Source organism: Lontra canadensis, unplaced genomic scaffold, assembly GCF_010015895.1.
Source record: "Lontra canadensis isolate GAN:19392208 unplaced genomic scaffold, GSC_riverotter_1.0 scaffold32, whole genome shotgun sequence".
Taxonomy (NCBI): Eukaryota; Metazoa; Chordata; class Mammalia; order Carnivora; family Mustelidae; genus Lontra; species Lontra canadensis.
The window spans coordinates 16,278,612-16,350,700 of NW_022631026.1; positions in this window are offsets into that span (position 1 = coordinate 16,278,612).

Sequence of the window (72,089 nt, forward strand, 5' to 3'; positions counted from 1 at the left end):
TCACCAGGCAGAACCCATCAGAGATGTGCAGTGCATTCTCACTCTACCCCCACAGGGTTAATGTTGGCAGGAAGAATTCTGCTTTGTTAGGTGGAGAAATGATGCACAAAGGAAGGAACTTGGGAAGTCAGCTCACTAGTCAGAGGTCTAGAATTGATCTTTATTAAAGAAAGTAGGCTAATTGGCTAACTGCAAGGTATTTATTGAGCCTTTCTGTGCCAGTCTGGTACAAAGCACAGTCAAGGACTTGAAAAGGTGTTTTTCTTCTGCTCAGGTGAATTGGTTATGATACCAGCATACGATAATGTGACAAATGGTGTAACAAGTGTAAAGGGAATACTTGCCCTCGCGGTCAGCTGACATAGTCCTGTGGACAGCATGATGGGAAAGACCGGTTTGTAAGCAAGTCTGGAAGGGTAGGTAGAATTTAGGACAGGTGGACCTTACAGAAGGGGCAATAGAATGAGCAAAGATACAGAAGCAAAATGAACATAGCATATTTGCAGGATGCCTCAAGCACTATTAGATTTAATTAGATAGTTCTTTTCCTTAGCCTTCTTTTCCAAATGAAATAGTCCCAATTTTAAACTATCCTGACACCCTGCTTTGCTGCTGTCCCCGTGAAGAAACATTTCTTTCTCTGTGCTTCTGTGCTCTGTAGACTGTTCCACTCTACACCTAGTGCTAGAAATGTTTGTCTTTCTCCCTCATGCGACACTGAGTTCTTCAAGAGTGGAAGTAAGGCTCTGTATTCCCATGATGTTATACACTGATCGGTACTTAACATGTGAAAGAGTGTTTGATGAACTGCACTTTGTTCATATGAGTCTCTGGTCTGCGACAGCCTTAGCTTCCCTGTAATCTGTCTGCTTCTTTCCCTGTCTAATTGACTACCGTCTTTACTTGACCAACCGTCCTCTAACCATGTGATATCTGAACTGGAAAACTCCCAATGCAGAGTTAACCTTCAGACTCCCTATGACTCTATAAACGCTTTTCTATATATTCATGTAAATTCAGTGTTAGAATATATTAGCTCCATGAGATCACAAGCTCATGTCGAGCCTATTTTAAAAATAAAAACTCTCAGAAACCTATGGTCTCTTTCATTCTATACTGATGCAAATGGATTTTTGATCCTACATATGGAACTTTATGCATTTCTAAGTGTCAGATTTCATTTTATTGGCTGGGAGCATTACAAATTTTCAAGATAATTTCGAACTCTGATTTTGCCATTGGCAATACTAAGTGCTCCCTTCCAACGATCAGGGGTCCCATGTGAAGAACATATATTCTTCCTTTTTTTTTTTTTTTTTTTGTCAGTTTTTGGGCTGAGAATATTGAACCAAATAGACCTAAGGGAGGAATCCTGAGTGGGACCACTGGAAATTTTGTCTAGGCTGACAAAAAGCCACTAAGTGACCGTACCTTATTGTTTAAGCAGCTATAAAACCAGTTCACAAACAGATATGTACCCTGGCATACATTTTATCATACTCTTAAAGAAAATATAATGGAAATAAAAGTCATCTTTAATGTTTTCCTAAAACCAAGATAAACCTACTTTAACAGGCTTTGTCTGGATAACGAGAAGACAAAAACTAGTACAACCTTATGTTTTCTTCCCATATTTTTCACCAAAGTTCATTGCCATCTTGTTCTTCATCTCTTTGAAGATAGCAGCAAGGCTGTGTAGTCAGATGTCTCCACAGTACATCTCTTATCTCCTTCTGACAGTTGAGACAACATCCTTTTTTTTTTTTAAATGATTTCAGGTACTTTTCCCATGCTCCAGAGGTTATGAAAGATGTTTGTTTGTTTATTTATTTATTCATTTATTTATTTTGCAATAATCAAGCAAAGCTTTGTGATACATTTAGTTGGTGAAGTAATCATATTGAAATTGATAAAAATTTTGGTCCCACAGACAGATAACTTCTGTGAGTCAAGAATTCTATTTAGTGTTTTCTTTGTCAAAACATCTAAGTTAAGTTAGTTTTCTTTTCTCTTTTTTTCAAAATGAGAGAATTAAGAATGAGTGGGATAGTTCCTAAAGTTCCATTTAGTCCTAAAATTTTATATTCTAAGTTTAGGTACTGTAGACAGCCAGAGAGTCGTTTATAACTTACCTGTTACCTATACCTATAGTGCAGGAATCTGCCACTGATATGGAATTGAATCCACATTAAGATCTATTACTTTCAAGAGTTTTAGAACTGCTGCCTCCTTTATAGAAAGGGCAGAACAAGTCTAAGAGAAAGGAAATGCTACTTCTCAGCCTGTGCATTCCTGCCAATCAGAAAGACCATTTTGGGATTTGATGCAAAGTTATTTCTGGTTGATGACTCCACATGCCAGAATTCTCACTGATATTTTTAAATCCCTGCAATAAAGTCTCAGTAGAAGAAACCAGAAGATGAATTACACATGCTTATATATCTGTCTCTGACAAACTTCAGGGTTTTCATTCATCTTCATAATTTCAGCACTCAGTGTCCCAGAAAATCTTTGGAGAATAGAATTGAGAAGAAAACCATGATCTCTCTCAACAATAAAGACCAAGGGTTAAATATATTGTTTTTCTAATTAGAGACAGAAAAAAAAAATGTTTCTAAGTCCTCTACAACAGTTGTTTTTCCCTTCAGTTCTCTTAAGCTTTGGTTGATGAACTATTTTCTAGAGAATTTCCTTTGTGGAATGCCTTTTCATTTACTGAAAAGGACTAATTGTTTTTCACAATTATATATAAAAATACAGTGGGCTAAACTCACTACTCTGTATCAAGGCTCAGAAAAATATTGTTCTCAAGGCACTCTCTATTCAGAGGAAATTTGCTTTTATAAAGTGCTCTTGTGGCAGAGTCATTGTTACTTAAGCAATCATTAGGAACTATTTACATATGTTAGCCAAAACAGGTTGATTATGCACATCTATAAATCATCAGGAGGAGCACATGAAAATCCACAGCGACGTCTTTAACCAGGCTGGGACCTGTGCTTCATTCCTGCTCTTGGATTCCTTTGACACAGAGGCAAGATGTGCCTGCATTACTTGGCGGGTTTGTAACCCTTTGTGCCTGAGGCCATACACACCTGGGGGAAAATCACTGTGTCTCTGGAAGCAGTGTTCTTCCTCTTTCGCCATCCCACCTCCCTATGTGAAGTTGCTTATCAGATGGTGGAGACATTCAGCATGCGGTGAAGTTCTGTTTCCTGATAGGCAAGGTCAACAGGTGTTCAAGGGATCCTCTGTAAGTGGTTCTGCTCAAGGTTCAAGACTTGGATAGATTGCTCCCTTGTGGTTTTCTTTTACCCTTCACACATCCGGTGTTCGGACTTTTGCTCTCCAGAACATGGTCAGTGGTCAGATAGGGACCTCTGGGCAAAATTTTGGCCGGGCCTTAGATTAAACCAGTATTCCAGATAGGTCTCGGAAAGTCCTGTATGGTAGAAAGCATGCGTCTGACTAATAATTAAGTAACCCTGATTTAAAAAGTAGCATGTTGACTTCACATTGTCATCCCCGCTCCTGTTTCATCTTCCTTTAGAAAGGAACAAAGAGAAGGGTTAGAAGGCCTTGAAATGATAGCAACAACAAAGAGAACAAAACAAAAACGGGCTTTGATGAAGTTATTAAAATAACAATAGGGAAAAGCTTTCAGCAGCCCTGTAAATAAGAAGGGGATGATCTCTTAGTAAGGTTAAAAAAAAAAAAAAAAAGTCCACTCTGTATGGCGTAGTTTGATCAGATTGAAGGAAGAAAAGAGGAGCTCTTAACAAGTCTGCGTTCTGAGAAAAACTGAGATAACCAGTTTTTTTTTTATGCGTTTTAGCCTTCATCATGTTGCATAATTGTATTTTCTTTTTCTCATCTTTCATTAATTGACTTGATATGTTTGCAAACACATTAGTGTTTTTTTAATTTTAAAAGTTCTCAGATGTGTTTAGAACTTTTTCTGTGTTCTGATTTAATACTTAAAATTTATTAGGTTTGTTGTGCTGCAACTTTGCTAGTTTCTGGAGTGGGATATTTATTTCATTTGATTTCATTATTTCTTATTTAATGAAAAATATAATTAAGAAAATGAATTTTGTTCTTTTTAAAGTCTCAACCACACCTATAAATGACTAAATAGCTACAGTGAGATTACCATGCTACATAAAATCTTATTGTAGTTAATTTTAATAAGTTGTTATAGAAGCTTTGATTAAGCTTCAGATCCAAAGATTATTTAGCAGAGGTTTTTGTTTTTATTTCTAAGTGATTAGATTAGTTTTCTTTATCATTTTGTAATACATTTCTGGTTTTATTACATTGTGAATAGAGGATTTATGATCGTAATTGTGATCTTTTGTAAATAAATGTAGTGGAGCAATGTTAGTAAATACCATCTACTGGGTTTAACTTATTGGTTATATTATTCTAATACTGTACGCATCATTTTGTTCTGATCGAGCTGTAAAGAATATAGTAATATAGGGGGCACCCGGGTGGCTCAGCTGGTAAAGCGTCCGACTTCAGCTGGAGTCATGATCTCAGGGTTCTGTTCTCTAGTCCCTGGTCAGGCTCTGTGCTCAGTTCTGGGCTCTATGCTCAGCTCTGGGTTCTGTGCTCAGCTCCAAGTCTGCTTGTCCCTCTCCCTCTGTCCCTCCACCCCCTCCTCTTTCTCTCAAATAAAAAAATCGTAAAAAATTTATATATAGCAATATATGTCAGTCTCTTCCTCCTATTTTTTCATCTTGCTGGTTATTTTCTAAGTTTTTTCTTGTATACTTTGGAATTAATGAATTCGGAACACAGAACCATGACAACTGTATCTTCATTGTGAATTGTCCCTTATATTAAATAATTTCCTTTTTCAGAGTTAATACCTTTTGCATGATTTTACTTTTGCTATTATGATTACTATTTCTATTGTATATAGAAAATGCCTATGTATAGGCATTTCCCCACCATTTGCCCCTTTCTTTGTTATTTTGATTTGGGTGTGATTTTTTACAGAAGTTGTAAGTTGAGTTATTTTAAACCAATCTCAGTTTTGGCCTTCATTTTAAGGATTCAGCCTGTTTCCATTTATTTTGATACTGTGTATATCATGGGTTTTTGTGGGTTTTGTTGGTTTTGTTTTGTAAATTATTTATAAATTATTAACAAAAAATATAGGAAATTTTATAAACTTTACAGATCATAAGTGGCTCCTACATGCTTCTAGAATGCTTCTAGGATGTAGCTCTAACAGGGTCCCAAATGAGAGAGTAGGATGTTTGTTAGTGCCTCTGTTCTTGGAAGGCCCTGGACGCTGTCTTCGTCTCCTCAATACAAGGAGACTTCCAAAAACTCAGCTCTACATTTCAGTGGTTTTCTATTTGGCTTCCTAACTTCTACCCTGCACAGGTTTAAACTCAGCAAATGCCTCCTAACGGAGAACCTCCACTCCAGTGTTGGGATAGTTTCTCTGTACCTGCTTCTCCTCTGGAGCCTTGACCTCTTAGGTCCTGCCCTCCTTGGTAGCCCCGACTCCTCCAGTGATTATCTTTCCTGCCCTGTAAAGTGGGCAAATATTAATCTCTTAGCAGGGACCCTCAGGCTGGTTTGCCATCCTGTTGCCTGGAAGAATTAGGAAAAAGCCTAGGAGAAAAGCAGCTTACAGAATATTGCCTCTTTCTCCTTCCTTTTCTCTTCTGCAACCTCAAATGCTGATAGCTTCATGACTCTGATGAATTTCAAGAGTTTTTGTTTTTGTTTTTGTTTTTTTTCTGTGTTGTCCAAGTTTACTACTAGATGTTCTTTACAGAAACAGCTAACAGGAATTAGAAGTCTAAGTCCAGCCTGTATTTTGCTTTTTGTTTCTTTGCTTTTTTAGCAGCTTACTTTATCATTTATTTACTGTCCTTTAAACTTTTGTTCTTCCTTATTTCTTCTTCTAACTTGAAAATTCTATAGCACAAACTCTGTTAGTAGCATATTTTACTTTTTTTTTTTTTTTTTAAAGGGATTTTATTTATTCATTTGTCTCAGAGAGAGAGCACAAGCCGCGGGGAGCTGCATGCAGAGAGAGAAGCAGGCTCCCCACAGAGCAGGGAGCCGGATGCAGAGCTCAAAACCAGGACCCTGGGATCATGACCTGAGCCGAAGTCAGATGCTTAACTCTCTGAGCCACCCAGACATCCCAGCATATTTTATATTTTAAACACACGTACCTAAGCTTATATTTCTGTATTTATCAGTGTCAAGAAAAAGAGCATCTGTAGCACTCTACTTTTTGTATTCCCTCAAATATCTTTTGAAATTTTTCCATTGTGTTTAAAATAATCTATATCAATATACTTCTTTTTCTTTATAGATGTGTTTTCCCTTCCCGGCTGCTGATAAATTCTTTTTTTCTCCAAGTTTTGCATAGACTGAGCCTTCTGTTGTTGTTGCTATTGCTGATTTGTTTGTTTTCCTTTCCTTTTCCCAGCTTACTTGACTAATCTTATATTGGGCAATGTCTGTATTAACCTGCCAATTTAAAACATTAAGGCATCATATGTGTGAGTGCCTTTTATGTCTAACGTTGATTCATTTTTAATTTAAATGAGCTATCAGGTGTCAAAGGCCAATTCCTTCTCAATTACGGTCAGAGAAGGGAAATGAAAATATGAGAAACTTTTTAAAGCAAAAAGAAATTGTGAAAGAACTATAGAGCTTAGTTCCTTCTTTCAAAGAACCCATAACCATCTCGGCAAATATAGCCAAAGCCATTGGTTGCCCACCCAGTATCCATGTATTTCTTCTTTCTTACTGACAGAACCCCAGCCTCCCGTGCCATATGTGCAGGCATGTGACATAATCTTTCCATTGAGATAGAAGTGAAATCTGCTACATGCTCTGCAAAGAGGTTTGCTTTTAAGAGTTGGTATAAATGAATGCATTCAGTATGGCTTCCCCCACCCCCTCTCTGTCCTGAGGCGAGCATCCGTATTGAAATTGTAGCAGCCATCTTGCAACTTTCATGTGTTGATAGTGAGAACAATGTCAAGAAAATCACAGGAGTGCCACTTCAGAAAATGTTGTGCTTGTAAACAAATGCCCTTGACCCCTTACCAAGAGATGACTGGTTATGTAAACTTGCTCAGAACGTTGTACATAACATCTTCAGTTTATGTATCTAACTGATCCACTGATATGTTAGAGAAAATTAACTTTAAACAACCACCCAGGAAAGTCATAATGAAGAACCATATAGGTGGTTTAGATAAATGGTTGTGATTTTCCAGGACTGATTCACATGTGAGGCAACGTTTCTGCGGCTCTGTGAGGAAAGCCCTGCGGGCCCTGGGCTAGTGTGCACCTGCAGTTCCAACCACATGCAGTTAGTTTGCACTTTCTGTTAAAATCTCTTCACTTATCTCCCTATTCAATGCCACTTGCTTTCTCTTTTCTGACGACAAGATTGCAAAGTAATTAACTGTGTTCCCTAGCCAGCCAAATTGGAATCAGGGTTTATGCAGCCCATTTTAAAGGGTGCTGAGAATAATTTTTTTTCCCCTCTTTAAAACTTTTAGGAGAGTATATTGAGAGAACTTTCTTTCCTCTAATGAATTACCAGAGTAAAACACAAATGGTTAGACCTGCTAGACAGTGTGTCTCCAGACGGTTTTGTTGTGGAACATTAGGAATCCTGACTAAACACTAGCATGTATGAAGGGAGAAATTAAATTCAGGAAAATAAATACAAGAACTCAATGATTTCTGGGACTTAATTTTTTCCCTTAGCATTCTAGAAATCTTGGCATCTCAGAACTAACAGCATAGGCAGAATCAATTTTAACTGTGGAATTATTTAATTAAATTAATTTTTTCTTAATTTATTATAATTATTGGTCCATAATGATGTTAACACTTTGCTGAGCATTTAAAAGAAAACAAATGCAGAAACTGGACTTGGATAGCCTCGGTCTTTTACTGTTAGAAATTTCTACATTCACCATGATGATAACAAGTGACAAGCAAATTGTGCCATAAAATCTATATTGGAACTACAGTGAAGCCAAACTCATTTGGAAGCTATTTCATGCAAATGGAATTTGGGGGGAAAAAGTCAATACTAATCATCACTTTGTACTTTCTACATATATGCACCATAATGTTTTCATTTTTGAACCTCTCATTCATTCATTCATTCATTGTTTGGGCCATGTAAATATATTAGACTCTGTTTTTCACAGTTGATTGACTCTCCTCCAGTTACATTCCATACATAGTAGCTTCAAGTTATCATACAATATATGCATTGATCAGATCTCTTTAACTTTCAAGCAGAAGAAATTCAAGTTGAGTTGCCTTAAACGCATAAAAAGATTCACTAGCTAACAAAATAAAAAAGTGAACATCTGTGGCTGAGATATATAGGAGTCAGGGCCTCAGTACTCACCAAGAGTTATTTCCCAAGCACTCCCCACCGTTCTCTCACTAGGCCTCCCGCTGGGTGTCATCATTTCGTTTAGCAGAGTTCTTAGTGTGTGGTTCTGGGATAAAACTAACCATATGAGAAATTTGCACAGGGGATTTTTACGTTCAGAAGGTGGGGGTTAGGTTCAGGTGTTGTTGAAGTTAACTCATGTTGTTACAGATCTGCTGGCTGACCTTGTCAGCAAAAGTGAAGAGCCAGGCATGCAGCCTCCAGCAACCACTGGGTTATCTTCTTCCTTTTCCCTAGCTTCTGGGTCAAATATGTGTTTGGATCTGGGAAGAGGGGTACCATCTTCTATAATTAACCTGCATTATCCCATGTGAAGGCTTAGATGCAGTGAGAATTTGAAAGGGTTCCAGTTCATCGTCGCAGGTTCTAGGTCATCTCCTGGGTCCTGTTCATCCTTTCTCTCCAGAGCTTTATATCCATCCTTCCTTCCCAGCATCCCACCATGTGGACTTTAGCCTCCAGCACCACATGCAAAGCAGAAATTATACATAGACTATTAACCTACTGTGTAGCTGCTGCAATTGTGTAGTCAAGTCCCTTTAATCAAGCCATTCGTCTAGATCACTGCGAGGGATTTGGCTTCTCTAATTAAACCCTGGCTGATAAATTGCCCATTTGAAGTTAAAAATAAAAAAGAAGTATATTTCACTTTCAACGTCTGTTGAATTACTGAATGAATATAATAATGAATATAATAAATGAAGGTATTCTTGGTACACAGCACTCATTCATTTACTTACCCATTTAGAACACATTCTGCTATCTTTACTTATTTATTTATTCATTCTTTATATCCATTTGTCCATCCTTAAGGCTAAGCACTATTTTTAAGTACCCATGAAAGCAACTGTAAATAATGGCTCTCTTACACGGACACCTGCATTCAAATGGAAGATGACAGCAGACCTGGGTCAATAACATTTTGCAACTGACTTCAGCGTGGGGAAATGAGGACTAGCTTTTCCAGCTGAATGTGCTGGAGAATTTTAGGTTGATGAGAAGTAATTACCTGGGCAATGAACCAGCATAGAGCACTATAAATGGCAGCATTAAAACACTGATTGGGAATCAGTTGATTTCTCGGGTGAATTTTTCCATGAAATCTCAGTTAAAATGTAACAAAATTTAGGGCAATTTCCTTCTCTTCCTCCAACCAATATCTGTCCTAGAAATAGTTTATTTATCTCTTTTTATATGTCTCGTCAAAGTAGGTACATGTTTGATCAGATTTATCCATTCACTTCTGTTTGACTCTCTCTTGATAGTTTACATGATGGGTTATATCAGAGCAAGTGTTTGCAGTGAACCCTGGCCTTAGTTCTATTTACCACTAGACTAACTCACCCAGAAACTCCAATAAGGCTCACGGTCATGACGCATAAGAAATGAGAGTCAGTTTTCTACAATCTCTCTCTTGGCCTTACCTACTAAAACCCACTCACTCTTCTTTCAGTTTCTAAGCTGCTCTTTCTGCCAAACATAGTGGAAAAGTGCCCCTACCCTGTGAACATCCTTTTCCTACCTTCTCTTCAGAGATCTCTCCTACTTCCTATGGTTCAGGATATCTTTCTCTCACTCTCAGGCACATATCTTTGAGTACAACTGCCAGAAGCAAATATCATCCTTTTGTTTTTATCAGTAGTCTCTCAGAGTTTGCACAAGTGACTTGCTTCTTAACTGCTGCTGAGCAGTATAGAGAGCACAGGAGGATTTTACATGGAAAGACCATTTCAACTGCAGGGAGAGTCTCCAACTTTCTGAAACACGATTCTTGGTATGTACAGCTGGAAATGAAGTAGTGGCAAGCTGTGTGGCTACTCCATGCTCTGAATAACACTTCCCATTTCTGAGTTAAAGAAGAGGAAGGAGAAAGGGAAAGGCTTCAATGAAGTCAATATTCATTAAATAAATACTGGGTCTCTATGTATTTTGGGGATACGTGAAAAAGACATGGTCCCAACTTCATGCTGCTTAAAGTCTAGAAGGAAAGACAGAAATCAATTAAAAGGACAATTAAATACATACAAATTCCTATAAGTTCTAAGCAGGTATAAAGAGAGTAACTGTGAGAAGAAAGGAGAAAGGGGATTCTATTTTAGTTAAAGTTGCCATGACCAGCATCTGTAAGGAATTGACATGTAGCTGAGGCATGAAAAATGAGCAAAAACAGTCATGTGAAGGACCTTACTCTTACGGGTTTCTAATCATCCTTCTTTGAGTCTGGGGAGGAACCATATAATGTAGATTCCTCTAACACCTCCTGGTACCTGGCTATGAGCTCTGTCGTCTGTCCCAGTGCACAGAGAGACAAGAATCCTTATCTTCAGTGATGCACATACTGTGGACCTACTGTGCACAAGTCACCCAACTAGGCACAATGATAAATGCATCAGAACTATAAAATACAGATCCTGATATTAAGAGATGGACTTGATTATTTCATTTGAGGACAAAAGTGATTGAGGATATCTTGGAGAAGTGAACTCTAGGATTCATTAAAAATAAAGAATGAAACAAGACCACACTACTAGCTCACTTGGAAATGTGATAAAATATACAATGTCAGTATGAATTGAAAGTTCCTCAATTTATAACCCTTCCAGCTTGACAAATATTTATTAAATGACTACTCTGTACCTACATGATAGGCCCTTGAAATAAGAGCATATTTAAGATGATGTTTCTATCTTTCAAAGACATAGAGTTACATTTTTACCAGTTTATTCAACAAAAGTGCAATATTTCACATATTGTGGCTTTCTTTTGAAGCTGACAGGGTCACACACATTTATTTTCTGTGTTGTCTCTGCACAGCCTCCTCATTTTCCCTGTCTCCATTACGTTTTTACCTCAGAGTAAAATTCTTGTTCATAGTCCCTAGTGTTACAAAGCAGTATGCGTGCTGTGACATTCATCTGCCAGAACACAATAGGCACTTTCAGCAGAAAGTACAGAATAAATAGAAAGTCAGTAAGAAGGGAAATAAGGTGTTTATTAGATGTTGTTGAACGAGCACAGAGAAAGAAGGCAAATCAGTGAAAAGTGGCACTGCCTGAACCAAGTAGCATGATAGCACTATGTCGTAAATACTCAGTGCCCACAGCTATGGCTCTGTACATGAGCAGGGACACGCATGCACACACCAACAAACATGGCTTTGTACACCCTTCCCCTGGAGGCCACCAGCACATCTCTACAGTCTTTATTAATGCTTATGGGAGACTGGTTGGTTTACCATACATGGGCTTCAGAGATGGGCAAACTTGCTTTTAAATCCTAGCTCTGTCAGTGAATTGGGTATTCGTCAGAGAATAATTTACCCTCCATCCATCACTGCTTTCACATCTATGAAATACAGAAAATGATGCCAGGTAAACAGGAAGAGGGTAAGGATGAGTCCCTGGCCCATAATCACACTAAGTAAGTGGCTGCCATTGTATTTGGTGAACGGATAGGTGTGGTTCTTGGAAGATGATAAGAGAGAATTAACTGGAATTCACCTAGAGCAAACATTTTTTTTCTAATTTATTTTCTTAAATATTTTTTAAAGGCTTTTATTTCTTTGAGAGAGAGAGAGAGAATGAGTGAGCAAACGAGCTGGGGTGAGGGCAGAGGGAGAGGACAAGGAGCAAGCTGACTCCCCGCTGAGTGGGAAGCCCAATGCCGTGTGAGCCTCAATCCCAGGACTCAGAGATCATGACCTGAGCCAAAGTCAGACATTTAACTGACTGAGCCACCCAGGTACCACTAGAACAAAGTTTTTTTTTGTTTGTTTGTTTTGTCTTGTTTTTAATTTTCTTTTGTTTTGTTTTTTTAAGATTTTATTTATTTATTTGACAGAGAGAAACCACACAAGCAGGAAGAGAGGCAGAGGGAGAAAGAGAGGAAAAAGCAGGTTCCCTAATGACCAGGGAGCCTGATTTCGGGCTCCATCCCAGGACCCTGGGATCATGACTTGAGCCGAAGGCAGATATTTAACCAACTGAGCCACCCAGGTGCCCCTACAAAAACATTTTTAAAAGCTAGATAAAATTTAACAAAAAGGCTATTAAAATCTTTTAAATACATAAGTGGATTCTTAAAGAAATTAAATGCCTGAGAATTTCATCCAGAAGTAAAGAGGGAACTGAACTTAAGATCAGTGAGCACATGAACTGATGCTTTAGCCACCCAGGGCAAGGGATCTCTCCTGGCTTTACCTACCAAGCCCCATTCAGTCTTTGGCCACCCAGTGCAAGGGATAGAAGAGGGTAGCTGAGGATAGCTATGAGGCTGAGAACGAGTGTTGAGTGTGGCTTTTAAAACCTTTAACGGGAACGTTGATAAGACTTGGATTTGTGATAAATAGTGACCCAGTGACCTTTACAGATCTCACTCTGTATAAACCTTCATAGACCCAGTGACCTTTACAAATCTCACTCTGTATAAAGTGGAAAGGAAAAAACCCAGCAACCCACATGAATAGGACAAATAAGCACCCCATACCTCTGAAACTGGAAGTGAATGAAGAAAGCTAAAAAAGAAAAGAGTATTTGGGATAATCTGTTGGAGAATGTAGATGTCCTTCCTCTTTCCATGATTTTGGGGACTAACCCATCCCACCTCCAAGGAACCTAGAGGTTTATTCTCTAGGGATGATAAAATGGATGGTCTCTGAAATGGGGGAATCCCAGCATAGTCATGGGATGAAAATGAACATGAGCATAATGAATACTGAACCTGAGCCCCCCAGTCCCTTCTCCCAACGTGGCTCCCAGAACCATGGAAGATTGGGAGATTCCCCGACCCCCCCCCCCTCGACCACCACCAAAAAACAAAACAAAACAAACAAAAACCCAAAACAAACAAAAACCCTTGAAATTACAATAAATTTTAACAAAAACAAACAAACAAAAAGGAATATAGGATTAGATAAAGTGAAGGAGGAAAATATACATTTTCAGAAAAGTAAAGTCTGAGAGTTTCTCATTCACAAACTCTTATGGGAAAAAAAAAATCTCTAAATGTACACATTTTCAGAAATAACTGAAAAACAGATGGATAAAGTACAATGTGAAAAAAGAGGATGGAAAGCAATAAATTAGTAAACATTCTGTTAATAAATATGCATTCATTTGAAAAATAAATGTAAAATTAACTTACGACATAAAAACAGACTGAAATTGTATTATCAGTAAATAATTGCAAGGAAGCTGGAAGGAGGTTGGCTCGTTAAACCATCCTGAGGTCTCTGCATCATACAAGAGAATAATGTGATTAACTTCAGATTTTGACAAGCAGGCATGATATGGAACAAAAAGTGAAAAAAGATATAACTTAAATTAATGGATGGGAGGGACACCGGGGTAGCTCAGTCAGTTAAGCATCTGACTCTTGGGTTCAGCTCAGGTCATGATCTCATGGCTCCTGCCTGGGATGGAGCCCCCATTGGGCTATGCTGGATATTCTCGCCTGCTTGGGGATTCTCTCTCTCTCTCCCTCTCTCTCTGTCTCCCTTCCCCCCACTTGCTCACTCTTTTTCTTTCTCTAAAATAAATAATCTTTAAATTAATAGATTAAAAAAAAGAGACTAAGAAAATGTAATCCAATGGAAAGAGGCAATTGAAGCAAAGAGAAATCAGGATAAATGAGAAGCACAAAATAAGAGAATAGATTCTGCATGCAAGTACACATATACAAACATATATGTCTTTGTATATACACTTATATGTAAACTAAATTTTGCATAGTAAATTCACCTGTAAAAATGCAAATATAAACTAGAATTTTGAAGAATAAAAAATGCTAAGATCAACCTGAGATAATAGTATTTCCATCAACTTTGTAGAAATTTACAAATCTAATAAAACTGAATTTTGGAAGAAATTATGTAGAAGTAGGCAAATTGTGTATAGTTAATGTGGGAAAAAATTGACACAATCACTTGGAGAGTAAATTAGCAGTATCTTTTAAAGGTAAAAGTGTACATACCTGATACCCCAGCAGTCTCAACTACTCCGTAAGTGTATTCTCCTGAGAAACTCTCAGACATGCTTTACATATTTGTTGTAATAGTTATGACACTGCAAAAATGTTGGCAATAGTTAGAAAATGGAAACAACCCAACTGGTCCGCAATAAATTAAATGAATAAACTGATTTTTTTCATCTGTTGGACATATGTTGGACATTGTCATTAAAATGCATGACATATTTGTATGAACCACCATACTCATGTTTATGGGTATAATTGAAGTATAAAACAGTGAATGAAACACATCTTAACCATAGGAGATTATCTTAAGAGAAGGAAGAAGGGATGGGAAGAGATAGGTAGATATTTTGCTGAATCTGTACAATTACTTTATTTTAAAACAAGGGGAGCTGAAGCCATTCGGCAGAATATAAATGTGTTTTTCATCTTTGTGTTGAATGCACAAATAGCTATGATAGAATTTCCTGTGATTTTCTATATTTTTGAAATAATTCATTATTTAAAATTGAAAGATAATAGATGAATGAGAAGGTAGATAAGTGGGAGGAATTAGCACCCTCCAAGTCATGTAAATTTTATATTTAGCCTGTTGTTTCACAATAGTATAATTAAAATGAAAACTGCCTAATGATAACTTCCTTTGCCATATCACTCTACATACTAAGAAGGACTGTCTCAATAATAAATGACTGAGGGAAGCTTATTGTGGATGCTATCAGCAGAACAACAAATTACTCTTGGAATTTAGAATTTGGAGACATACAGGATTTTCTGAGTGCAATAGGGCTTCATTCCTACCGTGATATTAAGACACTTGAGGGTGAATCTGTTTTAGTATCACTTGTGCATGCATTTGTGTCTTAGTTCCTGAAAAATATATTTTAGAAAAAACTCTAAATGAGGTATACTGCTGAATTAACCAAACTTCTCCTTAAGGGGGCTATTTGGAAGAGGAGTGAGAAGAATGCAGGTTCTAAGGTTTGTGTTGAACCCATTGCCAAACCCATACACTTGTTAATTTTGTTGGCATCTCCCAGTGCTCAGAAGTTCTCAATGCACAGGGAGAAAATTGCATGGGCTCTGTATTAGTATAACCATGAAGCCTAGTGTGGTTGCAGTGACCTTCCTTTGAACTTAAAAGCACCCTGAAATAATCTCTCTCATAGTACTGACCAAAAATACTGTGAATGTGGTTTATTTATGGGATTCTTCCATTGATTGTGTATGGCACTGATTTTTTTTAAACTTTATATTTAAACAAACTTTATATTTAAAAACAGACATTTATCTAGAATTCACAATATATAAGTTAGGGAAAGATAGAATATAACATTTACTCACCAGCAGCCTACAGTTCAGTGTATCATTTGCAATCCTAGCTGCAAACTGACAATCTTGGGGGAGGAGTATGTGTGTATATGTATGTATATATACGTATGTATATATGTATATATGTATGTATGTGTATGTGTATGTGTATGTATACATACGTATATATACATAAATATACACATACACACATACATATATACATACGTATATACATACACATACATACATATATACATACGTATATATACATACATATACACACATGTTTTCCATCTCTCTAGAGTATTTTAGAAAGTTTCCATTAAAGGTTGATTTTAGTTACACTTTGAATATACCTATATACATGTTTTTTTTTAAGACTTTGCTTTGTGGATAAGTTTTAGGTTTACAACAAAGTTGAGAAGAAAGTACAGAGATTTTCTTATACATCTCCTGCCCCCATACTTGCATAGCTTTCCCCATTAGCAACATCACTCATCAGAATGGTAGGGTGTTTTTTTTTTGTTTGTTTGTTTCGTTTTGTTTTGTTTTTACCAATGATGAACCTGTAATCATTCAAAGTACGTAATTTACCTTGGGTTCATTCTTGGTGTTGTAAATGCTATAGGTTTGGAGAAATGTATAACGGCATGTGTCCATCATTATAATATCATTTAGACTATTTTCCCTGCCCTAAAAATCTTCTGTGTTATGCCTATGTGTCTTCTTTCCTCCTCTTCCTCCCTCCCCAGACCTGCAACCACTTATCTTTTAATTATCTCCATAGTTTTGCATTTTCCAGAATGTCATATGGTTGGAATCATACAGAAGGCATCCTTTTTGGATTGACTTCTTTCACTTGGTGATATGCATTTAAGTTTCTTCTGTCTTTTCATGGCTTGATAGCTCATTGCTTTTTAGCACTGAATAATATTCCACTGTCCAGATGTTTCTATATCCATTCACCTACAAAAGGCATCTTTGTTGCTTCCAAATTTTGACAATTATGAATAAAACTGCTATAAATATCCATGTGTGGGTTTTTGTGTGGACATAAGTTTTCAACTCCTTTGGGTAAACACCAAGGGGCCCAGTTGCTGAATCATATGGTAAGAGTACATTTAGTTTTGTAGGAAACCACCATAGTATCTTCCAAAGTAGCTGTGCCATTTTGTATTCCCATTGGCAATAAATGACAGTTCTACTGCTCCACATTCTCATCAGCATTTGGTATTGTCAGTGTTCCAAATTTTGGTCATTCTAATAGATGTATGGTGGAATCTCATTGTTTTAATTTGAAATTCCCAGATGGGCTATGATGCAGCATCTTTTTATAGGCTAGTTGCCATCTCTGTATCCTCTGTGGTGATGTGTCTGTTGAGGTCTTTGGCCCATTTTTTAATCAGGCTGTTTGTTTTCTTATTGTTGAGTTTATTTTAGGCAGCATTTCTTAATCAGCTATGTCTTTTGCAAATATTTTCTCCAAGTCTGTGTTCTGTTTTCTGATTCTCTTGATTCTGCCTTCTGCAAAGGAGAATTTTTTAACTTTAATGAAGTTTAGATTATCAGTGATTTCTTTCATGGATTTTGTCTTTGGTGTTATACCTAAAAAAAGCATCACTGTACTTAAGGGCACCTAGGTTTTCTCCTATATTATCCTCAAGGAGTTTTATAGTTTTGCATTTACGTTAGTGATCCATTTCTAAGCTAATTTTTGGGAACAGAGTAAAATCTGTGTCTGGATGTATTTTTTTGCATGTGGATGTCCAGTTGTTCCAGCACCATTTGTTCAAGATACTACCTTTGCTTCATTGTATTGTCTTTGCTCCTTTCAAAGGGTTGACTATAATTATAGGGGTCTATTTCTGGGTTCTCTGTTCCATTCCATTGATCTGTTTGTGTATTCTTTCTCCAATACTATACTCTTTTGATTAGGTAGCTTTACAGTAATTCTTAAAGCTGGGTAGTGTCAATCCTCAAATTTTGTTAACGTCCTTCAATATTGTGTTGGATTTTCTGGTCTTTTATCTCTCTGTAAAAACTTTTAAAATAAGTTTGTGGAAGGATGCCTGGATGGCTCAGTTGCTTAAGCCTCTGACTCTTGCTTTTGGCTCAGGTTATGATCTTAGGGTTGTGAGATCAAGACCCATATTGGGCTCCATGCTCAGCAGGAAGTCTGCTTGAGATTTTCTCTCCCTTTCCCTCTGTCCCTTCCCTACTTCTCTCTCTCTCTCAAATAAATAAATCTTTAAATAAATAAATAAAATATATTGGCTAATTAAATTTAAATAAAAACAAACAAACAAACACAGGCATTTTAGCTCCAGAAAAAAAAATAAGTTTGTTGACATCCATAAGTTAACTTTCAGAGATACTGATTGAGATTGTATTGAATCTATAGATCAATTTGGAAATAACTGATATCTTGATGATATTGCATCTTCCTACCCATGAACATGGATATCTTTCCATTTATTTAGTTCTTCTTTGATTTAATTCATCAGAGTTTTGTAGTTTTCTTCATATAGATTCATACATATTTTGTCAGCTTTATATCTAAGTATTTAATTTTGGGGGATACTACTATAAATGATATTGTATTTTTTGTTTCAAATTCCAATTTTTTATTGTTGGTATATAGGAAAGCCGTTGACTTTTATATAACAAATTTGTGCCCTGAACCTTGCTATAATGCTTACTAGTTCCATTTGGATTTTCTACATTTAGATTTTCTTTTTTTTTTTTTCTTTTTTCTTTTTTTCTTTTTTTTAATTTTTTATAAACATATAATATATTTTTATCCCCAGGGGTACAGGTCTGTGAATCGCCAGGTTTACACACTTCACAGCACTCACCATAGCACATACCCTCCCCAATGTCCATAACCCCACCCTCCTTCTTCCAACCCCCCTCTCCACAGCAACCCTCAGTTTGTTTTGTGAGATTAAGAGTCACTTATGGTTTGTCTCCCTCCCAATCCCATCTTGTTTCATTTATTCTTCTCCTACCCCCTTAGCTCCCCATGTTGCATCTCCACTTCCTCATATCAGGGAGATCATATGATAGTTGTCTTTCTCTGATTGACTTATTTCGCTAAGCATGATACCCTCTAGTTCCATCCACGTTGTTCTACATAGATGATGATGTCATCTACAAACAGAGACAAATTTATATCTTCCTTCCTAATCTATGTACTTTTTATTTCTTCTTCCTGCCTTATGGCATTTGCAAGGACTTCTAGTGAAATAGTGAAAAAGAGTGGTGAGTTGTACCTAATCTTAGTAGAAAGCTGTATGTTTTTAACTAGATGAACTATAGTACTCTATAGTGTGTGTGTGTGTTTGCGTGTGTGTGTGTGTGTGTGTACACACTTATATACTTATAGTACCTTACCCTAAATCTTCACAAAGATAAATCATTCTGTAGTGTTACGCAGGGTTCTAAAGAATAAAAGAATATCTACTTTGTATTTTTGCTTCTACGTGTGGCAATTTTTCAAGCACCCCAGGCCATTTACTTTTATTTGAGGCCTTACTTGCCATCTTGCAAGCAACTGAGGAGAGCCGAGCCAATGGGATTCGATCAGAATAACTGTATCTTCCTATACAACTATCTTTTCTCTTCCTCTCCCAACTATTTTTGCTTTCCCCTATTGATTTCCAGATCTATTCTTTTTAGAATCCATCTAGCTCAGTTAGCCTACTGCTTTCTTATTCTCATTCTTCTTTTCCAGTTTTCAAAGGCCTATATATTTTGAAATTGGAGTGGCTCCTTACATTTTGGCTCCTTTTACGGACCATCTGAAAGGCCCCGATCATTGACTTTTCTGGATGAGACATGACTAACGCAAAGACCTGTTGAGTCCAAATTTTTCCACTTCCAATGGTCACAGAACAATGTTCTATTTCTTTCTTTCATTTCTCTGGGTATATAAAATAGGTAGTATGAAGATAAGAAAAATAAAGTGACACAAAATCCTTTATTGTATGGGGCTAGCATCTAAAGCCACACAGTTTGTACACTGTACAATCCCAGGAGAACTTCTTGTCTAGACCCTAATGTAAATGGTGTCCTTGGAGTCGCAGGATATGGTAGCCATGCCTGGAGGCATACATCTGGTTATTGGGGGGATTCTACCAGCTTTTAGTTAAGAATGTCCCATTTGGGGGTGCCTGGGTGGCTCAGTTGGGTAAGCATCTGCTCTCAGCTCAGGTCAGCATCCCAGAGTCCTGGGATCAAGCCTTGAATTTGACTTCCTGCTCAGTAGGGAGTCTGCTTCTCCCTCTCTCTCTGCCCCTATCACTCCCCGTGCTTTCTATTTATTTAATTAAAAAAAAAAAAAAAAGGTCTCATTTGGGGAACTTTAATTATCTGCAAGCATATCTAGAAAATTCAGACCTCTTATATTCTCACAATTCTTTCCTATTCATAGCATTTTAAAGGATCAACATACCAGCATTAAATTTTCCAAAGTTTTTAAAGTGATATGTTCTCATTCCACGTTGGAATCCTCTAACAATAGAATGTTAGGACTGAAAAATCCTTTGAGATCATCTGGTATAGTCTCCTTATCTTATAAATAATAACTGATGTAAATTGCAATGAATATCATGTAGATTTTTTTTTAAGCTATAAAATCACAATGCCTGGGGCCAATGTGCCTTTTTCTTATTAGGATGTTGTGTGATTATATTAAATGTAGGTTTACAGGCCATTTTGAAATATTAAAATAGAGGCTACAATATGGATGAAAATCATTTGTCTCTGAAACAAGAGATAACATAAATGTGATAGGTGCCCTCTTAACTGTAGTGGCAGTTTAATATGGAAGGTGTGTCCTTAAGTTATTTTATAATGGATTAACAGTGAACCTAGATTCTCTACAATTTCTTTTTATGTGTTAAGAACTGACCCTAATTTTGACTAGATACTTCATTAATATTCATTTGTATATAATTGCCTTAATTTCAGTGATAATGACTTCAGCTACCAACTGTTTGATTGATGGAACTTGGGTCTTCTCTGGAAAGGAGCTAAGATATAAAAATCACACCATTCATGCATGCCTGGTATTTTTAGCTGCCTTTAATTACTAACCAGCTAAATAAGCATGCAAACCATGCTGTGATTGATAGGATCTCTTGGTTGAAGTGATTTTTTTTCCCCCTCAGAATTTGGAATATGCTTGAATCAATTGAGTACTAAAAATAACCACTGAAAGCTGAATCTTCCAGAATCAGGATGCTCTTGAATAAAGCATCTAACAAGGAGGAATTAACCTGCAATCTTTAAGACATTCTCACTGGAAAAAAGAACCAACAGAAAGTTCTCATTGAGTGCAGCAGTGTGAAAAAAAGCCTGTAACATGCCAAATCTTTATTTACTGCTAAGACATGCTAAGTAGCATCATGCCAGAAACAAAAGCAGAAATGAACTGAAAATCATATGAGGCAAGGAAAAGAACCAGACACAGAGTAGGAAATTTGCAGTTGAGCCCTGTGACCTGAAGACTGGGAACACATGGTAGCTCAGAACTGTGTCCAAACCTGGGTAGAGGGTAGCATTTCCCACATTGCAACCCCATGCTGATGAGTAGAATTTTGAGGAAGAGTCTACTCCAGAGATCTTTGGATATATCTCCAGTGTGAAAATAAAAATGCTTTCAAACTGAGCACATCACAATAATTAAAAAAGAAAACTGCCACAGCAACAAATCAAACGATAAATCTGGAGAAGGTTGATGTAGCCAAGAATTTACTTGGCCAGAAAGTGTTTCCAGACACTTCCTTTGTTAATAATAAACAACATTATCCTAAAGAAACATGGTGATTAGAAAGTTGCCACCCTCTAAAAGTGTTTTTACTGTATTGAATATCTAGCATCTCATAGACTGGGAAATTGGCTTTTGGTACTTCTTGAATTCTTTTATGTTCTCTTTTTACTGTCTGGCCCTAGTTTATCACTGGCAGAGTTTGCTCCCTCTTTCTCTCTCTCCCTCTTTTTTTTTTTCTTGGCTAAAATCCTAGACTCCAGTGTCATATCCAAGTCCCAAACCCTCAAAATAACCCACACACCATAATACTCTTTCCTCCAGCCATTCAAAACTTCTGTCCACATGGTAAGGTTAGGAGAAAAGCAATCTGTTGACTTAAATTTACACTCTGACTGTTCTTTCTTCTTCAAGAATATCTGGACTTTTAAGGAAAAATACTTTATAATACATCATGAATATATAATAGATAAATTCAGGAGACATTAAAGGCAAGACAAAAAATTTGAGTTTTTTTTTTTTTTTTCCTTAAATACATCCTCTAAGTGACTCAACTGGATAAGGAAGCCTGGGGGAAGAAAGAAGATAGCTCTGCTGGACATATCAAATTCCTTTAATATTTATCAGTTGTTTATTTCTGTAGGACTCTGGGCATTCATTTGCTTTTGGATATACCTTTCTAAAGGCTATAGCAAAGTAGTAAAGGCTCCATTGGTCTTCTGATTAAGTGGGCTTTCCCCCAGGGGCATGTGTTGTCTGTCTTTTCATCACTGGTTCTATAATTGTGGGGATTCATGGCTGTCTTTCTCCTTGCCTTAGAGAAACCATCAAATATAGAATTGGGGTCAGGGTGGGGGAGAAAAAGGATAGCACTGTAAAAGAAAAAAAACCCACAAAGACGAAATTATTTATGATGATCTCCATGTATGACTTTGATTCCAGGAAAGCTGACCCAGGTAAATGGGTTCAGGAATTCCTCATTTCACACATAGTGTAAAAGATTCTTCCAGGGACCTCTCAGCACTGGTATTGTTTATCAGAAACTTTCACAGACTCCCTGACACTTCAACTGTGTTAATTTCTTATTTTTATATAATGAAAATAGCTCAACTTTCTCCTTTTTTTTTTTTTGTAGCACATACTGAACACAAACAAAACAAAACAAAAAGCAAAAAAAAAAGCAAAATAAGAAAAAAAAAACAAGAGTGAGATATTGCCTTTAAGAGAGTCTGAAGGCCATGTGGGAAAGAAGGGAAGTGGCAATTATGTTTACATATGGAAAAAAGTGAGTTGCTAATGCCTTTTGTTTCTTTTATTTATACTCTTTCTTCTGTTCCAAATGGCCTTATAAGGCTGTGGGCGCCGGATGACACTCACAGTGTGCCAGGGTGTGTTGATCTTGGAACCAGAGCTGGAATAGGTCAATATTTTCAAGTGACAAATAAAAAATGGGAAATTAAATTCTACAGTGAGGGTTCATTGTCTACATAAGTCCAGAGCTGGCTAAGTCTGTTTGCTCTCAGGCCCCCTGTGCTAAAGAGGGCAGAGGGTAACCACTGATCTTGGTTCTTATTTGCACATGGCAGTCACTCATATCTGCCATTCCTGTAGTTCACCAGTTAATCCTGACTCAGGACAACAGAGATTCTCAAACTGAGGAGGACAGAAAGTGTGAACACTTCTTTGCTCTCAAGGTAATTGCTATACTGAAAGGAAGTGTGGTAGGTCTTAGGAGAAGAAGGTGAATGATGTAGACAGGGCTCAGTGAATATTTGTGGAATGAATGAATGCATGCCTGCAGGCTATATGTCTTCTTAAAGATTAGAGAGATTGGGTTTGTTAAGTAGAGACAAGTAGAGAGACTAGAGGGGAAGAAATAATAGAATATTTCCCATTGGCCTGGGCTAAACACTTGTAAACGTCATTTAATATTCAAAACAAACCAACTAAGAAGTTTTATAAGGTAAAAATTTTCATTTCATATAGGGAAAAACATGAGGCCCAAGAAATGAAGTAGGCTTTATTGAGTTAATTGTTAGATGGTGGGGCAGCCAGGATATGAATCTATTTTGTCTGATGCAGAGTTCTTGATCTTTTCACTGCTATATTGTTTCCACATTGACTGAGCAAGGCCATCTATGGCCTTCCTTTTACTCATTTACTCCTCCCCATCTTTATGTATGGGAGTTCTTTCTGTCCACTTATCCAGAGTGCAGCTGAGACATCAAGTGTTTCTGAAGCCTTTCCTGATTCTCCAGTCATGTGTGAAGCTCATCTCTTCTACATCACGTGGCCCTCATCCATACCTATCACAGCTGACCATATTCTGCCGCATATCATTTATTCAGCTCCAGCCTTCTATTCTACAGTGAACTTCTTGCCGGAAGAACTATGTTCTAGAACTCTTTGCCTCTACCTCCCTAGAATGTCTATTCCTAAATTGTGCTATATATTATTTTGAATTGAATTGAGATAGGGAATCTGGCAGTTTTCTTATTACTTATATTATTTGCTTATTAAATTTTGGATTGGAATGTTTATAACATGTTCTTCTGCTTTAGGTATAGATTATAAAATCATCTCAATTTGTCTATGTCTATAACTTTATGACTGTCTTAGAAAATATGGAAACAATCACTTTAGGGAATCCGTATATTTGTAAAACTCACAAATCACCTATGTCTATTGATACCATGTGTTAAGAAATAGGAAGACCAGCAAAAAGGTGTTTTCAAACATATTTTTGAATGCACAAATAGTTGTTGCAAGAGTTTCATGAGAGCACAGATGATATATAGCTATATTAAATATAGTATTATCCCCTCCTATTTAAAATCTACTACACTCTTTTTTCATATAATAGTATTTAGTCAAAGCTATCTGGGTAGGAAGAAGATAAATGAAGACTGACTTTTCAGGGGTAAGGGAAGGTTATCTTGACTGAAATGTTTACATTTTCTCACCCTATCTCCCAATCTCAGTAATGGAGTATAATAAATTACCTTCCTGTATGTGGGAGAATTATTAACATGGATGTAATATTACTCACCCCATCTAGCTCCCTAACATACTAAAATCTTAACAAATACTTCACTTTCTCAAGCACTGTGTATTCATCCCAAAGAAGAAAATATCCGTGGAAAATATGTTCTTCCATAGAAATACAGATAGAAGGAACCTTTCAAGATCCTTATATCTACTCAGTAGCAGGCTGTTGCATACATCTGACCTAGGGAGCATGTATGAATGATCCACTGAGGATCCCAAATCCTTGATTAGAGAAGATACACCGAGTGTAATGGAGGGACATGCCATTCCTCTAGTCCATCAACTCACATGAATGTATCTCAGTATATCTTGAGGTAATTGAAGTTGAATTTAGGATATTCTCACATATGTCAGGATAACTGACTATTTTTAGAACCTGAGAAATGTTTATCTCTGTGTACTATCTTCCCAAGATTTTCTCATCTCTAAAAGTCAAGATCTCATTGATGCCTAAGTATAATATGCATTTAGATTGCTTGTCTTCATAGAGGACCACTTGTCTACATTCTTTGTACAAATTTTTCATTGTTATGAAATCATTCATTTCTCTCCGAACTTCTATCATCCTTCACTTGTCTCTCTTACATTGTTTATTAATTTCCACTTCGACTTATAGGTATGTATGGATTAGCTTTTTTGAAGACAGCAAGAGTAGGACCTATTCTGAGTCAGCTTTGTATCCTTCATAGTTGCTCTAAATATATTATGAAGAAAGAAGAAAAATTTAAAAAAAAAGGGAAGATAGCAGAAAAATTTTTTAAGAAGGAAGAAGTGGAAAAGATGACCAAAAGAAGTCTTTCTCAGCATTTTTTTTTAAATCTAGAATTATTAACCCAGAAACAAGACAGAAAAAAGATAAATATCTTTATCTTTTTAAGTCAGGCATGCTGGATTCATATTCCAACATGTTAATTACTGGCTCTATGATCTTGGACAATTTACTTGACCTCTTTGAAAGCTAGTTCCTTTTCCTAGAGAAATGGGTTTAATAAAACCCAAGTCATAGAATTATTTAAAGATTACACGATTCTGGTACATTATGAATCACGTGGGACATATGGTTAGCAGGCAATGGATGGCAATTATATTGGATGAACCCTTTCCAAGTAGACCTGCTTCCTATGAAACCAACTAATTGAGTCCATTTATTCTTTCTCTAAAGAATATACACTTAATAGAATGCTCTTCCAAGCCTGCATTACTATTTGTATTACTAGATATATGACAAATTCAATAAGCTTCACGGTACTGAGAAATGGCTTCACTTTGAATGTCTCTTGAGTACATGTGATCATTAGACCATGATATAGACTTGTTTTTGTGAAAGGCAGGAGGAGCATCCAGTTTGGATCTTTACGTTAATTCTAAAGAATTAGTATGATCTTTTTATAAGGGTATGCTTTACCTTCTTCCTAAAAGAAAATCAGTTGTCTCTCTGCCCCTGTCTTGCCTTGCCTCTTAACAGACACCGTGAACAGTATAGCCTTCAGTTTCTTCAAATCAATTAATCATCAACCAACCAACCAACCAACCAACCACATAGTTCCAGCTAGTGATATCAGGACACGTTTGATGGCAATTAACAAGAAATCCCACCTTAAATCGGCTTTCACAAAAAGGAAACCCATGGTCTCAAGTAACAAGAAATCTAAAGGTAGGGCAGGCCCTGTGAGAGGTTAGTTAAGAGGATAACGTCCCTTTTAACTAGTGTGATGACTGGAGCAATTTCAGCATCACATTTGGTCCTAATAACATTCAGGTGGTGAAGGGACCAACATGATTCTTTCTTTATCTTCTCAATGGACTTCCAGAGACCCCCTTCAAATCTCAATGATCAGAGTTGGGTCATATACGCCCTCTAAGCCAATCCCTGGCAAGGAGAATGGGATAGCCATTGTGAAATTGAGGCACATTGTATGAAGTAAAGATAGTTATATGAAGTAAAAGGGTTTTGTTTTAGAAAGGACCAAAAGTATTCACAGTATGGGGCAGGCAACCAACAGTGATGACTCTAGTGGCTTTCTGAATATCAAGTTGACTTTCTACAACTTTAAAATGGAGCGGTTGCTCTTTGGTGATGTAATGGGAAAATCAATGTACAGTTAATTAATTGTTTTTGTTGAATGAGCAAAAGTTGGCTTAGGTTTTCACACCTTGTTTCAAATGCTTTCTTTTTTCCATTTTTGGAATACACACTGACCCAAACACTTTACCAGATTTAATAGAGAAGTGAGTGAAGGGGATTATTTATAGAATTAATTATGTAGTATTTCAATGCTTAGATATCTTCAGAATATATTTTAATAGCAATATCAAAACTACATGACTTTCAAGATTTCTTTTTATCTAGAAAAACAGATACGCAAGCAGATCAGGAGTTGCCTTGCTTTGTTCCTCCCTATCTTTTTTCTTTCAGCATTTCTATGTATAGTTCTCATTTTCTCTTTTAGCTCCACACATTCTTTATTTTAAGCCATCCCTCGGAGTGGAATTCTTATGGGAGGCAGTGCCTATTTCCCATTATAGGAGTCTAAAGAGTTCAATCAGTAAGCTAACACAGGAACATGTAATCTAGGCTCAACTAAGCTAATACTCCTGCCCAGGGCTTCAAATCAGGGAGAAGCAGCTCAAGTCCCCAGAATGCAGTTGAGAAATTATCCACATATAATAGAAGTGTTGAGATTCTAACACATGAGTTGTCAGGGACATAACCTAGGCTGTGTTTTGTCACCTTGTTTTTTTGATGCCTACCCGTTTTCTGAATCTGATTCACTAGCCTTTTATTGAATCTGTAAGCTACTTCATATCCTTTGTTACCTAAATGAACCAGATCTTATTTGTATGCTTGCATGCATAGAAACTTACTAATAGGGCTTTCTTAAAAATAAGAGACTGTGGGATATTTAAAACCAGAGATTAATGTCATATGTCTACCTCTTTCACTTTCTTAAGACTCTCAAGAATCATATCCTTGAGCCATATACCTGCTGCCTCCTAGTTTGTATCCAGACCATTTCTTCCACCTCTGGAGGTTTTCTCATCAAAAAGAAGGTCATATGCCTAAGTGGCTCAGTCGGTTAAGCATCTGCCTTCAGCTCCGGTCATGATCCCAGGGTACTGGGATTGAGTCCTGCACGGGGCTCCTTGATCGGAGGGGAGTCTGCTTTTCCGTCTGCCTTTCCCCCTGCTTGTACTCTCTCTCTGAAAAATAAATAAAATCTTAAAAAAAAAAAAAAAAAGAAGGTCATGGCTACATGACATGTGGGCTAAGATTACATTCCAAGAAAACCGGTATCTTGGATCAGAAATTTCTTTTAAGGTTGTTCTTGCTTTGGGGAAAAAAAAATAAAGGAAAAATAAAGAGCCACAGTTATTTTATAGCTCCAATGATTGTTTTCAGAAGTCTGTTCTGGGCAGGAGAGACTTGTATCCTAACAGACTTCTATCCTCAGATGAGCAAATCTGTCAGCTGGAGGAGAGCAGGAATTCGGCTGGCTTTGGTTCCCATTAAATTAATGTATTCTGTTGGTAAACAAAGTAACATTCTTACAAATATACTCTTCATAATTTTACCAAGTTCTTTTGTCTACAGTGGTTAGATATTTTACTCTTCAAAAAACAAACAAAAAATATCTCATATGGTGGAAATAAAAAATAAGTATCTTTAGCATGTGAAAATCCATTTAGTAAAAATTTGTTGAGTCCCACATATATGTAATTTCCTGTACCATTTGCTATTCATAAATGGGTTGGTTTTGGGGTAGCAGAAAGCTCTGATTTGTAGCATTTGCCAATTTCTATGGTGCAAATACTATACTCCAACCACCAAGGCTGGTCTCAAGCTACCAACCTCGATTTAACTGAATGTGGAATTGGGAACAGATATGCATGATCTATAGCACACCTCTAGAACTCCAGAGTACCAGAGTTTAAGATTAAGAGAAATGACATTTATCTGATAACAGTGGGGAATATTAAAAACAAACAAACAAACAAAAAAACAGTTCTTCTGAGCTGTTTAGAGTAGAGTAGACAAAGTATTCAATGTGAGAGGAGCAGGGTGAACAAAATGACGGAGCTAGAAGTGAATGGAGAATATTCCGGAATGGCAGGAACGGGAGGTGAATAAAAGAGCAGAGAGGAATCAGGGAAATTGGGGAGAGTGTATGTTGGGAAATGGGCATGATAAGTATGGAAGGAAGTGGCACACTGTCAAGGAGAAAAAGTGCTAAGGGGATATTTAACATAATGGAGCCCCCCATGCATCAGAGCAGGCATGGATTGTACCACATGAAAAGTAAAGTCACAAATCACATTTCTTGGAAAGTATGCTAAATAAACCAGTGACAGAGGCTCCAGGAATTATGCTTTCTAAAGGTCATCCCACTGACATCTGCCTCTTGGTGCATTGAGTGTCTCTGGACTTATCTTAGGTTAAGCCTATTTTGTGTCAAAGAAAGGTGGCAGAGCTCAGGTGTGAGAGCTACATCAATATCTTTGTGCATGCATTATGACTCCAGGATGTCACCAGAGGGATTTCACTGGAGAAAAATACCTGAATTATCTATGTCCCTTAGCCATTTTGGACCTAGCCAGGCAGCTAGTCTTGTCGCAACACCAGGCCAGTAATTGTGCAGGTCCAGAATCTCCGGAGAGCAGACATTCATCAACAAGGTGCATTCTGAGACACAAAACTCCCTGAACAGGGGAAAACTGTGCTTCTAGTATCAGTTATCCCTTCTGCTTCCAGGACTCATCTTCACTGAGGTAGAGCAGGATAATAATGATGATCTTATGCTCTCTGTGGAGCCCAAGGCCCATGAGGAAAGATTCAGCCTCTCCTTTGTTTTGTCTGCTTGACTGTGCTGAAGACATGAAACAGCTTCAGGACACATTGTATGTTTACTACCTCTTTTCTCTTCCCTCCCACTCCCATGCAGCATTGATGTTAGACTGCTTCTTTACATTTTATAATCGGAAGTTGGATGCTGTCTTTGAATCAATATTTCTTTATAGCTTCCCTGGAAGGGATCTTAACTCCATCTACCATGTCCTCAGGGGATATCAGGAAGGAACTGAGGCCCAAAGAAAGAGCCTTCCAGTTTCAAAGAGTCAGGTTTGTTTACCATCTTCAACTGCTTTACCCCTAAAGAGTCTTGACTCACAGCGATTTGCCATACAGAGCATAGGGGGACTGTACCTGTAGGACAAGGGTGTAACCAGCAAAGAGAGGGCCCAGCTAAGAGCAGAATAGGAGCTCATAACAGAAGCAGGTGTCCATAAGATTGAGCTCTCTTCCTTTGCAACCATCATGCTTATTTTAAACAAGGGCTGAAAACACAAACAATGCAGCAAATCTGTTGGATGTCCACTTATTACTGACAGCTCTGCTTCTCTCAGCACACTGGAGTCTTGTCTCAGTCTTGTCCTTTCCCTAGGAAGAGGGCCTTAGTATCCTGTGCAATATCTCAGCTGTTTTTCTTTGGCTATAGATTTTTTTGGGGGTGCCATAGCCATGTTGCCCTGCAGCTCATTCCTGGGCCGCAAACCACTCTCATACTGGGAGATGATCATGGTTGGTGAGCTGCCTCCTATTGCCTTGCTTGTGTCTTTGAAAGAAAGACCACTTGACCTCCTGTAATAATGGTCGCTTCTCCTCAGCTATATTCACTCATCCTTGGACACAGGTTCTTCCTACACATGAAAGCTCTGAGATTTCTCCATGCCCTTATCTGGGATATTTAATCACAGTTAGGAATGAGGTATCTGTCTTGTTCCACAAAGCCACATGCTGATTCTATTATGTACCACATTGCTCTGAAGTTCTCTTTCTTGTAGGCAAGGAGTGTGGCCCATTCATCTCTGTACATCTGTCACCTAGCATAGGGCATGACAAACAGGAGATTCGATAAGTGGTTGGATTTCATTACTATGAACTAGCTAGGTTAAATATTGGATTAAGGCTCTGCCTTGCAATATTCTCCATGCTATTCCTTTAGTCCTGGGTCTGGAAGAGCAATAATGAATTAAAGTCCCAACACCCTCTATTAAAACCTAATTATAAGCCCCACCCCAATCAAGAATTCCCTTGCCATTTTTTCTCCCTGTTTCCTGAATAGCTTCCTTTCCTCTTTGACTGTTGAGAAATTTTCTCTGGGCATGAGCCCAACATGCAGACTTATGGAAACCTTGGTTTCTGATGCCCATTCTTACCTATCTGGTTCCACCATTAGCCCAGCCCAAGGGTAAGAAGGGAAGGCTGGATTCTGAGTCCAAATATGGGAAGGAATATGTGGATGTTTATTTGGCTGCTATTTGTCATCCAGCTCAAGCATCCTTTCTTATTATCTTACTAGGGCTTTATAAAGCCTTATTGACTTCACTTTCTCTTCTGTAATATAGCTAGGAAATAGGCTTCAGAGCTTCCCCCAAGTTCTTTGAGGCAGTGTTATGTAGAGGAGAGAAAAAGTCTTAGGACCTAAAGAAGACCTAAAAGAAGACCTAAAAGCCTTAGAATATTGGCTCCATCCTTCCCCCCAACTAGCTGAGCAATAGATCAAGTCACTTCAAGCTCTCTGGGCCTCAGTTTTTTGTGTTTTCTTTCCTTATTTTAATTTTTTTCATTTTTGTATTCAAGTAGCTGTATAGATTAGAAGCTAGATTCCTAGTTTCTTGTAAGTCTTTGATTCTAGCTCTTCTTCTCAAAACATCAGTGTAATTAGGTTATTTGGATTTAAATGAGCCTATTCTAAGCTATTGTTAGCAAATGCAATAGTGCTGATAATTATCTTCTTTCAAAACTATGAAGTTAATATCTTCTCTAAGGCAAGGATATTGGTATTTTATTGCCTCAAGAACAGATTTATTAGATGTTCCACCAAGATACACTGTGACTACCCACACCCCAAGCCAGCCATTATTACATTCTAAAAAAGAAAATTGAGCAATGCAAATTTATGGTAGTCAAGTGGAAGAGAAGCCAATACTTTTGCACAGTCTTTGTAAGGTGTCTGTTTATATGCTAGTATCTGGAGTTACTCTTTTCATGAGGCTCCCAATCTCAAGGAGTATTTTTAATTCACAGAGTTTAATCCAGCTGTGTTTGAAATCTGTTGCAACAAGTCACCATAGGGACTATATATCTCTCTCTTTCAGAGGAGAAGCCAAGCACAGCAGTTCAATTAAACTAGCACCAAGTCCTGCACTCCAAAGACTGAAGGGCCTGAGGGAAAGGCGTCATGGGGAGAGTTATATGCTCCTGCTCACCCCTTTTGGCTAGAAAAATCATGGTGTTTGTGACCAGAAAATTGAAACAGAATGAGATCCAAAATGGCAGCCACTGCCTCCTTTTCTATTAACCTCCAGGCTGGTGTGCTCTATGGAAGGAAGAGTGACCAAGATTAATTACCTTTTGGATCTCAGTGCATTGTTTCACTAACATTAAGAAAGCTTTCTGAAAAGTTTGCGATTCCCACAAAAAAAATGCCTAAGACTATAAAAGTCATTAGAATGGAGGCTTTTAGACTAGCCAAGAAAACCAGGTATCTAAAAAACAAAAACAAAAAAATCTGCTTCTAGGATTTCAGAATAAATGAGAGATGAAATGGTAGAACTGCTATGATAATTATTGGCTCTCAAATTAATGGTAATAATTACCTTAGCAATTGCCATGTAACTGTTCAGTGAACAAGTTCATAATCTAATCCTACATTGTTTATTTTTTTAAAAGCCAGTTTCTCTCTATGTGTATGTCTTGAGGCTAGAGCTTCTTGCTTCAGAATAATTTGTTCTTTAATCCTTGCTAACCTAAGCCCTCGTTGTGCATAATGAGAATAAAATGGTTGAGGGAAAGTAATGGACATCCGTCTTGTGTCCTGCACAAACAAATCTTGAATCTCTTACCCAGACAGACCTGTCCCCATACTGTTGTGGAAGAATGAATTGTGATCTTCAGGTCACATTCTAGACTTTTCTCAGCCCAGAGAAGGTGTCTGAATTGAAGCACAGCTGTTTCACTTCACTTTGTTTAAAACTCTAGGTGGCATTTTTCTTAGCTCAAGCTACATAGCCTCCAGTTAGAGGAATTTTCCCTATGTAAAAGTGGAGTTACTAACTTTACTCTGCCCTGGACCCTTTCTGATTCTCTGACTTCTTATAGGAATCATTCTCTTGGCTTTGATATATGGTATCATTCTCCCAAAAGGCATCAAAAACTTGCTTTTAAAAATTGTATTGTGTTTTATTTGCTGTTGTTTTCATTGCTGTTTTGAGCATGTAATCTTTGGGGGTACTTATTTAATCATCTGATCATTTAATAGGAATTCACCAAGCTTAAGCTGGGCGCCCAGTTTTATGCTCAAGAAAGACATTAAAATATGTTCTAAACAGTATTACAACCGGAATGGACAAAAGGACATATAGTTCAAATTGCTGATTATGAAGAGAAATACTATTATCTTCAATGTGAGAAGAATGTCTAGCCATTGGGGAAGGTGAGGAGAAATCTGACACTGAGGGGGAATTTCAATTTGCCTCAGAATAATTTGTCATGGTACAATTGATGAATATATGGAGGAGGGGAAAAATAAACACTGTCTTAAATAACAAAAGACAAAAACCAGGAGAATTCTTGGGGCGACTGGGTGGCTCAGTGGGTTAAAGCTTCTGCCTTTGGGGTCCTGGGACTGAGCTCTGCATCAGGCTCTCTGCTCATCAGGGACCTGCTTCCTGCCCCCCTCTCTCTCTGCCTGCCTCTCTCTGCCTACTTGTGATCTCCATCTGTCAAATAAATAAAATCTTAAAAAAAATAATTAAAAAATAAAACCCAGGAGAATTCTTATAAGAAAAATACTCCAGTATTACTAAAAGACATGAGTGGTATTGAATTTCAAAGCGGGAAGTGAAGAGAGGACTGTGTATATGATTGGAAGTGCAAGATATTTAGGAAGGCATATAGAATTGTACTTGACACACAATAAATAGTTATTGAATGAGTTGTATCAGGTAGTTCTATGGACCAGTTGAATGCATTGGCTTTGGAATCAGAGAAGTTCTATGGACCAGTTGAATGCGTGGGCTTTGGAATCAGAGAAGTTATACTTTGGAGTTCTTTCTTTGCTATTCATGGGAACTTAAGCAAGTCACCCAACCCCTAAAATTCAACTGTCTCATCAGTAGGTTGGGTGTGGTTCTTATAGTTGAATCAAGTAGGATTTTATGAGGTAGAAATGGGATGATATATATATATATATATAAAATGTTTGGTAAGTTATGTAGACATGGTAACATCCAATAGATACAAGTTATTAGTATTATAAATTTTATTCTATTATTATTATATAGATACAAAAGGTTTTGTGAGTCTCTCTCTCTCTCTCTCTCTCTCTCTATATATATATATAATGTTGTGGAGAGAGACATATAAATATTAATATGGAAGTGAATTTATGAGGATGAGTGTTTATGTGCAAGGTGGTAGTAGTAGTACCAGTCAGTAGAAGAGAAAAAAAAAAGCTGATAGTTCTTCATTTTGAAATGCTGAGGAGCCCTTTACTTAGCCAACGACACTGGTTTGGGGAAGGACTTCTTGCAGTTAAAATACAAAAATAATACTCAGTTTGGGCTTCTCAGAACATCAGTGTCCTGACTCCCTTCTCCGCCAATACTTACTATCTTGGAGCCAACTTTATTGAACTTACCCGGTAGTTTTTTGCAGGCGATGGGATCGCGAATTTGGACACTATTTGTCTCAAAGCCATTTCAGTTTCTCAGATGTGTCATAAAGAGTAACAGTCATCCTGACAAATGTCATTTTATCCATATTTGCTAGATAATCTTAGACTTGCACTTCCTTTAGACAGCTGTAAACTTCTTGTTCTGTAATTCCATACAAGTTTCTTATCTTTTTAACACAAGAGAACCCTCAACTGCAAATTAATTTAGGGAAATTGAAAGTCTTTTTTCTCTGTTCACCTGTTTGTAAATGATAAGGGCCATAAACAACAGTTTTAATAATTCGGTCCTTTGCTCAGGAGCAGCAGTCGATGATCCCAGCCACCATCTCATCCCCACATGAGCTGATCCCCCATTTCAAGCCAACACTCACTTTCTTTGATGAAATGCAAAGGCTCATCCCAATTTAATACATGGTTTCCTTCATATGGAACATGCGAACCAGAATGTCTGCTACAGTCTGGGGCTGTGAGGGCTCCTGCCTGCACCGAACTGCCAGGGCAGATATTAAATGGAGAAAGATCTTGCACTTATTTGTTAAAATGGTTTAAGTAATGTTTATTATTGTTGTCGTTTTAATTCCATTTCATGGAATAGCTATCGCTCAAGGGGTGTGAGAGGAAAAGGACAATGGGCAAAGGAGCCAAGGACAATAGCACCAAAAGACTCTTGACAGTCTAAGACAGATCAGACTTGAATGATGAAAGCAGAGTAGAAGTTTGGCATGGATGTTATTTAGAAAGGAGCAAGTGCTGTTTAGGAGACAAAAGACCTGTTTCTTTATAAAAAAAAAATCAGGACCCAAATGAATAAAAATTTTATTAAAGCACCCATTCAAACTCCCACACATAAAATTTTAATTGGAGGCTAGAAAGTTCTGGAACCAATGCCTGGGTATTAACTCATTTTATCTTTTATCATTTCTGTCTTGGGACCTTTAGGGCAGGTGTAATGGTAGTTGCGGTGGCATGCCAGTGCTGGCTCAGCCATCTCTGCACCTTCCCCAGCCCTCAGCTATGACAGACCTGGCTGTTCTCTATATGGACCTTCTCCTCAGGGCCTCTTGGAGCACGTTGCAGCCTTTAAGCTGAATTATATAGTGCTTGATTTTAAGCTTAGGGAAAATAACATATTAAAATGAGTTTATTTTTAAAAATAATGGCATAAGCCAGTTTCACATGGAACACCTTGGACAAATCCACAAGCACTCTCCAAACTCAGAAGCAGATGTCCTACCCTCTGGACCTATGGGAACTATCCACTAATTAAATTTAAAACTGATGTAAATAGCTATTTCCCAGTTTCCCTACTAAAGTTCTCTAAATCAAAATGTCTATCCTCGGAAAAATAAAAATGATTCCACTAACGTTATAATTCTTCTAATTTTATATATATAAAAAAAACTTCTGAAAAAATCAACATGATTTATATTAACAAAATAAAGAAGAAAAATCATATGATCATTTCAATAGATGCAAAAACATTTTTTAAAGATTTATTTATTTTAGAGAGAGAGAGAGCAGGGGGAGGGCCAGAAGGAGAGGGAGAGAAAGAAGACTCCCCACCGAGCATGGACCCCCCCCCAATCAGGGCCCTATCCCAGGATCCTAAGATCATGACCCAAGCTGAAAATCAAGAGCTGGAAGCTCAACTGACTGAGCCACCCAGCCACCAGAAAAAAAATGTTTTTTGAAAAAGTTTAGCATGACCATTCATGATAAAAACTTTAAGCATGCCAGAAATAGAAGAGGAATTTCTTGACTTGATAAAAAGACATCTACCAAAAATCTACAGATGACATCATATATAATATGAAAGAGTGAATATTTTTCACCTAATACTAGGATTAAGGCAAGATTTTCCTCTTTCGCTAATCCCTTCAATGCTGTACTGGAAACCCTAGCCAGTGCAATAAAGGAAAAAATAAAAATAAAAACATACACATAAGAGAAGAAGAAATAAAATTGTATCCACTCATAGAAGGCATAAAATTCCAAATAATTGATAAAAAACCTTCCTAGAACTAATACATGAGATCTGCAAGGTCACAGATAATGCAAGCACACAGATAATGCAAAAATCAATTGTATTTTTCTATACTAACAATGAACACTTGGAATTTAATTTTTTAAAAATAATTATTTACAACAGCACACACACACACAAAAAAGCAGCAGCAGCAGAGGCAAGTATGAATCTAACAAAATATGTGCAAGATCCTTATACTGAAAACCCCAAAACAATGATGCAAAATAAAAGCTTTGAGTAGTCGTGTGGCTCTGGGTAAAGTCCCATATTCTTCCTTGACCTCAAAACCTAAACTGTTAAACAAATTCCCTGCAGTTCTTTGCATACACATGGCTTTCATGCAACATCAGTCAAAGCCAATAATGATACTTCACATTTATTCAGCACTTAGCAGGCAGGAAACTAAGTCGTTAAGATGCAATATCTAACTCAATAATTACAATAACTCTATGAGAGTGATATTATTATTATCCCCAAATTACCAATTAAGAAACTGAGGCTGAGAGAGATTATGTCATTTGCCAAAAATTGCATGGCGTCAGAACTAGGAATTGCTTCCATGTGTTTCCTGCTTTTCATGCCAAGTTCTGAATGTACACCATTTGCATGGTGAGGCAATGGCAGGAGATGGGATAGGGCCCTTCAGAGTACATGCAGATGGAAGTGTGGCTTCTGCCACCTCAGGGATCATTGGTCTTAAGGTAACTTACCATTCTTCCGTCTACCGGCATTCTTTTTGGGGGACCATCATCAGCTTCTGTATCCTGCTGTTTTGGGGTGTATGTACCAGAGGGCCTTACTGTCAAAGGAGGAGATGTTATGGTTTGTATGTGTCCCCTTTGTGTGGTCTTCATGTTCTTTTCTACATCAAGTCCTTATTTGCTGTTTAACCCACATTCTCCAAATTTGCCTTCCTTTCAGTTTTTTAGGGATGGATGGAGCTCGAGTACATCTCTCAGCAATTAATTCCAAGTCTGGAAGGGGGCACTGAGCCTGCTGCCGGGATAGGGAGCAGCTAAATAGCTAGCCATCCTTACCCTCTCTCAACTCCAAGGTTGTACAAAGCCCTAGAGAGTGGCATGAGCCTGCTTCACAGTAAATATGGTCCAGCCAATCCTCCAAAGCTCCATATTTACTGTCAGAGCTTGGTGTTTGCAGCCTATTTCCCAGTCTTGAAATGCAAAGTGCGTTGTATCTAGAAACTGACAAGTGAGGATTTTTATCCATTTGCTGTGTCTGGTGTGATAGCACAAGCAGTGTGTCTTATACTTAAAACACAAGCTGGTTTTATATAAAAACGCATGCAAGTTGTAAGCTTGAGCCTAGGGGAAGCTAGTTGATGAATGCATCTTGGTAGGCAATTAAGAAAGGGACAAGATAATGCAGGGAAATTATATTTCTCTCGTTTTGCACAAGATTCAGTGTCATTCGCTTCTAATATATCAGCTACTCCTATCCTCATGCCACATTGGAATTTTCCTTCTTGAAATTTATGGGTGCACATTGGCTATGTATCATTGCTCTTATTTAATTTCATGGCAAACACAAGCGTATCCACACTCCCCTCTAAGCTGTACCTTGCTGCAAACAACAAATCGAAGAAACGTATGCATTCACTTGTAGGATAAAGCAGGAAATAAACATTGTTCCAAGGTGAGGGGGGTGAGGGCTAAGCTTCTCCAGATTCTTCTCTCTGGATCACACAAAGTGGAGTCCCAGCACCCCAGGGCTCCCTGTGCTAACAGGAAGTCCACTGCAACTCTGGCCATGGAAGTGTTGCTGAAAAGATGATTTCTGTAGTTATGCTAATACACACCAAATTCCCAGAAGACTAGATATGGCCTAGAGATTCAGCTACCTTTCAACTACAGCATATGTTTATCTCTTTACAAGTAAATTCCAAAACCCCATTTTGCAGGGGCTCTCATGAGACCTAGATTTTAGAGTTGGTCTCAGGGCTTTAGTAATGTCCGAGGAAACACTTAGTCACATCCTCACTATGGGAAGGTGGCTGACAGCAGGGTAAGCACCCCTGCCTCAAAGCCCTGTCAGCAGTCTCCCATGGTTTATGACCTTCCTGTGCTATTCCACAGCGTTCTACCTGGGTTTCAAGGATTCATTCACATTAAGGCTGAACACACTTGTTCTCTGAGCTTCAGAGCACAATATACTGCAAAGGTGTTAATAAGCAACAAAAGGACCAGCAAAAACACTTATTTTTCACTAAAGCGTTCTAAGCATTTAATGTCCATGATCCCATTTAGCCCACACAACAAGTTTATATGTTAGATCCTCTTAATGTGTCCATTATATATATATATATAGTTGAAAAACTGAAACTTGAAGGGACGAGATCACCCATACAAAGTCATTAATCTTTTAAGTAGCTGACATAGGACTCAGCCCAGGTCTTTCTGACTAACCTTTGTGCTCAGTCATAAGACCGTACTACCCCTCCAGCAACTGTCACTTCCAAAGTGATAATTGGTGTCCTAAATTAGGCTTCCGGCATCTGACAGGCTCAGGAGAAATGAGATAACGAATGGCAAGTTCGGATGGGTAGTGGAAAGAGGAAATTGTATGTTAGCAGACCCTTTGTCTTAACACAATTTGAACATCTCATGTCTCAGCTACAAAGTAATATATAAAGGATTTTAATCAGACAAGAGAGTAAGAAACAGCAATCTGTGCTGGGTGTGTGCTGGAGAAGGGCATATGCTAGGCCAGCATTGAGTTTAAGTCATGTTTTCCAACAGTTTCCTATTAGTCGCATCTGAGCTGAGAGGAGATTTCGCATTTGAGCAGCAAGTGGGACCAGAGGCAGGGGAAACTGAGTCCTCCAGGGCATGGAGGAGGGTAGCACTGTTCTTTGACTTAGTGGTGACTTTCCAAAATATTTGAGAGTGTATATAGCACAGGGCCTAGCCACTGGACAGACAGTGGCGCTAGGGTTGGAGAGAGGCCCTGAAGGTCCCCCGAGGGGATCCCTAGAAGGTCATGGAGGGGGAGCTGTTGTGGTAGGGAGGTGGGAGGTTGCGTCATGATTATTTACACACCAGGATGGAAGATTTTTCATATTTTAATCACCAGTGTGGGTGCATACCACCTGAGTTTCCGCCAGCTTGCACAGAAGGGAAAGCCTCGCGGCCTATATGTCAGAAGGTTTAGGTCTGAACAGCAGTAGGGACAGTTGTAGATCAACATCTCCCTTGGCAGGGAGAGTGTTGCCAGACCCAGATGAACACAGGATTCTTACTCCCCTTCAGTCACTCCTGGGTATTGCCAGGACCTGCCTCTCCCTTCCCTTTCTCAGTTGTAAAAAGATATAACCTCCCCTGGGTCAATACTGGCAAAGCAAGCCAGGGCCAAAGCGAGCTCAGAGACCCCAGCGCAGTGTCGGGAATCACTCTTCAGCCTTCGGTCTGAGGTTTAGTGGGCCCTGGTCAGCCCCATCCCTCTCCTCACTCTTTAAGCCTCTCCTCATTCCTGAAACCCAGCTTGGTCTCCACTACTGCACTCCCTGAAGGGCATTGGTCTGCTTCTCTGGGTCTGGGATTGGTCCTCAATCCAGATGTTTTATTGGGTCCTGCCCCTATAAGAAAGGGTCCTCACTGGCCTTACCCCGGTGATTCTTGGATCTCAACAATCGCAGTAAAAGAAGATGTTACATGTACCCATTAAGCTACATGGTTCAAATCCTAGCTCCAATCCTTTCTAGTCAGCTATCCTCAGGCAAGTTATTATTTTTTTTTCCTTTTTAAAACCATAACTCTCCACTTCCAGAATGTAGATATGATTTGAGAAACAGTGTTTTGTTTTCAGCTTGTACATATGATAGTCATACATTATTAGTATGTAACTATCCCCTGAGAATCAACCACTCCAACCTACTTATGGTGGAAAAAATAATTTATGAGCAGTTATCGTGTGTCCTTGGATATTAGTCTGTCTGTTAAAAGGCGCATGTTCCCCAAGATTCAGCCCAGCATTCTCTCTTCTGGGGCCATCCACCCTCAGCACTGCCCCATAAGACATGCCTCCCATGGACTCCAAGCTTCTCCCGGTCCTGGTACACTTTATGGAGACAATTCTATCATCAGGTCATGATGTCCTTTGAAAGCAGGGACTGTATCTTGTCTTTTTTAATTTCTCTTTCTCAAATACCTCACATAATGACTGAGGCTCAGTACTTCTTGGGAAGATGAATGGATAAAAGAAAACAAATAAGTTGTTTCGGAAAGACTCCTATAGGATCCACCTTTTCCATGGGCAAAAATTAACTTCACATGACGAAATAACTAAGAAAAAGCTAGGTGAAATGATTTGCTTAACTAGAGTCAAAAGGAGAATTATTAGCAAGATTCTGGGTTAGAACCCAGGTCTCAAAAAGTCAGCACTAAGGCCAATATCTCCCACCTGCCCATCATGTACCCTTCCAGTAATATTTTGCTACTAGATACACTGTCTGAAATTTGTGTTTTCTGCTTCAATAATATTTCACTGATGTCCAATATTATCTTGAGCCAGACATGTAGGGTCCTTGATGTCATGAAGTGGTAATTATTGCAACACAGGAAAAAAAAAAAAAAGAAGTGTGCAGTGTGTTTTTGGAGGCTCGCTCCCTGTTATTAATTCAGGTGCTGAAGGTTGTGACACTTGTCATCTGAAAGATAATTTTCCTCAGATTTAATAATCGCAGTTAAGTCTCAGATTTGATTTTAATTTCAGACCTTGATGTCATGAAGTATTAATTATCTCCATTACCTACTGATAATATTCCTGCAAACATGCACATGTTTGATTGGCAGGAATTTTTTATTAATTTACAAGGATGAACTAAATTAGAAAAGCTCATTTTTCGGCACAATTCCACTTGCATATCTGCTATTTCAAATGGAACAAAATCCCAGCCAACTCACGATTCCAAGTATAGAGGGTCAGATTGTATAAGGATGGTCGACTCTAACAGAGATTGATTGACACGTATTTCATTGTCTGATCTACCTGAGTTTGCTTTAAAATGAGTGAGAAAAACCTTTGGGACTAATTAAGATTCTTATAGTAAAGTAATGAGAGAAATTTCCCATGTCTTCTTGAAATTTTCTCCCCATTTCCATGCCTAGGGTTTTTCTTGGGGCTGGCACATTCACACCTCACTTAGGGAACTACATTTATTTCCACATTGCTCTAATCATGTAAAGAAAAAACAAAACAAAACAAACACCCTGACGATCGCTAATATTTTATGTAAAGTGAATCAGTTTCTCTTAGCTACCTACCGTACATCCAAGCAGAAAGGAAAAACTACCTCAGTGAAATGTCACGCCATCACTTGACAGGGTAGGAACCTTGGGATTTGAGGAAGCGTACTTATCCCCTGTCCTTTGTCACTTACAAGAGTAACATAGTTTGACTTGGGTAAATTCCTCTCTATAATATGAATATTTATGAAATTAAGGAAGAGTGATTTTACTTGAACTGGATTCTCCCAGCATAAGAATGTGATACGGATAGTTTCTTGACCCTCCTATGGAAGCACATTTTTGCCAAATGACTTTGTAAGAACAGTGCTTTCATTCTGGTTCTGTACCAGTAGAGAAAACTCCTTACTTAGGCTTGGGAAGAACAATGTGGAATAATAAAACAAAGAAATTCCAATAATGCCTTTTACTTCAGAGCTCCTCCCTAAGGAGGGTATGCATCATATGCATACAACATAATCAAGCCATACAACCTTAGATAGTGTTCAGGGGAAAAAAAAATAGTCCTGCTCTGTCAACTGGGGCAGATTGGAGTTTGGGGACATAAAGTCCAGCTAGAGTAAAAATGCTGTCTTAAAGAATCCCAAATCTATTTATAAGAGAGAATGATTGTTGTTTGTGATTTGGCGCTAAGGCAAACAACATTTTTTACTTTAAATATTTACCTTCTAAATTACTTTAGCCTCTGCTGTGATGAAAGCCCAAATACTTTTTGTCCAAAGGTAACCATATGGATTTTGTGAAAAATAATACATGTTACTAGAGTTGTTTTCAAACACCTTTAAAGATATTTGACAGGGAGTTGATGAAAACAGGGCCCCTGGCCCCTGAACACAGCTATGCTTTCCTCTGCTTCTCCTTTTCTCTACCTCTTGCTCTCCTGGCCAGACTAGTGCCTGGGTCTATCAGCTACTGCCTGAGAACTATCTTATCCTTAGTCAGCCCAGCAAAATAACATGTTGAGGACATTTCTCTTCAAGTCATGGGTCAGACACAGGACCACTGCTAAGAAATCCCAGGAAAGGGGCCAGAAAGTGAAAAATCTTGGGAGAGGTTTTCCATGCAGAGATCTCACCTCAGAATGCTTGGTTTTGCTGTTTTCAGAAAGGATTAGATGGATCTAAACAGTAGAATTCTTTCCTGCCTTCACAGACGGGGAGAGTCAAAGGTAAACTATCAGGAAGGATTTGTCTACATGGTTCGTCAGGGAGGTAGCCTTCCTGCTTCTTTTCTCCTGGCCCGTAAAAGTAATCATGAACAAGAAACCTCTTGTCACTGGACTATATCTTCCAGAAGTGAGTTCCATAAAAATTTAAATGTTAAGTTTAACTTCATGAAAAGTTAATAGATACTATTAGCAAAAATCATCTCATGTTTACATAAAATGCTCAGTAAGATAAAGTCAAATGTTTAATAATTGCAGGACTTCTCAGTGCAATTTTGTATTTATGTATTTTGTTGTTGCTGTGAATACCCAAGCACAGGTTGTATATATATTCTCCTAAACTGCTACAACTACAGATTACTTGTAAACTATTCAGCACCAGCTCAGAATTGTTTCCCTGGGCTTGATGTTAGTCCCATAAAATACGAGCATGATTTTATTCTTGGTTTAGGGATGTAAAATATTTAAGATGTCTTCATTAATTCATTTATCACACTTATTTTTGTAATGTAGATTGATGAAGTGCTCAGTATCCAAAATTATGTAAAATAAGAGACTTAGTTCTTGTCCTTGTAAAGCTAGCAATCTCCCTGAAGAATCAATTTATATACATAGAAGTCAAATTCATTGCATAATAAGAGCTGTGTTTCACATGCTGGTATCACCTGTAAGACTGGGCAAATGGAAAACCATGTTTTGACTCTCTAAAAGCCCAATTCTATTAGATACTTTTGACCTAAATTGTTTGTAGTTTCTTTCCTCTTGACCAACCCGTTTCTCTGAATTGGATCATCTTAGCTACTTCATAGCTCAGTATATAGTCTTCCCTAAGATCTAGAAGAGTCACCTAATACTCAGGTAATTGAATTTGGTTTCCACTTTGAATCTGTATTCACCATTCAATCTCATATTAACAGTATGCCATCTTTAGCCCATGTATCATCCTCTGGAACAATGTTATTAGATAGAAATATGATGTGAGCCATTTTAATAATTTAAAATTTTATAGTAGCCACATTAAAAAATGAAAACAAGTGAAATGAATTTTAATAATGTTACACTTAAAATATTCAAAAATACTATAATTTTATCAAATAATCATATATATTATTAATATGGTATTTTACATTCTATTTATGTACAAAGTCTTAGAGTCTAAAGTGTATTTTATCATTATGGCACATCCCAGACCAGCCACATTTCGGGTGCTCAGTAGTCACATATGACTAGTACATACCTTATTGGACAGCACAACTTTTTAAAATTTTAATTCCTGTATAGTTAACATATAGTGTTATGTTAGTTTCAGGTGTATGATACAGTGATTCAGCAATTCTGTATATTACCCAGTGCTCATAATGATGTGTGCACTCTTAATCCCTTTTACCTATTTCACCCATCCTGCCATCCACCCTGGTTGCCATCCTGTCTGGTAACTGTCAGTTTGTTCTCTATGTTTAAGAGTCTTTTTCATGAATTGTCTCCTTTTTTTCTTTGTTCATTTTTTTAAGGGGTGGAGATATGCAAAGGGAGGGAGAGAGAGAGAAAGAAACTTAAGCAGGCTCCATACCCAGTGTGGAGCCCAACACAGGGCTCAATCTCATGACCCTGAGATCATGACCTGAGCCAAAATCCAGAGTTGGATGCTTAAATGATTGACTACCCAGGTGCCCCTGTTTGTTTTGTTTTTTAAGTTCCACGGATGAGTGGAATCATATGGTATTTGTCTTTCTCCAACTGACTTATTTCACTGAACATAATACTCTCTAAATCGATCCAGGTTGTTGCAAATGGCAAGATTTCATTCTTTTTATGGCCGAGTAATATCCCATTGTATATGAATATACATGACTTCTTTATCCATTCATCTGTTAATGGAAACTTGGACTGCTTTCATAGTTTGGCTATTGTTGCCACTAAACACAAGAGAGCATGTATCTTTTTGAATTACTGTCTTCATATTCTTTGGGTAAATACCTAGTGGTAGAAATTACTGGATCATATGGTAATTCTATTTTTAATTTTTTAAGGAACCTCCGTATTGTTTTCCACAGTGGCTGCACCAGTTTGCATTCCCACCAATAGTGCACGAGAGTTTCTTTTTCTTTACATCCTCTCCAAAACCCGTTATTTCTTGTGTTTTTAATTTTAGCCATTCTGACAGGTGTGAAGTAATATTTCATTGAAGTTTGAATTTGAATTTCCCTGATAATGAGTGATGTTGAGCATCTTTTCATGTGTTTGTTGGGCAATTGTATGTCTTCTTTGGAGAAATGTCTGTTTATGTCTCCTACCCATTTTAACTGGATTATTTGTGTTTTGGGTGTTGAGTTGTATCAGTACTTTATATATTTTGGATATTAGCCCTTTATCAGAAGTTATTCACAAGTATATTCTCTTATTCTGTAGGTTGTCTTTTAGTTCTGTTGATAGTTTCCTTTACTATGCAGAAACTTTTTATTTTTATATAGTCCCAATAGTTTATTTTGCTTTGATTTACCTTGATATATCTAGAAAAATTTTGTTTCAGCCAATGTCAAAGAAATTACTGTGTTTTTTTTTTTAGGGTTTTTATGGATTCATGTCTCATATTTAGGTCCTTAATCCATTTGAATTTATTTTTGTATGTAATGTAAGAAAGTGGTTCAGTTTCATTCTTTTGTATGTAGCTGTCCAGTTTTCCCAACACTCTTTGATGAAGAGTCTTTTTCCCATTGCATATTTTTGCATGTGTAAAGGATGAATTGACCATATAATTGTGGGTTTATTTCCATGTTCTCCATTGTCCCATTGATTTATGTGTTTTTTGTTTTTTGTTTTTTTGTTTGTTTTTCTGTGCTAGTGCCATTATGTTTAGATTATAATAGCTTTTGTTGGATATTTTGAAATCTAAGATTTTGATACCTCCACTTCTTCTTTTTCAAGATTACTTTGATTATCTGGAGTTGGACAGCACAACTTCAGAACAATGGTTATCAAAATTGGTACCTGGACTAGCAGCATAGGAACCACTGGGAAATTTTTTTATAAATACAAATTATTGGTGTTTGATGTAGGCCTAGTGAATAAGAAACTTTGGTGGTGGGGCCCAGCTATCTGTGTTTTTACAGGCCTCTTAAGGAACTCTGAATGCTTATGAAAATTGGAAAACCACTGCTCCAATATCCGAGAAAAAACACTGTGGGTAGAGTACATAAGAAAGGATTTATGCAGAAGAATCATCTTTATACTGTAATGCTCACTGTATTTATTTCACCAAAGGAAGCAAATAGTGGAGGCTCTCCCACCCATAATTTTTTTAAACATTGGTGCTTACAACATTGGTCTCTATTTTGAATAAGAACTAAGTTCAGCTCAAGAGCAAGGGCTATATTGGGCATTTGTGAAGTGAAACAAATCAGACTGGCCAAGGCCAGGATGTGGAATGCTGGGCTCACCAGCCTGAAGCATTTGGATTTTCTCCTGCAGAGGGAATATGGTACTATTTCTGCTCTAAGCAGTTGTTTCTTACTCTCTGACACTAACTTCCTCAGAGGGGCAAATTCTTTCCTGGGAAATGCAAACAGTTTTGTTTTCTATGGGATAATTTCTTATTTTGAATAATATACACTGTGCATAAGTGGAGAAATAGTATGCAAACATATCTTCTTTCATTTGCCTCCTATTTAGGAACTTGAAAAGTGATGCTGGGTTGGAGCTCACCTCCCCAGTAGAAGTCCTGTTCATTAGTCTCTACATTATCACATTAGCATTGTGACCACATAATCTCTCTGCTGGGTTTGGGAATGGCAGGCTTCAACCTGCTGCCTTGTTCACTAAATGGAATCAGCAGATAATTTCACGGTGGTATAGACAGCATGAAAATCCTGCTCAGGATTCATAAATCCTGCTTTGAATTTGGCCAGCGTATACACAAGCTCCCCTGTCAGCCCTGATCAACAGGAAGCTTCAGAGTCCCTCCAGGAATGGGAAATGGAGTTTGGGGAAGAGAAATGTATTTCTAGTCTCACTACATAGTTCCAGAGGAGGGTCTAGAGGGGATTTGGACCAGATAAATGGAGAGAGAGAGTCATTAATCATAATCTGTAGTCACCAAATGGTGGAAGAGCAAGTCATATCACAGGGTGAAAAAGTTATCTGCTCTGAGAACCTGGGTCACTGAGTTCTTATTGGGTAAACCTTCACTGAACAGGTGCTTCAGTCAAAGAGGAGGCTAAGTTCATCCCTGCCTCTGCATTTATTTATCCCTATTCTCAATCAAAATACTCATAGTACAGGGAATGCCTTAGAGGTCTAGCTGAAAACACTGAACTTGGGATGGAAAGATGAATGAGGGGTAGGGGGAACCAGATGGCATGGAACACCTGTGAGAAGGAAGAAATCTAATGCTGACTGAGCTCCTGAAGTGTGCGTGGCTCACTTAAGTCCATTTTGGATCTTCAGATCTCCATAATTTTCAGTGCACAGGATATTTCATGCATGCTTAAAAATAACAATTCCGATGAAATCTTCCTAGCCCACATCTCTCTCCCTCTCTCTCTCTCTGTCTCTCTCCCTCACACACACACACACACTCATAGAGTTATAGATTTGCAATCTGCGTTGATACACCAGTCAGAGTTTCCTGGTTATTTTCTTGGACCCAATTAAATTGTTTATTAAACTGACATGAGTCAGTTTTGGTGGAGAATTTCTTGAATGACTATGGACAGAATGGCCACAGAGGGGTCATCCTCACATGGCACTAGGTGGGGACTGCTCTGTTCTGTGTGTTCAGACTTAGGCAACCACAGCCACTCAACTTTGCAGTCTAATCAGCCCAACAACTGAGGTTTCTGAATCTGGGGAAAACTTCTGTTAGAAAAAGTAATGGATGATTGGTGGGTTTGACCAATGTGAAAAGTATTTAGGGAGTTAAGGATGAACAGACTATCTCAGCAAAATCTCTGAGCTCTGAGATATTGCTTCTAGACACACCATTCTGGACATTAAGTGGACAAACCACTATTGGGGAAACATTTTTTCTTCTTTCTTTTCTTAATGATTCTGTATTTATTCAGGATAGCTCATAGAAGAAAACTTCAAAGTTTAGAAGGAATAAATCCATAATTATTTACCAAGGCTGCTAAATCTAAGACCATACATCTACATGTATTAATTTCTTGATTGTTTAATTTTGGAAATGGTAATTTGTGTGTGGAAAATGAGTCCCAATTCATCTGTAACTTCTCTGGTGAAAACCCCAAGAATATTAAGATGGCTTCTAGGATAATTATACACATGAGTATATATTAGTCTGTCAGGCTGCCTTAACAAATATCATAGACTAGAGGGTTTAAACAACAAAAATTTATTTCCTCATGGTTCTGGAGGCAGATTCTGAGATCAGGGTGCCAGCACAGTTAGTTTCTGGTGAGAGTTCTCTTCTTGGCTTGTATGTGGCCCCCTTCTCACTCTGTCCTCAGACGGCCTTCCCTCTGTGCTTGTGTGCCAGGGGAGAAAGCTCTCTGGTATATTTTCTTATAACGATGCTAATCTTGTGGGATCAGCCCAAACTTGTGTCTTCATTTAATCTTATATTTTTTTCCAATTAAAAACAATCTTAGAGATTTTCTTTAAGAATTTTAAATGATAGTTGTATATATTTAAGGAGTACAATATGATGTTTTGAGGTACAGCATGATAACTATAGTTAATAGTACTATATTGTATATTGGAAACTTGCTAAGAGAGTAGATTTCAGGTACTCTCACAAATACACACGATGGTTATCTTTTTTTTTTTTTAAATTTTATTTATTTATTTGACACACAGAGAGAAAGATCACAAGTAGGCAGAGAGGCAGACAGAGAGAGAAAGAGGAGGATGCAGGCTCCCTGCTGAGCAGAGAGCCTGATATGGGGCTTGATGCCAGGACCCTGAGATCATGACCTGACCCAAACGCAGTGGCTTAACCCTCTGAGCCACCCAGGTGCCCCCACAATGGTTATCTTAATTACTTCCTTAGAGATCCCATCTCCAAATACAGCCAAACTAGGGGCTAGGGTTTCAACATATAAATTCCAGGGTGGAGGGGATTGTGTGAACACTCAGTCCATAAGAGAGTATACCCAAGTGTTAGGGAAGGAGCAAGAGCCACTGGTAGATTTTAAGATAAAGCTATTACATGGAGTGAAGATCACAAACATTTGTCTAGTGCCTCAATTTCACAAATCTGAGTGACAGAATATAAGGATGCGGGAACTGCCAACTATGGGAAGTGATTTCCACTGGGAAATGACTGCACCTGACCATAGAGTAGAGGCTGAGCCAGACTGAATTTCAGGGTTTCTATCCACCCTGTCTTGGGACCATACTATTATTGATCATATAAACCTTTCCAGGAGAGGCATCATTAAGTCCTAGCAAGCCTGCAAAACTCTAATCATTGGGGAATGGATTAAAGCCAACAGATGAAAATTAAAAGAGGAACATTATCATTCTTAGAGATTCTTGGATAAATTACAAAATTCAATTTAGAGGGACTCAGGGGCCAATTGCCATATGACTAATGGGTACTAAACACTCATCTTTGTGGTAGAGAAACCTTGACCTTGCCTCCAAGGAACAGAGTGAGTCATACATGTCCAAATGAGGTTGCTCAGTTCACAGTCATCTACATTCAGCTGCCTGGATCTGAACAAGTGATGTGCCTCATTTACATAGCAAAGGGAAGCAACAAGGGTCTCTATAGAAGACAGGTGTTACTGCCCAAGTCTGAGTGCAATAGATGAGAGAGTGATATGGCTAGTGATGAGAAATGCTGAATTCCAAGAGGGAAAAAAAATGCATTTATTCAGAAGATGCTCACTTTCTGCAGAAAGGTTAGTTTAAACATCTGAGCTAATGTACTGTAAACTGTTAAACTATTTCCTAAACAAAGGGAGTGCATAAATGGCACATTGATTGTTTTTGGTTGGTGCATTGTGTATTTTGGGTTACAGCTTGTTTGTAACTGAAAGCAAACAGTAGCGATGTGATGGATTTGCCTATGTGTGAAATGGATCTTCAACAAGGGAATCACAAAACGTTTACACTTCTAGACATGAGCACTCCCAACACAGCACAGTCTGCCTTTCTAATTTCAACCAACTGTGATGGAAAGAAGAAAAAAATTCCATAACATCAATGTGCACTTAATTGTCAGAGGGAAATAAAATTACAAAGTTTAGTAATACCATAAAAATCTGTGCTGTTATGCAAGAACCTAAAATTACATGCTCTCTAAAGGAAAGTCATTATACTACAGGGACTCACAAAAGCTTTCCAAACAGAGCTGCATAATCTCACAGTTAAGAGCAGTTACTTCTGGTTGAAAGAGACAAAACAAAATAAAACAGAGCAATCGTTGTCAGGTTGTAAGGATGGGCAGACTCAAGGTGACTTTGGGTCTTCTGTTTTGAGTCCATGGAGTTAGGGGTGCAAAGGTGAGGATAATTTGTTTTATAAGTATAAATTTAGACTGTGTCCCATTATTTGATTTGAACTCCAGTTAGCACATTATTTTATATTCCAAAAGGTGGTTCACTCTTCTGTTTTAAAAAAGCAATTGGATGCTCTTAAGGGTGACCATAATTTAGGGAAAAAGAGAGAGAGACAGAGAGAGAGAGAGAAAGACATGACATGGATAATTAGCTCATATAAATTGGGTGATTTTCCTAAATGTAGGAGAGTTATCTCTTCTCAGTGAGGAGGAGAGATGGAGGAAAGGGCACGGAGTTTGTAAATGGTTCTTAGAAGTAGGATTTAGAATTTGGTCTTTGTTTTGTTCTATAGATGGTGAGTAAAGCAAGAAGATGTAAGATGACTTCTCTGGGGGGCTCTGAGAATAGGGACAAATAAATGTGCTTTCAAGTCACTGCTTTGAGTTTTTCTATTCCCTGTATGTCTATGATGGCTCTTCACTGTTGGGTTTCCAGTAGATGACTTATAAGAAGCAGCACAGTGAACTTAGCTCTGCAACTTACAGAGGTCCAGGCACCATTGCTCTAACCCAGCCTAAGATCTCAACATCAATATCTGGAGGGTTTTTTTTTTTTTTTTTGCGCTTTATAAAATTTTTATATAAATTCTAGTTAGTTAACATACAGCATAATATTAGTTTCAGGTATAAAATTTAGTGATTCAGTATTACATATAACACATGTAACATCAAAATAAGTGCACCACTTAATCCCTATCACCTATTTAACCCATCTTTCCATGCATCTCCCATCTGGTAACCATCAGTTTGTTCTCCAGAGTTAAGAGTCTCTTTCTTGGTCAGCCTCTCTCACTCTTCTTTTCCCTATGCTGGTATATTTTGTTTTCTTAAATCTGCATATAAGCGTACACAAAGATAAACTCGAAATGGATAAAAGACCTAAATGTGAGACAGGAATCTATCAAAATCCTAGAGGAGAACATAGGCAGTAACCTCTTTGACATTGGCCACAGCAACTTCTTTCAAGATATGTCTCCAAAGGCAAAGGAAACAAAAGCGAAAAAGAACTTTTGAGACTTCATCAAGATCAAAAGCTTCTGCAGAGCAAAGGAAACAGTCCACAAAACAAAGAGGCAACCCACGGAATGGAAGAAGATATTCGCAAATGACAATACAGACAAAGGACTGATATCCAAGATCTATAAAGAACCCCTCAAACTCAACATACACAAAACAGATAATCATGTCAAAAAGTGGGCAGAAGACATGAGCAGACTCTTCTCCAAAGAAGACATACAAATGGCTAACAGACACATGAAAAAATGTTCATCAGCATTAGCCGTCAGGGAGATTCAAATCAAAACCACATTGAGATACGACCTTATACCAGTTACAATGGCCAAAATCAACAAGACAGGAAATAACATGTGTTGGAGAGGATGTGGAGAAAGGGGAACCCTCTTACACGGTTGGTGGGAATGCAAGTTGGTGCAACCACCTTAGAAAACAGTGTGGAGATGCCTTGAGAAATTAAAAATAGAACTTCCCTATGACCCTGCCATTACACTACTGGGTATTTACCCCAAAGATACAGATGTAGTGAAAAGAAGGGCCATCTGTACCCCAATGTTCATAGCAGCAATGGCCACAGTCACCACTGTGGAAAGAACCAAGATGCTCTTCAATGGACGAATGGGTAAAGAAGATGTGGTCCACATATACAATAGAGTATTATGTCTCCATCAGAAAGGATGAATATCCAACTTTTATATCAACATGGATGGGACTGAAGGAGATTATGCTGAGTGAAATAAGTCAAGTAGAGAGAGTCCATTATCATATGGTTTCACTTAACTTAGGGAGCATAAGGAATAACACAGAAGACATTGGGAGATGGAGAGGAGAAGTGAGTTGGGGGAAATTGGAGGGGGAGACAAACCATGAGACTGTGGACTCTGAGAAAAAAACTGAGGGTTTTGGAGGGGTAGGGGTGGGGGGTTGGCTGAGCCTGGGGGTGGGTATTAAGGAGGGCACATATTGCATGAAGCACTGAGTGTAGTGCATAAACAATTTTGGAACACTGAAAATAAACAAAATAAAATAAAATGGAAAAAAGAAAAAGAAAAAAATATATATTGTTTAGTCTTTATGAGTGTGTGTCTAAGTATTTAGGTATGAATGTTTATGTACATATGTATGTTTTACAAAACTGAGATTTTACCAGCTATACTGTTTATAACTTGACTTCTTACTTAAAAATATCATGGACATAAATAAATAAATAAATAAATATATAAATATACATAAATAAATAAATTCTGCATATAAGTGAAATCATATGGTATTTGTCTTTCTCTGACTGTTTGCTTAGCATAATACTCTCTAGCTCCATCCACATCATTACAAATGGTGAGATTTCATTCTTTTTTATGTCTGAGTAATATTCCATAGTATATGTATACCACATCTTCTTTATCCATTCATCTATTGATGGGCATTCAGGCTTTTTCCATAATTTGGCTTTGGGAGATAATGCTACAAATATCAGGTTTTATGTATTCCTTCAAATTAATATTTTTATATTATTTAGGTAAATACCTAGTAATGCAATTGCTAGATCTCAGCGTAGTTCTATATTTAACATTTTGAGGAATCTCTATACTGTTTTCCAGAGTGGCTGCAGCAGTTTTCATTCCCACCAATACTGTAGGAGAGTTCCCGTTTTTCCACATCCTCACCAATACCTGTTGTTTCTTATGTTGTTGATTTTAGCCAATCTGACAGGTGTGATGTAATATCTCATTGTAGTTTTTATTTGTATTTCCCTGATGATCGGTAATATTGAGCATCTTTTCATGTGTCTGTTGACCATCTGTATCTTCTTTGGAGAAATGTCTGTTCACGTCTTCTGCCCATTTTTTAAGTGGATTACTTGTTTTTTTGGGTGTTGAGTTTTATAAGTGCTTTATATATTTTTGATACTATCCCACTTTGGTCAAAACTCCTCAATCTGCAAAAATATTACCCACTCATCCACCCTAACACAGCACTAAGTCTTTGAATTTCTCCTTTATTCTTCCTAATTGTATGGTTAAATGGAAAGAGAAGGACTTTGGTCTCAGACTACTTCATCTTCTAGGATTGACTCCACTGGGGAGCTCTGTGATCCCAGGAACAGTTTTGAACATATGAACTTCAGTTTTCTTCTTTAGACATTGGGGATAATGATACCTATATCACAGTTTTATTACAATTAAGGGGGAAAAATGCATGTTCCTTTTTTTTGTCTTGGCAGCAGATTTCAGGTTATGGGCAATGAAAAATTACCAGAAGAATGAGACTCAGTTTTGAGGACAGAAAGAAGAGAATACTAACTATGAACAGCGCTGCTGTTTAGAGGCAAGGCTAATGTGGAGTCACAGGCAGTTGCCAGATTTAGTATAAGTAATATTTGGGACGTATTTATACTAAAAAAAAAAAAAAATATCTCAAATTCAAATGTAACTAGATTTCTTATATTTTATTTGATAAAACTGATCACAAAGTGTCATGAATATGTGGCAAAAAAGGATTTCTGTCTATGTGAAGATCACCATGCAGTGTTAAATACACACAGAGAAATTGCTGGGTGATTATAACTGAGTTGAAAAAGCATTAGATTAGGAGATACTTGCTGAAGTTATTTTAAAAATCAAGTCTAATTGATTATTAGGATATATTAGCATTTAGTCAGCCAAAAAGTGATAATTATTAACGGATCATAATTATAATATTATGTTTAATCAGAAACAAATTGGCAGTAAAAGATTACTGTTGATTTGTAATATCCAGTAGTATGATGTATGTTGGTTTATCCGGAGTCCCTTGTTTGTGGCTTAGGAAGGAAACCTACCATATTCAGGGTTTACTCTCAGGAAATAAAAGATGAAATTTTAAATAAAACACTCACACCCAGGACATCATTGGGCAGCATTGGAGAGTGAGAACTCCCAGGAAGACAGAATCTGAGTTCCTCAAGATACTCTGGGCATCTGGGGACAGCCCTGGAGTGAATTAGGTAAGGCCTATCCCAACCTTCCTGCTGCAAGGGAGTGGAATTTTTGTCTTTTCTTTTGTTGTTTCTAGATTTAAATGAAAACACACTCTGAATGCCAGCTGAACTGGCATTAGGATGAACTGATTTTGAGAATTGTACACTTACTGTATTTCTGCTGCCATGTCTCCAATCTGAGATTGCACCCTCATTGAATACAGTGCTAGTGCCAAGGGACCCTGGGTTTCTTTTGGATATTACATTGCCATCTCTGGTACAAAAGAGAACACATCTTTCCTAATAGGTGCTAGTCATTAAAAAAAATTGTTTTTGCCTTTCTTATGATGTAAAATGTTATACCATAATTTCACTTGCATGTCTCTGCTTTGTAGTGAGTCTGATAGCTTCTTCTTGTACTTATTAGTCAATTTTGTTTTCTTCTATTACCTATTAATATCTTTGTTCACATTTATCTTGGGGTCCTCTCTTTATAGATACTGTTCTATGACCTGCCCTCTCCCTTCTGTTATATTTCTGTGTTATTTGTGTCAAGGAAGAGAAGTTCATTTATCCAGATTTTCCATATTTCTATTTATTTTGTTTTCTGTATCCATTTCTGTTATAAGTATAATAAAATCTCTTCCAACAATTGATAATTTATTTCTCTCTTTAGTTTTTCCCATTTTGGCTTTATATATTTTGTGATTTTATTGTTGTAGTGATAGCTGTTTTATGATGATTTTATGATCTTGTTCAATTGCACTTTTTGCCAATATAATGATCCCCTTTCTTCTCTTATGATTTTCTTTGCAATTGTATTTTGCTAGATATTGAGAATACTTCCTCATATTTCTTTTGCTTAATATTTATATGACATGTTGCTCATCCATTTTTTATTTTCAACTCTTACTTTATTTTCAAATATTACAGATGATATATTGTTGGAACTGTTTTTTGTTTTCAGTCTGAGTTATTCTGATTTATTGGTGAGTTTAATCTTATTTTCATAATTACATGGGGAATTGTTTCTGTGATCTTATTTAATATTTTCCCTTTAATGTCCTTTATTTTTGTTTTCTTTGGTCAACATTGGTCATGTTAGGTTTTCTTCTATTGGTTTTGAAATTCTAGGTGCTTCTTTTGTTTTTATATTCCTTATTTCTTATTCCTTATTCTTTCAATAAAGTATCCTCCTGTTTATATTCATATTGATTTTTTTGAAGATTTTATTAATTATTTGACAGAGAGAGAAATGGCGAGAGGGAATATAAGCAGGGGGAGTGGGAGAGGAAGAAGCAGGCTTCCTGCTGAGCAGGGAGCCCAATGTGGGGCTTGATTCCAGGGCCCCGGTATCATGACCTGAGTGGAAGGCAGATAATGAATGACTGAGCCACACAGGTGCCCTTCATATTGATTTCTTAAACTTATTATTTTCTGCATCTTTCCTCCAAACAAATAAAATTATGACATTCTTGGGATGTTTTGGTCTTTTCTCCCACTTACCTACCTCTACATTTTTGTCCTAAATGTATTACACAACACAGAGTACTGCTTTCCTTTTTTATCCTTGTTTTAAGAAATAAACCATAATCTGTGCTAAAATAGTTAATCATCCTTACTTTTCAGATGGGTTGCATCATCCCCATGGATATGTATTTTTTCTTCTTTGAATGTGTCTTCCAAGAGTGTTTTCCAAAGGAATTTTTGTATTTTGAATCTCTGAGACCAACATGCTTGAAGATACTTTTTTTCACCATCATATTGTAATGGTGATTTTGCTAAACAAAGAATTCTAGGATCTGATGACAGTCTCATCCAGTTTCATTATAAGTAACTTATGTTCTTTCTGGAGGATAGTGTCCATGTGTGTTGGGTGTTTCCAACGTGTATAGGTACAGATTTTTCTTTACCTTACATTCCTTATGGAAGTTTCCCTTCCTTACTTGGTTCCATATGGACGCTTCCAGCCTGAGGTTTCTTATCATAGTTTTAATTTTAGATTTATCTTCATTCTTTTTGCAAATATCTTCTTTCTCCTGCTTATTATTTTTTGTTCTGAAACTATTACAGTGATTAGCATTCCTATTTCTAACCTCTGTATTCTCCAGCTTTTCCCTTACATCTTCTATTTCTTTTTTTTTTCTTTTTTGTGTTTTCTGAGAGTGTTCTTTAATCTGATCTTTCAGCTTGCTTATTCACTCTGCAGTTGTATTCATACTAATTAAACCATTTAAAAATGTTTAGCTACTATATCCTGCAAACTTAATATTTCCAACTTTTTATGACTTCTTGTCCCTTCTCTATATTAATAGTATACTTCTTCCTATCTTTGAGAATATTTAGTGTGCTTATTTTATATTCATTGGCCATCTGTTTCATAATTCTGCTTCATGGAGCATATGCTGTTTGGTTTGTAGTCTTTCTTATACAGTGATTGTACTCTGTAAGTGCTTGAAAATTTGGCATGCCAATTCATATTTTCCTGAATGTTATCACTTGTGGTAATGGACAAGCTCAAGTTTGAACCAACCTTGGCACTCTAATAGTTCTAATAGGAAATAACATCAAGGTGGAAACTCCTGGGCACCTGTGGTAGACACACCTTTTGGTCACTTACCACAGATCATGTCCTTGTAAATCCTTGTAAGTCCCCTCCCTCTTCAGTGCCAGCAGAACCTGCATCTTGCTTCAAAGCAATAGACTTTGGCAAATGTTATGGAATGTCTTCCTATGATTATGTTTTGTTATATATGATTTCATCTTTGCAGACTGGAGGGAGACATTTTCCTGCTAGTCTTGAAGAAGAAAGCAGATATATTGTGAATTGCCAATGGAAAATGTCATATGACAGGGAATCACAAGTGGCCTCTAGGGATGGAAATGAGCACTTGCTGACAGCCAGCAAGAAATCAGGAATCTCAGTCCCACAACTTCAGAAGCTGAATTCTGTCAACAGTCTGAGAGAGCTTGGAGCACATCTTTCCCAACCAAGCCATTGATAAGACTGCAACCCCACTTAATGCTGGATTACTGCCTGATGAGAATCTAAAGCAGAGGACCTAGTTAAGCTGGGTCTACACTTCTACAGAAACTGGGAAATAATTAATGTGTGCTGTTCAAAGCCTCTAAATTTGTGACAGTTGTTTATGCAACAATAGAAAACCAATATATCCTTGGTCCTCTGTTGAGTATTCCTTCTGACTCCCATACCACCAGGCAACAACACTTCTGGACAGTTTTTTTGTCTTTAAGTGGTTGGAGGCAGAAAGCATTGAGAGGAGTCTTTTGCTTTAGATTTTAAATCAAGCCAGAAATGTTCGAGAAAGATGGAGAAACCCAGTGGATATCCCCACATGGTTCACAAACTATCTTCTGTTTTCATCACTACTTCTCCTAAGTTTTCATTATATTCTTTACTTTTAGATAATCATACACTTTACTAAGTTATTTGATTACACTCATTTCCCAAATTTCACATAGCATTGTCTAGGATTAATTTATTTTCTTACTTTTTTTCAAAGAGGGGTTTAATTATTCAGGGAATCATCTGCACTCTAAAATAAAATAAATAAATAAAACAATTGGTAGATACAGGTTTAAAGATCTTTAACACTTTGAAAATGTTAGCCTTCTGACATCTTGCTCCCAGTGTTGATAGTGAAAAATTTGGTATCAATCTGAAACTTTTTCCTTTAAAATAACTTCACTCTCTGAAAGCATGTAGAATATTTTGTTAAATTTCCTTAAGATGCACATATGTGTGGGGGTTTTTCTATCTATACTATTTTGCACATTCCAAGGTCCTTTATCTTACATGTTCATACTTTTAAATTCTGGGAAATACTGGTAGAATATTATTTTATCTATTTTAACATCTTCATTTATTTTATTTCATTCTGAAACTGCTATAAATGGCCAGTGTGTTTTTATCATCTATGATTATTCTCTTTTATACTTTCCATTACTTTATTGCTTTCTAGCACCCTTTAAATAATTTCCTGGATTTGATCTTCTTGTTGACTAATTTGTGGCTCTATCAGTTTTATTAACTATCCATTTCATGTGATTTTAAAAATATATTTATTTTTATTTCTAATTTATCTATTTCTTCTTCTTGATAATTGTGTATTGCTGCTAATGTCATCAATATATCCTATCCTAGCTCTTTTAATATATTTATGTTTGTTTTTTATTATTTATTTATTTGTTTTTTAAAAAAGATTTACTTATTTGACAGAGAGAGACAGTGAGAGAGGGAACACAAGAAGGAGGAGTGGGAGAGGGAGAAGCAGGCTTCCTGCTGGGCAGGGAGCCTGATGTGGGGCTCGATCCCAGGACCCTGGGATCATGACCCAAGCTGAAGGCAGATGCTCAACCATCTGAGCCACCCAGGGGACCCCCCCCCCTTATGTTTGTTTTTAAATATTGATCTCTATATTCCATTTATTCTGAATCATGGAATATACATTGTTCTGTGTGACTACATCCTATTTTAAAGGCTGTACTCAGATAGCTTCTTATGTTTCTCTTTAAGCTCATTTACCTTAACTAGTCATGTTTCCCAGAGGATAAGGGCTTCTGCTCCCTCTAGTGAGTTTAGTGTTGGATAATCTCAACATACCCATTTGCTTTGTCATTACCAGTCTTTCATTCTCTTTTGGAAAATCTAGAAGTTTTCTAAGAATTTCTTTCTCCTGGTTGTAACTGCCTATACTTAGGGCTTAGAAGAGAAGATGGAAATGCTCAGCAGCTGCTGTTTCATAAAGATTTTTTATCCATTCCTCACTCAGCCAGACTTCTGCTTTGCCTTGTTATTATCTTGGGAACAGAAAAATGCTTAGTATGGTTTCTGATAAGTGCCTGGTTTGGAATTCTGGCTCTTCTACATATTAGCTGAGGGATCTTGGATAAGTTTTTCAAGTTCTCTGTGCTTCAGTATTCTTGGGTGTAAAATAGGATAGTAATAGTCACTGACTATTAGGATTGCTGTGATATTTAAATAAGATAGTGTATATGAAGTTATTAGAAAGAACAGTACCTGATACAAATTAGGTAGGGCTTACTAAACATTTGCTATCATTATCCTGACAGTACTTACAGGGCCCAGCACCTGTACATGTTCAATAACTGTCTATCATTACATACTGCTTACACATATCCAGAGAGACATACCTGTGCACAGGTTGCTATCAAGATGCACCCACACTTCAAATCTCCAGGATTTCAATGTGCTTCCTGCCATGATTTGTGCCTCTAACTGTCCTAGTGATCTGTTTTTTGTTTTTTTTTCTTTGACACTGTTTAGGGAAGAATAGGAAATCAAATCTTGGTGGAATGGAAAAAAAAGGAGACAAACATTTAAAATCTCTAATATTGCCATTATTTCCATGCTATAACTGTTTGCCTCATAGACAATATGTGAACCAACTGTGCTTGGGTATATATAACCATTCACAGTTACAAAAAAATACATTTATTATTACGTTTAATATTGCACGACATCATAAAAGGTAAAAAAGACTTACTGAACTTATTTTCAAGAGGAAACAAATTCTCAGATTGGAGAGAAAATGAACTAAATTCGGATGCCTTGAGTATGGAAGATGTGAAGTCAACCCAGATGTTCTGACTCCTAGTAGCATACTTTTTCCCTGTTCCCCTCTCTGCAAAGGAACCTCGAAGAAATAGCCAGAAACCTTAGCTTCTCTAGAGGTATATGTATGGTCAAACATGAGTGGAAACTTAGATATTTATGGTTTTTATCCCATTCCATATACCTAGAGCTTGGGGTTAGGTATACACAGACTTTTCTATAAAGAGGAGTACTAATGTTGAGTTATTTACACTTAGCTGGGTGAAGTTAGTGTTGTTTGGTAAAGGTTGTAATGGCCATCCCAAAGGCATCAGATTTGAGAGTCTTTTTTGGTAGTTCAAGCTCTGACCAAAACATTGAACTGCTGTGAGTCACTTACCAAATGCTTTCTAATGGTTGTAGTTTGTGGAATCTGATACCCACCTTTGTGCTGTTACTTGGGTAATGAATATGGTTCCTTCAGCTCAAGCATTCAGTTGTTATCACATGAGATAACACACTAGGTTTTTTGTTATTGTTTTTGCTTAAGATTTTATTTATGTGAGAGAGAGAGCAGGCACAAATGGGAGGGGTAGAGAGGGAGGGAGAAACAGACACCCTGCTAAGCAGGAAGTCTGAGGATGGGCTCTATCCCAGGATCCAGGAATCATGACCTGACCAAAGGCAGACACTTAACCAACTGAGCCACCTAGGCACACCCCTGCAGGAGGTTTTATACAGTTGACAGTAGAGTGTGCTGTCTGTTTACTGGAGAGATGACATGTGGACACATGCTGAGCAAACATGCCATTAGCCATCATTAAGTATGTTGAGCACTAACTCTGTGGCTAGTTCTATGAAAGACATTATAGCAGAGACCAAATAAGAAACAAGAAGATACAAGTTCTATTAAAGACATTACAGCAGAGACCAAATAAGATACAAGAAGAATATTTAGCAAATATTTGCATGGGAAATCCATGTTTCTCAATGTATGTGGACATGCAAAAGGAAGTCAATAAGTCAAAGCTGTTAGCTCTGATTACTTAGACAAGAGCTTATCACATGTAGTTATCAACATATGTTTGTAGAATGAAGGCAAGATTATAACTGTCAGAGTTTCTGTAAGAGACAGGATTTGAGGTATTTGAAAAATGCTTAGAGGAGAGGGCAGCCATCCCAAATGAAGTAGAGAAATAAAAACAAGAAGAGCAGTTAGAGAAGAGAAGAAGGTGAAAAATGTAGGCATAATATCACCCATTATTATAATAAAGACATTGTATAAAGCTCCATTAAATTTACAATAGTCACTTCCTAGAATCCGTAACTCATGTCATCTACTTTGATTTTTGAGAGATGATTAAGCCTTCTCATGCTGATATGATATGGCCACTTTCTTTTTCTTTTCTTTCTTTTTTTTTCCTTGTTAACATGTGTTTCATGAGTGTCATTTACTTAATTTTTTAAGGAAATGGTGATGATGTAATGTTCTCTCTTTATTGTTTATGACTTCAAAATTACATATAGTTAAAAGACAAAATGAAACACTCCAAGCATTCATTAATGAGTGAATGGGTAAATAAAATGTGGTACATACATACAACAGAATATTACTCAGCCTTTTATTAAAGAGGAAGGAAATTCTGACACATGTAGCAACATAGAACCTCATGTTATGCTGAATGAAAAAACATTACAAAAATATTGTATGATTCTACTTATATGAAGTTCCTAGAAAGTAGTCAAATATATAAAGACAGATTTTATTGGGGGAAGACTTAAAGATTCTAGAGACGGATAATAATAATGATTGCTCAATAATATGAACTGACTTAGTGCCATAGGACTGTGCACTTACAATGGTAAAAATGGTAAATTAATTTTACATATATTTTATCACAATTTTTAAAAATAGAAAAAAATATATAAAAAAAACAGAATAGTGTTGACAGGGAAAAGGCTAAGAGTTAGTGTTAAAATTTCTTTTTTTCCAGATGTTTGTATTTATTTTAGGACTTGTTCATTTTTTTTAAATTAACTTTATTTTTTAGAGTGGTATTGAGTAGAAGGTATAGAGATTTCCCATATGCTCCTTACCCAGACACATGAACAGCCTCTAGTCATTTCTTTTGTATCTTTGAAAACTCAAAAATTAATTCTTTCTATAGCAAGTTATATACCCTATTGGGAAAATATTTACTTTCTGTTGTTCCCTGAATATTCTATTACATAAGTTAGAAAATATTACATAAGTTTGAAAATATCGGCATGAGTGTTAGTAGCAACCAGCATTCCTGGAGTCTAATATGTATTCCAGGGCCATTCTAAGTTTGCCATCGTAAAAGAGGTTGTCACTTTTTTAGGGACATGGCATCTTAGTGGCCTCTGGAAATGTAAAGAGTGGAAGACAGGGCAAAGTTGTCTGCTATAAAGAGACCTAGTGATTCATGGAGGGATGTCAGTGGGGACAAGTAGCTGGCCAATGTGGATCAGTCTCCTCTAGCTAAAATATTTGACTTAAGTTAATGTTGATGAGCAAGAATGTGTCTGTGACCTGCATCAAACAAGGATCTGCTTTAATTCTAATAGAGGCTTTCTTGAGCTTCATCTTTACCTGGGATAGGAGATTGCTAGAAGATGGTTGCAGAAGGCCAAAAGGCTCAAGTTATCAAGCACAGGACAGAAAGTGTAAGTCTTGGTGGTGGTGGGGGGTGTGGTCCCTGGCATATTGATGTGAGAAGTTCCATCTCCTTGAAAATTCAGAAGGAGAATCATGTACAGTTAGTTTCAAGAACTGAGGAAGAGTGAGATGATCATGAAAATAAGGAGGGGTTTACTATTTTATTTAGTTATCATTAGACATTCATCAAAAGGATCAGAGTTGGCTTCATCTGGCTTCTTTTAGACTCTTTAACACACACTCAAATCCTAATATCTCTTCCATTAATCTCATTCCATTTCAACACATACCTTATCTTAGTGATGATTATTGGTTTGGGGTACAAGTGGCCTCCATCTGAGTTGGGTGATCTTATGCTAGAGGTTTGTACATTGAGCCAGGTGCAATCATAGACATTCTGAGGGGTTTTAGCAATTGTTCAGGGAAGAGGAAGCTCTTGGGCTGGGGAAGGTTGGCTCAGAGATCTCCATAAACATTTCAGCCAGAGCCCTCTGGTTTACTCATTTGAATATATTGGATTTGGGGGATTATTTCAACTGATGAGAGGTATCTGGAGTAAAGCACAGGTAGAAAACCAGGGCTGTTGTGGAATTATTTATTGATTTTAGACCTTGTTAATCCACTCATGTAATGTGACTAGTATCTATTTTTGTCTTTTAATCGATAAAACTGACCACTCACTTTGGAAATACTTCGGAAATATGTGTAGACACAATGTGTGGTTGAAGTCTATAAAAATGACTTGAGTGAGCTGAGCAAAAAGAAGGCTAGAGATAGCATTTTAACTTGCTTTGCCTTTTGCTGAGGATGGAATAACGGAAAACTAAGACAGAGGTACAGGCGCAACCTCTCTCTCTCCAGGCTTAGGTGGTAGCATGATCCCATAGCAGTTTACATTGAGAATTTATCCAGACTGGTTTTTTTTTTTTTTCTCTTTCCTGAGTCCTGAGTAAGGTTGGCTCAAGGCCTAGAAGCTCTGCAATTTTTCATGTTCTGGCAACCTAGGAAGAGAAGGTATTTTGCAACTTAGCTCAGTTGTTTCTTAATGTTTGGAGAGAAATATGTCTCTTGTAGCTTGTTTTTTAAGCTGAAGAGAAACACACTTTCTCAATGTACAGAAATGCCTATTCCATATTCATACTAGATTTGCATTTGAGTCCAAAAACAATACAATGATTTTGTTCCCTGATAATTCTTCAAGCTCAAAAATTAGTGTGAGGCACATTCCCAATGGAATTCCAATGAAAATTGGATTTGCAATAACTAGGGGGAAACACAATAAAACTTTCAGTGTACAAAGACAAGATTTATGCTCTCCATTTACCTTTATTTTATGTCCTGGGGAATAATCATCTTTGACATTTGTAAACTACCCTGCCTACAACAGTCCTTCAGGACTTCCTCATTCAAGAGCTGCTCTCCCAATGTCACTTCTCTACTCAACAACATGCTATTATTCAGTGGTAAGAGGCCAAGGCCTTTAAATGAAGGAGGGCAGTATGATGTGCGTAAAGGAAAACTTGAAAAACTTTTCTCAGGGGAGAACCTCTGGGACTGTGTGTTCCTGTGCATATAAACTAACTTACCAGCCTGTGTGGCTGGTTGGGACAGTGTACCTTGCAGTACAGCTTCACCCCAGAGAAACTACTAAGTGCACCTTTGGTAATTTCAAGCCTTTGGAAGAGTCCCTTAAACCTACCTGGTTTAACTTTAACACTTCAGTGTTACTGATAGGAGACCAACAAACTGTGGTTCATAACAGGGCAAGCATTTCTTAAAATCATAACCTTCTTGAACACAAAATCAGACATGTAAATTACCAGTAGGTCTATTTTGGGAGCAGCTTTCAAAGTAATGAATACAAATGACAACAACCATTATCCTAGCTTATTTGTGGCATCACACTGTCCTGGGAAACTACAGTTATGGAAATCAAGGGAATATTGCTTAATATTACTATTAATAAATTACATGCTAGAGCAGCAGTGGTAATAACTCACCAAGTTGATGTAACAGAATATATAAGTATGCAGATGATTCATATTCTACAGAACCCAATCTTACTTTTAAGTAATTTGTGATAAAAGATGTCCAGTTATAATTTTGCCTTTCACATACTTTGAATTACAGTAACTTAACTATATGCTGGCCAATTTAATAATACTTTGAGTATATACATACATACATACATATCTCTGTTTATCTATCTATCTGTCTATCTGGGGAAAAACAAAACAAAACAAAAAAGTTTCCATTAAGTTTCTTTAACTGTACAACCAGAATAGAATTATCTACTTCTGGGTACTCATTTTTCACTCTACAGCTCCTAAGATGCCAAAACTATTCTGTTTTGCCTGTGGTTTCACTGTATGGAGAGAGAATCATTTTTCATCTTTCACTCAAATTCTCAAACCTTTTTTAAGGAGGAAAAGTCATATTCTTCTTTTTCTTTTGGAAAAAGCATTCTGTAAGGATATATTCTCTACAACTTTTCAAAATATAAGATGTGCCTGCTTTTTTCTTCCCCTTAAGATTTCTAGTTAGTATCAGTCCAAATTTATAGGAAAATTTGATTTATGGCTTCATAAGTGAACCCAAACATCTTATATATTTTTATACTACAATGAGTACAAAAAAGTTGTAAATTAAAAGAAATAACTTAAAAGCATGTTTATGGCATTAATATTGATCTAGTACAACTAATCTTAATACCTGAATTCAGAAAATAGTAATTTTTTTCACTTAATTTGAACTAATTGCTTTTTAAATCTTTGAAGATGGGTTTAAAATTAGTGTTACAGGGGCACCTGGGTGGCTCAGTGGGTTAAAGTCTCTGCCTTCAGCTTAGGTCATGGTCTCAGGGTCCTGGGATCAAGCCTCACATTGGGCTCGCTGCTCAACAGTGAGCCTACTTCCTCTTCTCTCTCTGCCTGCCTCTCTGACTACTTGTGATCTCTGTCAAATAAATAAATAAAATATTAAAAAATAAAAAAATAAAATTAGTGTTACTGTTTTTAAAATTCCTACTAATTGAGAAAGGTCAAGTTGCTCATCTGGTTCTGGGCTGTTCCACATTTGGGATTTGGAAAGGGCTAAGACCAGTATTTCAATTGAATGCACTAACTGTCCTGGTCAAATACTCCTTTTTGACTCTCTCCAGTATTGAATCGATAGCATTTATGCCACTTAAAATAAGCATCTTATTCTGTAAGACAAGGAGAATTAATAAGGCAAGTAGTGTTAATGCTAGTTTTCTCTCTTACATCTTGTTGGAACATATACTTGACATACTAACATTCCAATTGGAATACCTGTGGTATATCCAATAAAACATGGATTCCAAAAGGACCTCAAATCAGTTCTAAGTTACCTCCCCCTATCCTGATTTAAAGTTAAAAACAGAGTTTGAGACCATATAATAGGAGCACAATTTTTAACCCAGATGATGTTGATTGGCTTGTAATGAGAAGTTAATCTTAGGATAAAGCACCCATTTACAACTGATACTTCTTAGTGAAGAATTAATGGATGTATTCATTTCATTATTTGCTGCAAAGATAGTCAAGCAACTTTAGATTATAGCTGTAAAATACCAATAATGTCAAAAGTTCAAGAAAGATGAATAAGGCATTTTCTGCTCATAATGCATTAATGACAGAGAATATAATATAGAAATGTAAACAGGTACTTAAATTCCAATATAACAACTTCCATATCAGGTTACAGAGAACCATAAAAGTAAATGAATTTATCCTCCAAATAGTCAAAAGACAAATAAAATGTATGAAACATGGTTTTCAAGGTATTGGGCTTAAACTTCACCATTTCAAAATCATATTGAATGTAAATGGTTTAAAAATAGTCCCAATAAGGGGTGCCTGGGTGGAATAGTCAGTTAAGTGTCCAACTTTGGGGCTCAGGTTGTGATCTCAGGGTTGTGAGATCAAGCCCTGTATCAGTCTCCACGCTCAGCATGGAGTCTGCTTAAGCTTATCTCTCCTTTTCCCTCTGCCACTCCTGCTCATGCTCACTCTCTCTCTCTCTCTAAAGTAAATAAATATTTTTAAAAAATAATCCCAATAAAAAGGCAGATTATCAGTTTGAAGAAAGCAAGACCCAAAAGAAATGCACTTTCTTTCTAATGACATAAGTAGGTTGAAAATAGGAGAGAAAAATGTATAGCAATGCTAACATTAATGAAAATAAAGCTATAGTGGCTATATTATGGTCCCATGAAGTTGATTGCAGGAAAACAATATGTTTTTAGGGAAACAGAAGATTACTTCATAATGATGAAAAGTTAATTCATCAAGAGGTCATCACAATACCAAACATATCCCAAATAACAGAGCTTCAAAATACACATGAAAACTTGATATAACTAGAAAAGAAATAGACAAGCCACAATTATATTCATTTACTTAATTTTTCCTACCTCAATAGTAGATAAAACAAGTAAAAAGAATAATATCATTAAGTATATAAAAGACTTGAATAACACAATTGTGTTAGTTAGGATTCTTTAGGAAATAGAGCCAGTAGAATATCTATGAAGAGATACATAGAAAGAGACATTATGAAGGGTTGGCTCACATGGTTTTGGAGGGTGACAAGTCCCATGATCTACCACCTTCAAAATGGAAACCCAGGAAAGCTGATGGTGCAGTTTCAGTCCAATCCAAAGGCCTAAGCACCAGGGAGCTAATGGTGTAAGCTCTAGTTTGAGTCCATAAGTGCTGATGTCCAAGGGCAGAACTAGGTAGTCAAGCAGGGAGCAAATTTGTTCCTCCTCCATCTTTTTGTTCTATTCAGGCCTTTGACAGATTGTATGGCATTCACCTATATTGGTAAAGGTGGTCTTTACTTTACTCTAAACTTTACTTTACTTTACTCTAAACTTTACTCAGTTTACCAATTTATATACTAACCTCTTCTAGAAATACCCTCACAGACACACCTAGAAATAATGTTTTCCTAGCTTTCTAGGCATATTTTAGTCCAATCAAGTTGATGCATAAAATTAATCATCACAAGTGAACCAATTTGAAATTCTGATATTAATAGAACACTCCACCTACCAATAGCAAAATACACATTTTTTTCCAAGTGCACGTGGGACATTTACCAGGAAAAAACATATTCAAGCCTTAAAGTATGTCTCAGTAATTTTATTTTTCAAAAACATGGTCTCTGACTATAAGGGAACTAAATCAGAAATACAAAGGATCTATGGAAAGTTTCCAAATATTTAGAAACTGAATACCATGATTCTGTATAACCCATGTCAAAAAAGAAGCAAAAAAGAAATTAAAATTTTGTCCTAAGTGCAAATGAAAACACAACATATCAAAATTTGTGGATAAAGCTAAAATAATAGCTAGAGGGAAATTTATCACATTAATGCCTATATCGGAAAACAAGAATTTTATCAAGCTAATGACCTCAGCTCACCCTAAGAAACTAGAAAAGGGAGAGCAAATTAAGTACAAAATAAGTAAAAGAAAAGAAACATGAAAACCAAATGATCTTTTTTTGGTCTTTGAAGATTTTAAGAAATTGGCAAATCTTTAACCTGACTAATCAGAAAAATGAATGAAAGATACAAAATTGTCAGTGTTGGAATTGAGAGAGGTGACATTGGTATACATTCTACACATATTAAAATGTTAATAAGATAATATTTTGAATAACTTTATTCTAATCTCTACAACTTAGGAGAGATGGACAAATTCTTTGAATAACTCAAACTAGAAAACCTAATTTAAAAGAAATGTAATAGCTCTATATCAACCACAGTAGTGTGATTTCTAGTGAAAAATCTTCCCACATAGAAAATTCTACACCCAGATGGGTTCATTGGTAAATTCTACTGATCATTTAAGGAAGAAATACTGCTGATTCTACAAAAAACTCATCCTTTAAAAAATTGAAGAAGAGAGCATACCTCTTATGTTTTGAGGACAGTATTACCCTGATGAAAAAACTAGACAAAGCTATTATAAGAAAATAAACCTTCGGACTATAGCAACATTTTTCTAGATATGTCTTTTGAGGCAAGGGAAATCAAAGCAAAAATAATCTATTAGGACTGTATCAAAATGAAAAGCTTCTGCAAAACTAATGGAATAATCAAAATTTAAAGGCAAGCTACTGAATAGGAGGAGATATTTGCAAATGACGTGTCTAATAAAGGGTTAGTATCCAAAATATATAAAAACCCAGTGCAACTCAACACCCATAAAACCAAATAATCCAATTTTAAAATGGACAGAAAACATGACCAGACATTTCTCCAAAGAAGACATACAGTTGTCCAACAGACACATGAAAAGATACTCAACACTTACCATCAGGGAAATGCAAATTAAAACCACAATGAGATATCACTGTGCATCTTTCAGAATGGCTAACATCAAGAAAACAAGAAACAATAAGTGTTGGTGAGGATGTGGAGAAAGGGGATACCTCTTGCACTGTTGGTGGGAATGCAAACTGGTACAGCCACTCTGTAGAACAGCATGGAGATTCCTCAAAAAGTTAAAAATAGAACTACCCTGAGATCCAGCAATTGTGCTACTAGGTATTTACCTAAAGGATAGAAAAATAGTAACTCAAAGGGATACAGGCACCCCTATGTTTATAGCAGAATTATCTACAATAGCCAAGTTATGGAAAAAGCCTGAGTGTCCATTAATAAATGAGTGGGTAAAGAAGATGTAATGTATATACAGACACACATATATACAATAAAATATATTATTTGGCCACAAAGAGAATGAAACCTTGCCATTTGCAACAGCATAGAGCTATGAAGTATAATGCTAAACAAAATAAGTCAGAGAAAGACAAATATCACATGATTTCACCCATATTTAGAATTGAAAACAAAACAAATGATCAAAGGAAAAAAAGAGAGAGACAAACCAAGAAACAGACACAACTACAGAGAACAAACTGATGGTTACCAGAGGAGAGGTTGGTGGAGGGATGGGTAAAATAGGTGATGGGAATTAAAGAGTACACTTATAATGATGAAAAAATAAAATAATAAAAAAGAAAAAAAAGAAACATTTTGATCAATATTCTTTATGACAGAGATACAGATATTCTAAACAAAACTTTAGCATACTGCAGTTCACAATATATAAAATGAATAATACATTATAATCAACTATTTGAATAGGTAAATATCATATAGATTTTTAATATTCATTATAGGATTACAGTTTTCCTGATACAAGTCTTATGTAAACAACATCATATATTTTTTCAAGTCATCCACTGGATTTCCTACCACCAGAAGAGCCCCTTGAAGTATTAAACATCCAAAGCTTTTCTCCACTTTCAAGGCTGTGGAAAACAATTGTCACGGTGTCTTTCTTTCCATATCAGTGTTAGTCCAGCCTCCTTGCTTTCTTAGGAAATATGTCTCTTTTGTTGGAAAGAGTTTTCCCAGGGTCATATCTAAAGATACATGAGTTCAGCTGTTCTTCTAGTGAGTGTATCCCAGGCTTATCCTCTGTACTTCTTCTTTAGGAAATGCAAGTTATTATATTTTAACCATTCAGTACTTCCAAAAACCAACTCTAAACATTTTAATCTAATGCATATGACCTTTATTAAGACTTCTGAGACTTTTAGTCTTGATTGTTCTTGAAAATGCTTCAGATTAATGTCCTGGGGTTCCCATCTTGTTACACCATGCATTCTCAAAGGCCATAAACTGGGATTTTGTTTCCAGGTACCTGAAGCTTTGTAAAATATAACTTTCTTTTATCTGTGCCACATTTGTCTCCAGTTTCTCTCTGTGCCTCATTGTCATCTTTTTCTCCCAGATATCCTTATTTCTAGGTCATTGCCTGTACTCGCCAACACACCTATCCTAAAATGTTGTCTGTGGCTCTTCTGGTCCTGCCTTTTCTTTCTTTTTCTCTGATTCACCACCTGGGGTGACATAATTACAACCAACAAAAATGAGCTATTCCAGTAAATCAGAAGCACTCAGAAATGTCATATTCCTCCTTTTCTTTCACTGTAAGGCTAATAGTTCAGGAAACCAACTACAGGAAAAGGAAGAACATAAAGTTGGGATTCCCGTATTTTACAGGTTCTAATTTCTTATAGTCCCTAAGTAATAATTTTATGATCATCATCCATTGTGTTCTGAAAAAGGAAATAGCCAGAGTTGGTAAACACACACAACCACATATACACACTCACACACATTAATCACATGTGTAATACCAATGGACAGCCAAGTATGTACAGGAAGGATCATAATATCACATCCAACTGCAGTAATAAATGCCAGATCCAATTTGTAGATACCCTGTTGTATCTGAACCCATAGAAATGTGGCCATTTTGGAATTACACTTTATAAAATGCCCATACTGTTATTTGGAAAGAGGCAAATCTATTTTTCATAACTTTATATATTCCTATTGAATGTTTTCTTCAGCTAAGAAATTTAATTGCTCTATAGAAAGGTGGAAGTGTTTTGTTGTTGGTTGGGTTTTTTTGTTTTATGTTTTTTGTTTTTTTTTTCCTCCAGTGCTGAACAACTACACACTGACGGGGTGACTCATTAGCTGAATCCATTAATCTCAGCCAAATATAAAGATCCAGATGGGATTGAGAGGAAACAGGCCATTCCTTTCCAAGAGTTAGCATAAGGAATACTCAGCTCAGGGTGGCAGATTTTATATTTAGTTTTGGCTAAGGAACTATAGGTCAAATTTTAGGTTTCTTTTGAGGATTACTAAAGAAATGAACACTGCAGAGACCATTCTCTTTTTTCTTAATTCCTAGGGATGTAAGAAAAATAAAAATCTTAAAATCTGCAAAAAAATACAAATATTTTCAAATTCCTTACAGTATAAAAGGGTTAATAATTTACAGTGAACTCAGATATAGCATGTGTATGCATACACACACAAAACTTCTTTTCCTACAAAATATTTATATTCATGTATTCATAGGGGATACAAAATGTTCTGTAGCAAATTCTCACAATAAAATTCTGTAAGATTACTTTAAGGGAGTTGAATCTCCTTTACTCAAGACTGGTACTATTTCCTCTTTCCTTGAGAAACAAAGGGTTTTGATAGGTGTAGTGTAAGCAACACAGGGATGGTTTGATACAATTTGGTTTAAAGTTTGAACGGTTGGTTTAATTCAGAATTGCTTAGGCAATTCACTTAATCTCTTTTATCTGCAAATAAAGTAAATAATAACAGTTGATTCAGTGTTATGAGGATTATATTAGATCATGTCTATAAGCTGCTAGCTCTTGCCTGGCCCTTGTGGTGCATATCCAAATATGCCTGACCCTTTGTTTATTTTTCCATCACAGATAGAGGAGAGCATGAAGCTAAAAAACAACCTTTAAATGAAGAATATTGAGTTTCTGAGAAGCAAGATCTTTGAGGATAAAATAAACCAGTTTTATCTCTTGGGAGTAGTAAGAAAAGAAAGAGTTATTATAAAAGAGAATCGACCATCATTGTATTGGGGAAACTGAAATGGCTGACAGTAAGGGGATGCATAAGCTACTTAGGAAGGAAATAAGAGCTTGTATTTCCTGTA